Here is a 72,089-nt window from a genome sequence, read left to right as displayed (position 1 = left end):
ACAGCGTTCCTTTCCTTTCAAGCTTTGATTTCTCAGTATTCAACTTTTCTTGAGAAAGATAATATTTTTAATTTGTTGGTTGCTTCTCAATCCTAGCTACACAGTAAAACCACTTAAGGTACTTTAAAAAAAAAATTTACACTGTCAATGTCTGGGTCCAATCCCAATCCAGTTAAATTAAATCATGTTGAGGAGGAGAACCCAGACCCTGTTTTTTGTTGCATCTTTTTTTATTTTGTTAAGTTTCCAGATGATAGAATATATTGCCAGGTAAGAACTACTGGTTTCTTAATGTTCCTAAAAGACCTAGAGGAGAAGAACAGCTACAGGGATGATGTGATGTGAACCTACCCTGGAGTCTGGATCCACAGGCAGGGTCGACAAGGAACCAGTACTGATGACAAATTTCTTCAACCTCATAACTCTGCCCTCAACGTGTCTTGAACATTTCCAGTGGAAAGGGTCAGTTTTCATTCCAATCCCAAAGAAAGGCAATGTCAAAGAATGCTCAGACTACCACACAATTGCACTCATCTCACACACTAGCAAAGTAATGCTCAAAATTCTCCAAGCCAGGCTTCAGCAATACGTGAACCGTGAACTTCCAGATATTCAAGCTGGTTTTAGAAAAGGCAGAGGAACCAGAGATCAAATTGCCAACATCTGATGGATCATCAAAAAAGCAAGAGAGTTCCAGAAAAATATCTATTTCTGCTTTATTGACTATGCCAAAGCCTTTGACTGTGTGGATCACAATAAATTGTGAAAAATTCTGAAAGAGATGGGAATACCAGACCACCTGACCTGCCCCTTGAGAAATCTGTGTGAAGGTCAGGAAGCAACAGTTCGAAATAGACATGAAACAACAGACTGGTTCCAAATAGGAAAAGGAGTACATCAAGGCTGTATATTGTCACCATGCTTATTTAACTTATATGCAGAGTACATCATGTGAAATGCTGGGCTGGAGGAAGCACAAGCTGGAATCAAGATTGCCGGGAGAAATATCAATAACCTCAGATAGGCAGATGACACCACCCTTATGGCAAAAAGTGAAGAAGAACTAAAGAGCCTCTTGATGAAAGTGAAAGAGGAGAGTGAAAAAGTTGGCTTAAAGTGCAACATTTAGAAAGCTAAGATCATGGCATCCGGTCCCATCACCTCATGGCAAATAGATGGGGAAACAGTGGAAACAGTGGCTGACTTTATTTTCTGGGCTCCAAAATCACTGCAGATGGTGATTGTAGCCATGAAATTAAAAGATGCTTACTCCTTGGAAGGAAAGTTATGACCAACATAGACAGCCTATTAAAAAGCAGAGACATTACTTTATCAACAAAGGTCCATCTAGTCAAGGCTACGGTCTTTCCAGTAGTCATGTATGGTTGTGAGAGTTGGACTATAAAGAAAGCTGATCACTGAAGAATTGATGCTTTTGAACCATGGTGTCGGAGAAGACTCTTGAGAGTCCCTTGGACTGCAAGGAGACCCAACCAGTCCATCCTAAAGGAGATCAGTCCTGGGTGTTCATTGGAAGGACTGATGTTGAAGCTGCAACTCCAATACTTTGGCCACCTGAAGCGAAGAGCTGACTCATTTGAAAAGACCCTGATGCTGGGAAAGATTGAGGGCAGGAAGAGAAGGGGATGACAGAGGATGAGATAGTTGGATGGCATCACCAACACAGTGGACATGGGTTTGAGTGGACTCCGGGAGTTGGTGATGGACAGGGAAGCCTGGCGTGCTGCCAGGGGGTCGCAAAGAGTCGGGCATGACTGAGCAACTGAACTGAACTGTCTTAACCACTCTCTTATCCTGAGCATGTTACTTAGGATGTTTTTATTGAAAAGATTTTTCCTTTGGCTGAGCCCTATATCTTCATTTTTTTAACATATACTAAGATTTATTGAGTGCCAGACGCAAGGCAAAGTTCTGCTCTCATAGAATTTACATTCTAACTGGGGAGAAAAATAGAGCAAGGAATTTAGCATTCATTTTATACTTCTGGTTCTTATCTCTTTTCTTCTGTTTTCTGGTATCTTTCACTTACTTGATATTACTCTGATCAGATGTAAATGGCTCTCATATTGGATTCTTTTCTATGTCATTATGCACAGGTATCATGTGGGTATTTTTAAAGAGTATTTATAATTATACTCCACTGGTATATGTCTGAGATGACTAACTTGCAATACTACTCTTAGAAAATTAAAGTACTTTGGTTTTTAAATGTTTCTGTCTCCAGCTAAAATATGGAATTAGGGCAGAATTTAAAGTCAGGAGACCCTAATTCAAATTCTGAGTCGGCCTTACTCACTGTGTGCCCTCAGGCCAGTTACTTAACCTCTTTAGGTCTCAATATTCTCATTCATGAAGGATAATAATATAAAAATCAAATGGGAGATATACACCATACGCAATTAACAGTTTGTTTAGTTGATAAGTCAAGTCTGACTTTTGCAACACCATGGATTATAGCCTGCCAGGCTCCTCTGTCCACAGGATTTCTGAGGCAAGAATACTGGAGTGTGTTGCCATTTCCTTCTCCAGGGGATCTTTCTGACCCAGGGATCGAAAGTGAGTCTCCTGAACCGGCAGGAATCGGCAGGCGGATTCTTTACTGCTAGGCCACCAGGGAATACAGTTAACAGGGATCCACAGAAAATACTCACATTAGACCAGTGGCCAAGAGTGAACTGTCCCTGGGACCAAGATCACCTTTCATCAAAGGTGAAGATAGATCTTCAGAAACTCCCTCTTTCTTCACCACCAAACACATGTTCTCACCACCATTATCTGTCTTCACAATGATCTCATTTTTTTCATTTATCCTGATTTATGTCAGCCACCACAAACCCTCCCAGACTCCCTCTTATCTCCACACTCTAATCCTTTTAAAACTCTTTACAGAAAGAGACTCACAGACTTAGAAAATAAATTCATGGTTGCCAGGGTGAAGAGATAGTTAAGGACTTTGGGAAGATCATGTGCACACTGCTATATTTAAAATGAATAGCCAACAAAAACCTATTGTATAGCACATGGAACTCTGCTCAATGTTACGTGTCAGCCTGGATGGGAGGGGGGGTTTGGAGAGAATGGATACCTGTTTATGTATGTCTGAATCCCCTCACTGTTCCCCTGAAACTATCACAATGTTGTTAACTGACTGTGAAAGTGAAAGTCGTTCAGTCATGTCCAACTCTTGGAGACCTCATGGTCTACACAATCCATGGAATTCTCCAGGCCAGAATACTGGAGTGGGTAGCCATTCCCTTCTCCAGGGGTTCTTCCCAACCCAGGGTTCAAACCCAGGTCTGTGGCATTACAGGCAGATTCTTTACCAGCTGAGCCACCAGGGAAGCCCATACAAAATGTTTCTGGTGTTAAAAACACAAATTGTTTCTAGGGTTAAAAACAAATAAAAATAGAATTAAAAAAATAAAAATAAAAAACTCTTTGCATATCCTATTCTTCCATCTTCTCTCTCCCTTCCACCAATCCTGAAACCTATCCACTGTGCTTTCTGAAATTCAGTACCACTATTTGCAAAATACCCTTATGTTAATTATCAATAGATTTGCTGCATAGTAAATAACTTCAAAAATTAGTGACTTAAAATAAAAATAATCATTAGCTATATAGCATAGCTTTTGCAGATTAAAAGTCAGGTGATGGCTTGGTTAGACACTTTTAGCTTGGCATCTTTCACAAGGCTGCAGTCATCTGAAAGTTTGACTGAAAGGATCTGCTTTTATCTGCTTTCAATGTAGCTCCCTTGCATACTGGCAATTTCCTGGTAGTTGTTGGAGGGGACCTCTCTTCCTCTCCAAAAGGGCCTCTCGACAGGGCTTCCTGAGTGTCCTCATGACCTGGTGGCTGGATTTACTAAGAACCAGGTATCTGAAAAAGCAAACAAAAGCTACAGTGTCTTTTACTACATGTCATCATTTCTGCAGTATTCTATGGTCACAGAGGTCAGCTGATTAAATAAGGGAAGGAAATAAAAAAAAGGCTTAAATACTAGGCAGTAAGGATCACTGGGTATCTTGATGGCTGGATGCCACACCTCTATTTTCAAAAGCATGCTTTGAACACCCCATTCACCTTCTTTCATCAAAAACTGTCTTTCCTGAGAATATGCTATCAACTTTCCAATTGGAGACTGCTTTTCCTTTTGTAGCCTTCAGATCTTCAAGCCTGGAGAGGAGTAGGTGTCATCCTTGCTCCTCATGACTTTCAGACACTTCTCCCTCCCTCTCCCCTAAAAGTGCCAGCAAGAACCTAACTAACATCATCATATATCACTCGTTGATTAATGATTAAAGCTTTCTTTTCATTTCTCTAGATTCCAATTCCTGATTCATAGTTGTACCCTCCAGAGCTACTCCTGACTCATTCTTGAACCTATGAACACACAAGTGGATCATCATGCCCACACCCTAGCCTTTCAGTTCCTCGAACTTTTCTCTTCCCTTCTCCGTTGATCATGTTAGCCATTCTACCACATCTGCCACAGCCTCTAATCATGATCATTGCCTTAAGACCACATCATTACAAATAAATGCAACTCTTCCTAATGTCAGAGTCACGCATTCCACCTTCTGACCACCAGCTCCAATCTTCCCAGATCACTGCCTTTACTATCCCATTCCCAATCACCATTCCAATTCACTGGGACCTCCAGTCCACTGACCTACCCCCATTCTACTACCGCTTGTCATTCCCCTACTTGCCAAGCTTAAATTCCAAGACCAAACTTTACAACTGTTCCCTTATGTATACCCTTGACTCTTTCGCCTGTTCTCAGATTTATCATATTTAATTGGACAACTAGAATCTTGGTTAAAATGCAACTCTCTGCCAATGCCAAACCTCCGCCCTCCACTAACTGTGGCTTGAGAAAGATAAAGAGTTATGCTGAATGGTCTTACTTTAAGCTTATAAATGGTTCCTCAAATATGTTCTTAATACTACTCACACACATCACAACAAGTATTGTGCTTAGTTGCTCAGTTGTGTCCAGCTCTTTGCGACCCATGGACTTGAGTCTGCCAGGCTCCTCAGTCCATGGGATTTTTCAGGTGAGAATACTAGAGAGGGTAGCCAGATTCCTCCCCCAGGGGAATCTTCCTGATCCAGGGATCAAACCCACATCTTCTGTGTCTCCTGCATTGCAGATGGATTATTTACCCTGTGGGCCATAGGGGGAGCCCATAACAACAAGTATATCACAACTTAGCCTCCCAAGATCATTCAGTGTCCCACTCTTCTAGACAATCATTTTCACTCTTCTCAAGTACCCAAACCTCCTTCCTATTTTCATTATCATTTGTCACTGAGAAAATTAAAGCAATCAGAAGAGAACTTCCACAGACTTCTACCTGCTGTATTTACCAGGAGATGTATCTGGGGTATTTACCACCTACCAGTATAGGCATCACATCTCTGTCTCTCTGCCTGCTACTCTCCATAATCCCACTTAAAGTCAGCACCTCTTCTTAGTCACTAAATCCCACCCTCTACAGCCCACTCAAAGATACCACTCTCGGACACAGATTTAAATGCATATAAGATACTGGGGTCCTTCCTGTCTTTAAAAAACATTTTAAAAAATAATAAAACAACCACTTCTCTGGATCCACTTAACTCACTGGCTATTGGCTCCTTTCTTCCCTTTCTTTAAAAGAAACACATCTCCAGGAAGTGACTTATTCCTTCTGTCTGTTTTTATTTCTTGCCATTCTCCATTAAAACCAATTTAGTCAGATTTTTGCCTTCAATGAAACTTCTCTTAACTGTTCACTCTAAATGTGAATATCCACCATGTTGCTAAATCCAGCAGCCAAGTCCTTCACTTGCCTATCGGCAGCCTTTGGCACAGTTGATTACTCCCTCTTTTTTCATAACACTGTTTCACTTAGCTTGCTGGACACCACATTCTGTTTTTTCTCCTATCTCACTGGCTGCTCCTTCTTAATCTCCTTGGTTGGTTCTTCCTCTTTTTCTCAGATCCTTAATGTTGCAATGCCCCAGGGCTCAGTCTTTTCTCTCACTGCATAACACTGATTCCCTCAGTGAAAAAAGCAGTATGATGGCTTTAAATATCAGTGCTATCCTGCTGACCTTCAAATGGATATCTCCAACTCAGACCACATTCATAGGCTCCAGGTTTGTAAGTCCTTGGGCACAAAATAAACATCTGAAACACTACATGCCCAAAATCTGAACTGATCTTACTTCCAAAAACCTGTTCTCCCCTCAGCCTTCTCTCAGTTAATACCAACCCCACCTTCCTTTTCAGCAGATGAAAAACCCCGGCGTCCTCTTTGACTTCTCTTTCTCTCAAAGTTCATGTCCATTCCAACCACAAATCTTATTTGCTCTACTTTCAAAATATGTTCAGAATCTGAATGCTTTTCTCCACCTTCTCTGTCACCACCTGCTCTAAGTCACCATCTCTCACCTAGCTGCTGCTATAGCCTCTTAACAATTCACCCACTTCCATCCTTGTCCCTTTACAAGACTCCTTGGCATGGCAGCTAGTCATCCTTTTAAAATACTCCTGTATCAATCTACTGCTCAGAATCCCCAACTGTGCCCCGAACTGGCACAGAGGAAGACAATGGCTTTTTAGATCTGACAGGATTGACACCACTGCTATGCTTCGTAACTACTGTTACTCTTTTTTCATGCATTGCTCAAATGCCACCATATCATGGAGGTTTACCTTCACCATCTTATCACTGCAGTGACACGACTGCATGCACACACACACACACACTGCCACTTGCCACTAACTCTGTCCCGTTTCTAAAATGTTTTCTATGTCATTTGTCATTAAAGTGAAAGTCAGTCATGTCCAATTCTTTGTGAACCCACAGACTATAGCCTGCCAGGCTCCTCTGTCCATGGGATTTCCCAGGCCAGAAGACTGGAGTGGGTTGCCATTTGCTTCTCCAGGGGATCTTCCCCACCCAGGGATGGAACCCAGGTCTCCCACATTGCAGCCGATTCTTTTCCATCTGCGCCACCAGGGAAGTCATTTGTCATATTCTAAGGTATTTGGTTCCTTATTTTCTTCCCACTGTGTTTCCCCTCTCTCTTCCTTTCCCTCCTACAATGCAAAATGAAAGCTCTTTGAGGGCAGAGATCTTTATAATAATCATGCTGCAGCTGCTAAGTCACTTCAGTCGTGTCCAATCTGTGCAACCCCATCCCAGGGATTCTCCAGGCAACTATCCCAAACCTAGAACTTCATATAACCTAGTCAATAAATCAATAAACAAGGTCTTCCGAGAACTGATGACCAAGAGATTTTAGATATAGGTTGTACAGTTAATTGATCGAAGAGCTACAATTTGAACTCAGGCATTAAGAATACGAGTTCACTGACCTTTCCACTCTCTTGCTCTACCTTCCAGATGAGAACAACCCTCTCTCAAATGCTTGAAATACTAATATTATTTCATAAATTTTGGCAACTTAATGAGAGCAAAATATATTATTTTAATGAAGTTGTTGATTACTAGGACAAACATTTTTCATGCTTTTTGCTGAATTAATCAAACTGATGGTGTGTTTGGAACATCCAAAACTTCAGTTTTGTGCCCAAGAATGACTACTTTTTTAGACTTTTTTACTTTCTCTTTACTACTATCACAAACACTAGCAGATGATTTTCTTTTATAGCCGATTTTACACAAAGAAGCTAAGTTTTTATCACTTTAGGAGAGTCGGTGTGCATGCTGATGAGAAAGAACACAGCCAAGATGAAATTTAGAGGCTGTGGCGGATGCCTCCCCATTTTTGGGTCACTCCAGCACATCAGCATTGCAAAGCTTACAACCAAAATTTATTCCTCAGCAAAACTGCAAATCCCTACAAGTTATGTGGCTTGAAAATAGTCAAAAGCACAAATTTTTAAAATTCGAATGCCAATGATGTACTCTAATTGGATTCAATCATTACAACAGACACCATGAAGTAAGAGATCCCACCCAGATAAGAAAGAAGGACAGGAATCTAAAACAGCTCTGAGTATTTAGAGTTGCAAATTTTTCTGCTTTGGGCAACCCTCTGCTCCTCCAGGTGGTGGCAGCAGGCAGGTAGCAAAAGCAACAATGAACTGTTAAAGTAAAAATGTCTTAATGTTAACAACTCTGACCCATAAATATTAAGTATGTCAAAATTTACATAACCCATTAATGGGGAAACCAGCAGGATGATAAAGCTGGTTCAAAGAGCATTTGGAGAACTGAGTAGTTACAGAAACAGAAGGAAGAATGTTGGGATAGATTGCTAGGTTAGATGCAAAACTGGTTGATATTCTACAAAGCAATAAAGTCATCATCTTAGGGTTATATTTTCTACTAGATGGAAATTATTTGTATCTCTACCAGTAAAACTTTATTCATTAAAAGGTAATATCACAGAAAATGAATCCTAATGAACAAAAAAATTTAATATGTCTAGCAAAAGGATATTCCCCCAAAAGAATTAAGCAATTCTTGGCTGGGCCTGTGAGACAATGTTACAATATAATGCTGAAAAGGCACATAGCCATTCCTTTAGTTTCCAACTTTTTAATGATTTTAAAATAATTTTTCTATTTTTTAAACAATTTCTAATTTTTAAATAATTTTCAAAAACAGAACTGAAATAGAAGAGCATTCTCTTGGAGAAACACTCTGTTCTACTTCACTAGAAATGTGTCTGGTCAGCTATACCCCAATACAAAACAAAAAGTTTCAAGTTTGGGGAAGGAAAAAAAATGTGTCTGGTCTGTTTTCAAAGAGAAATCCTTCCTGCTTCCAAACTCTAAAAAGATCCCTTCAGATCACAACTTGTCTTAGTAATAGAGCATTTTGAATATAATGTATTTGAAAATAATATAACGTATTTCTCTTCTAAACAAGAATATAAGCTATTAGCTAATGGTTGGATGAATCCCATATTTCAGTTTGACTTGTAAGTACTCTGTACTCAGAGAATTTCAATTGTATTTCAGAAATGGGTAACACCTTAAAACGAAGAGTCTTAGAGTAAAATGATGTCCAGAAAGGTTAAGCAATTTGTGCAAGGTCACCCTGTAAATCAGCTCATAGAGAAACTTAAAGCAGAAAAACACATGGGGTTACAACAGCTGTAAAAATCCCAGCTACTGTGGTTGGTCTCTTGATAACCATGATCTTTAACCCTCAAGTCCTGCTGCTAGGCCAGAAAACAGGCTTTATAGCAAGGAGCTCATGTTTAAGGACTGTGAAGGCTTATTGACTAATAGTAATTTTCTCCAGTAAGATACAGAGAAAGAAATAGGTTAATTCAACTGCAAAAAAAGAAAAGATTAAAGCTTAGGCTTAGCATCATTTAAATTGGCTAGTCACATCATTTCATCTTTTATAACTTGATTTTCTCTTTTTCTATTTTTTTTTTCAGAGAGAAAACTGCCTCCTTGACAAACACTTTTGTTTTAGTAAATAAAGCCATATTGCTGAAATAATCAGGTTTTAGAAAGGATAGAGTATATTGATGAAAACAAAAAAGCAAGGGAATTTGACTAGTGAATAACCTTGATGGCAGATTGGAATGCACACTATTTCTCATCTTCTTTTTAATTCTCCTTATCTACAAATTGAATTTCAAATACAGGATGTGCTGGTAGTGTTGAGAGTGAGTTTTATTACTTACTTTCAAGTATTTATGTCAGTCATGATAATTAAGCTTGGGCAATAATAGTCTTTCATCATGAATTTGTGGAATACTGATTCTTCTCCTACCAAAATTATGCACTTAAAATCAAGGATTAGGTATTCTAAGATGAAGCTGAATGAGTGCTCAAAATTAGTTGCTAATTGCTGCCTTGATTCTGTAATCCCTAATTCCTTTGAACAATTGACTTCAAACAGTTTAAAGTTAATTTTAATCTACATTAGTTTAAAATACATGTGCATACCACATGGCACTTTAACATTTATGGAGACAGAGAAAGCTAGTTGGATAACCAAATAGGATAGGATAACCAAAATGGAATGTCAAAATTCTGTTAAGTTTAAGAATAGTTGTAATATCAAAAGTACACCTTTTTAGTTATATTTCAAGTTTTAACTCCATATTATCTCATAATTATCTTAAATCCTAAGAAGAGACTTAGTACTTACTACCCAACCTAGACTATTCAAAACATATATCTTATTAAAATCCTCCAAATAAACTCTTCAAAATGATTGAATAAATATCTTTTAAAGTGGAATCGGATGATTCTTATTCAGCTCTCAAGTTTGTTAGTAAACACTGGCCTTTTAAAATAAATGAATATATGCTAATACAGAACAGATGTTTCAAGAAAATGTAGACAGCTTAAGCTGCCCAAAGTAGTATTTCCTAATAATGTTCTTGGTACATTCAAATGATTTCATTGTCTCCTGTTCAGACTAAAATGTATACTAAAAAGAGGGTTTCTCGGGTGGTGCAGTGGTAAAGAATCTACCTGCCAAGAGATGAAGGAGATACAGATTCCATCCCTGGGTCAGGAAGATCCCCTGGAGGAGGAAATAGCAACCCACTCCAGTATTCTTGGCTGAGAAATTCCATGGACAGAGGAGCCTGGTAGGCTACAGTCCAGTGAACCAGTGAAGTTGCTCAGTCATGTTCAACTCTTTGCAATCCCATGGACTGTAGCCCACCAGGCTCCTCCATCCATGGAGTTTTCCAGGCAAGAGTACTGGAGTGGGTTGCCATTTCCTCCTCCAGGGGATCTTCCCAACCCAGGGATCGAACCCAGGTCTCCCACATTGCGGCAGACACTTTACCATCTGAGCTACCAGGGAAGCCAAGGGTCTCAAAGAGTCAAACACGACTGACTGAGCACACACACACACATTTACTAAAAAGAAGCAATATTAGTTTGTTGCAAGTGAGTGACCAGAACGGGGAGTTTCGATGGCACCAACCCCATGGTTTGATGTGACAAACAGGAACCCTCAAAGGGCAGAGATCCTTTATGATTGAGAAATCAGCTCCTGAAGGCTGGGGAAACTTTGGCATCTCCATTCTGCTAGGAAAAAAAAACCAAACAAACAAGTTTTTAATTGTTCTTTAAAATATGACATAAGGATAATAATTCTGGGGTTTTGTTTTGGGGTTTTTTTGTTTTGTTTGTTTTGGCATTTGAATTAAATGTATGTATGGGGTATGCCTTGGAGAAAGAAGTGGGCCTTAGGAAGCATCACTATGAACAAAGCTAGAAGAGGTGATGGATTTCCAGTTGAGCTATTTCAAATCCTAAACGGTAATGCTGTAAAAGTACTGCACTCAATATGCCAGCAAATTTGGAAAGCTCAGCAGTGGTCACAGGAGTGGAGAAGGTCAGTTTTCATTCCAATCTCAAAGAAAAGCAATGCCAAAGAATGTTCAGACTACCACACAATTGCACTCATCTCACATGCTAGCAAAGTAATGCTCAAAATTCTCCAAGCCAGGCTTCAAGAGTTAGTGAACCATGAACTTCCAGATGCTCAAGCTAGATTTTAAGAAGGCAGAGGAACCAGAGATTAAATTGCCAACATCTGTTGGATCATAGAAAAAGCTAGAGTTCCAGAAAATCATCTACTTCTGCTCTTTTTACTATGCCAAAGCCTTTGACTGTGTGGATCACAACAAACTGTGGAAAATTCTTAAAGAGATGGGAATATCAGACTACCTTCAGTTCAGATCAGTTCAGTCGCTCAGTCATGTCCAACTCTTTGCGACCCTATGAATTGCAGCACACCAGGCCTCCCTGTCCATCACCAACTCCCAGAGTTTACTCAAATTCATGTCCATTGAGTTGGTGATGCCATCCAGCCACCTCATCCTCTGTCATCTCCTTCTCCTCCTGTCCCCAATCCCTCCCAGCATCAGGACCTTTTCCAATGAGTCAACTCTTCGCATGAGGTGGCCAAAGTATCGGAGCTTCAGCTTCAGTATTAGTCCTTCCAATGAATATTCAGGGCTGATTTCCTTTAGGATGGACTGGTTGGATCTCCTTGCAATCCAAGGGACTCTCAAGAGTCTTCTCCAACACCATAGTTTTACCTGCCTCCTAAGAAACCTGTATGCAGGTCAAGAAGCAACAGTTCGAACTGGACATGGAATAACAGACTGGTTCCAAATCGGGAAAGGAGTACATCAAGGCTATATATTGTCACCCTGCTTATTTAACGTATATTCAGAGTACATCATGAGAAAGGCTGGACTGGATGAAGCACAAGCTGGAATCAAGAATGCCAGGAGAAATATCAATAACCTCAGATATGCAGATGACACCACCCTTATGGCAGAAAGTGAAGAAGAACTAAAGAGCCTCTTGATGAAAGAGGAGAGTGAAAAAGTTGGCTTAAAATGCCACATTCAGAAAACCAAGATCATGGCATCCAGCCCCATCACTTCATGACAAATAGATGGAGAAACAACAGTAACAGAGACTTTATTTGGGGGGCTCCAAAATCACTGCAGATGGTGACTGCAGCCATGAAATTAAAAGACACTTACTCCTTGGAAGAAAAGCTATGACCAAAGTAGACAGCATATTAAAAGGCAAAGACATTACTTTGCTAACAAAGGTCCGTCTAGTCAAAGCTATTGTTTTTTTCAGTAGTCATGTATGCATGTGAGAGTTGGACTATAAAGAAAGCTGAGTGATAAAGAATTGATCCTTTTGAACTGTGATATTGGAGAAGATTCTTTAGAGTCCCTTGGGCTGCAAGATCAAACCAGCAATCTGAAAGGAAATCATTCCTGAATATTCATTGGAAGGACTGATACTGAAGCTGAAAGTCCAATAGTTTGGCCACTTGATGTGAAGAACTGACTCACTGGAAAAGACCCTGGTGCTGGGAAAGATTGAAGGCAGGATGAGAAGGGAACAACAGAGGATGAGATGGTTGGATGGCATCACCAACTCGATGGACATGAGTTTGAGCAAGCTCCAGGAGCTGGTGATGGACAGGGCAGCCTGGGGAGCTGCAGCCCATGGAGTCGCAACAAATTGGACATGATTAAGTGACTGAACTGAACTGAACTGATGCTTTGGAGAAGGAATGGCAACCTATTCGAGTATTCTTGCCTGGAAAATCTCACATACAGAGGAGCCTGATGGGCTATAGTCCATGAGGTTGCAAGGGTCAGATACAACTTAGCAACTAAACCCATAGGGGTATGCCCAGGGGAAAGAGGGAGCTGAAATTCCCAGGTCCTAAAATCTACAAACTTAAGTAAAAGTCAGGTTCAAAAATGTCCTTTGATCATTGAATCATGTCTGTACTGCAGCTGACCTTCCCCCTCTCCCTTTAGACCTCCTTAAAGTCACTAGAAATGTATATCTTGAGGGATACATAGAATTTTAAAAACAACATTCCTTACTTAAACTCAGATACAAAGTCACCAAGGTCACAATTTTACTTATTCCAGGGAATTAATAAATGGGGATGATTTCAACATACCGCTTCTCTCTCATACTCCCTGAGTTTCCTATAGCAGGTGAGTATTTACACAGGTTGAAATTTGTAGGGAGTGGGAATTAACAATGATTTCTCTACCTATGGCATGAAAGATGCTAGCAAAATGCTATCTTAAAAGGTTTTGTCCCATATGTAAAATATATAGCCAATGGGAATTTGCTGTGTGGCTCAGGAAACTCAAACAGGGGCTCTGTATCAACCTTGAGGGGTGTGATGGGGAGGGAGATGGGAGGGAGTGGATATATGTATGCCAATGGCTGATTCATGCTGAGGTTTGACAGAAAACAACAAAATTCTATAAAGCAATTATCCTTCAATAAAAAAATAAATTAAAAAAAAAGGTTTTGTCTGTCCACCAGCTTCACAGGTGATCCATAAAAGGGTTAAAAAAAAAAAAGCTTTTGTTAGATAAAGAGAAAAAGCCCCAAACTATAATTGTCAACAATAATCTAAGCCAAAGGAGACATTCTAAAGTCCGTGGTGACATAATTGCTTTTCACCTGTCAACAGACACTGCATGTTTTTAAATGGAATTATTATGAACGTATGCTTATGGAATTCTAAAAGAATGAAATATTGCTTTCTCAGGCAATAACATTTTCCCATGGTATACATGCCCTTAGGGATTTTAGATTAGAACAGAACAGAATATATGCCTTATATATCCAAGCAAGGTAAAAAAAAAAATTGTGATTGAGCAAATGCATATGACATGCCCTGAAGTTATCATGTATAATGAAAACAGAAATTATCTGAGAATAAAGACTTTGAAGAAATAAGATAAATAAATTCACAGTCATATAGATGGTCAATGATGAAACTAGAAATTGAATTCACTGACATATTCTACGCCCTCTTAGTAATAAGTTTCAGAAGTCTTGAGGTTTCCATCTTTTTGGTGTTGCTTTTAATTGTTGTTTTAATGAATGGAAACACTTTATATGTAAAAGTAAATGAGTCAAAACTACTAGAACAATATTGGTAGCACATATACAAGATATAAAATAAATCCTTTAAAATATAATTAATTTGTTAAATCCTAGCTCTGAAAAAATGGGCCCACATCAAGGAAAGCACATAATCAAGCCAGATATATGGAAATCAGTAGTAACTAGCCTTAGCTAGCCATATGGATCTCCTTCTTCCCTTCCTAATCACCCAGGCTCAGCAGGCCTATTGCTGTAGTATTCCCTAGGAAGGACTGATGTTTTCCTTTTTATAGTTCACAGGTAACAAGGTCAAGCTTGAATCCACTTGACTTTTTCTCTTTGTAAGCAGCAAGTCTCCTGTAACCAAGGCAACTGATATTGGCTCTGGTTACCTATTCCATACTGTTGTGCTGTTCAGGGTTATTTTTGTAGCCATAATGAATCTCTTTGATAACTTCAGAGCTCCAGGTAATATAGACAATCTTGGGAGGGCTGTTTCTAAATGAGAGGAGATACTTGCATTCTTCTAGATACAGAGTCTACTCCTCACCCCATCATTAATATCTTATACTACCATAATACATTTGCTAAAGCTAAACAAAAACAAACAGAAACCTCAGTACATTAACCTCCTAAGTTTATTTGGATTTCCTCAGTTTTTCTAATAATATCCTTTTTCTACTCCAAGATCTAAGGGTCCCACACTATATTTACATGTTATACCTCCATAGTCTCCTCTAGTCTATCACAGTTTCCCAGTATTTCCTAGAATGACTTTCCAGTATTTTCTAGGTTTTTCTACTCTAAAGCTACTATTTCTCTCTTCCTATAGACTTTTTCTTTTAAATTAAGTCACTAAGTCTAGACCACCTTCCAGGTAGAGAGGGATTCACCCCCTGAAGAGAATTTCAAAATATGTGCATGCTGTGCATGCTAAGTTGCTTCAGTCATGTCCAGCTCTTGGCGATCCTATAGTCTGTAGCCTGTCAGTCTCCTCTGTCCATGGGATTCTCCAGGCAAGAATACTGGAGTGGGTTGCCATGCCCTCCCCCAGGGGATATTCCCCACCCCGGGATCAAACCTGCATCACATATATCTCCTGCATTGGCAGGTGGGTTCTTTACTACCAGCACCACCTGGGAAACCCATATCAATATATGCAAAACACAATTCTTTTGTAAGGAAGATTTGTATCTTCTCCAAACTCCATACGTGTCCTATCTCAGTGTACACACACACACTCCCGGTGTTACTCTCTAAGTTTTTCTCCTAACAGTCTCCCTTCTATACACTCTGCTGGCTGTACTGGCTTCTATGCTGTTCATCAACCCATCAGCCAGGTCCTGGCCTTAGGGAGTTTGCACTTATTCTGCCTGAAATGCTTTTCACCCACTCATTCACATAGCTCCTTCCTTTACTCCCTTCAAGTCTCTATTCAAAAGTTATACTCGTAGTAAGAACTTTCTTGGCAACACTATTCAAAATTATAATCTCTCCTCTGAATCACTGCCCATACTTTCCCACTCAACACTACTTATTCCATCTCCCTGATTTAATCTTTTGGATAACACGTGGTCAAACAGGCTTCGTATTTTGTTTATTCATCTTTTTGTTGTCTAGGCTCACCCTTGAAAATGTCAGCTCCTAAAAGCAAAGTTGTTATCTCCTGTGGTAACCACTGTTTCCTCAGTCCCTGGAACTCTGCCCCTTTGTAGAAACTCAAAACTGCATGCTGAATGAAGTCATTTTTTTTCAGGATCTTAATCATTTCAAGCTTCCAGGACACCCCGCTTTTCCCTGGGGGCTGTATCTTTGTATTTGGGCACATGTAGAGTCATAGCAGAAGGGGGAATGCACCTGGCCCATCATTGTTAAAGATGATAGTAATAAGGCAAGCAGAGGTAAGTGACGTGAAATCTGCATATTCACCAAGATTTCCAAATGCCTGGTCCATGAACTCTGCATCCTCCTCACTCCCACTGTGAAGTCCTTTCAGGTCCTCTCGCCCTTCAGCCTAAATTAAAACCATCTCGGAGATCAGGAATGTTCTGCTGTCTGACACCTACGAAGCTGCCTGCAGCCCCTCTGTCTACATCCACCTCACTGCTGATTCACCACGCCAGCACCAGGCAAGCCAGTGGGTTCATGAAGAAGCTGACAGTCTCTTTGGGCTACATCCTTATTAAAACAAGTCACAGATCTTTTCCATAGCATCCACCAAACTTTATTTGGAGTTGCAGTCACCCTCTTTATCTTGGTGGATGGGAGTGTTGAGGAAATAATTACCCCTTGAAAATTCTTGTCTTCATCTTCAGTGCAGAAAAAGTTTTTATATTTCTTCTCTGTATGTTGGAGGAGTAAGCAGAGGCGGTGGCACAATTCTCTCACCTTAACAATTAATGGATAAACTTTACATACAAATAAATATTTGTTAAAAAAACCCTCGGCTCTGGTTTGCAGTAGTGGTCTCCAAAGAGAGGGCATACAGTCCAAGAGTTCTATAAAAATTATTAGGACTATTATTTTTATTTTATCTAAAGAAAAATAATAAAGTAGATAAGCTTTCCTGTTCTATATCAGTTGACCCTCCACCTTGCCTAGTGCTATATGTTGAATGGTCATGTGCATGTTAAATTCCTAAACTGTCTTGAGGCAAGAGTGGGAGTTTCATGAAGTCGACAGTGACACCCGCTCTTGTGCATCTGCCTTCAATATATTATATAACTATACAGTAGTTAACCTGGGCCTGGTAGAGCAACAATACTTATCTGAAATTAAAGTTGGTGATGTGGCTTTTCAATAAGGAAATTAGCCCCTGGAGTAATTCAGCATCACAAACAAGTGGCTAGAGAAAGCAAGTTAAAGTCTCAACAAACAAGACTCTAACATTTTACCGGACTAGCGCTTGTGACCACTTCCAGCTCTATTACATTGTTCTTGTTTTAGCTAACTGAACCTTCACAGTTGTTGTTGAGTCGCTAAGTCCTGTCCGACTCTTTTGTGACACTGTGGACTGTGGCCTACCAAACTCATCTGTCCACAGAACTCTCCAGGCAAGAATACTGGAATGGGCTGCCATTTCCTTCTCCGGGGGGTCTTCTCACCCAGGGACTGAACCGTTTCTCTTGCCTCTCCCCTACTGCAGACAGATTCTTTACCACTGAGCTACCTGGGAGGTCCAAGGAGCTGTTCAAAGGCCTAAATGGCATCACCCATGTCAAAGTTAGCACTCACCTAAAGGACTGTATCTAACCACATGCCGCATACAGACAAAAACAAGGAGAGTTTAATCCAGAGCCTCCCAAACGTTCTCCGTTTATAATGTCTTGACGTCTCAGTAGTTTTTTCTTGGTATGTGCGTGGGTGTGTGCTAAGTTCTTCAGTAGTGTCTGATTCTTTGCTACCCCATGCACTGTACCCTGCCAGGCTCCTCTGTCCATGGGATTCTCCAAGCAAGAATACTGGAGTGGGTTGCCATGCCCTCCTCCAGGGGAATTTTTTGGCCCAGGGATTAAACCTGCATCTCTTATGTCTCCTGCGTTGCCAGGCTGGTTCTTTACCACTAGCACCACCTAGAAGCCCTAGATCTTTTTTTTTTTAAGTTTAAAATTTCAATAATTTCATTTATTAAGTAGTTGTGTGTGTGCAAGCTCAGTCATGTCTGACTCTTTGTGACCCGATGGACTGTAGCCCACCAGGCTCCTCTGTCAATGGGATTTTCCAGGCAAGAATACTGGTGGGTTGCCTTTTCCTACTCTGAGGCATCTTCCTGACCCAAGGATTGAACCCATGTCTCCTGAGTCTCCTGTACTGGCAGGCAAATTCTTTACCATTGAGAATTATTAAGTAGTTAGAACCAAAGCATTTATTTATTTCCTAACAACTTAGTAGTCATTTGAAACAAAGCAATACACACAGATTGAAAAAAGAATTTATTTCCTTCTTTAACAGTGAAGATTACTAATAGGATTGATGCACCTGTTGGGGTCTGCAAGGTCTCCACACCTGGGAATCAGATTGGACACACCACTCTCATTTCCTGTTCCACACTGATTTTCAGAGCTCCTTGCTTTATATTCCAACAACCACCAAAACCTAGAACTGCAAATATAATATGCCATCATTGAAAATATTGCAGCACTACATAATATTGAAAATGGAATCTGCCTTGTACTAGTCGTTCACATCCTACCCAACAGATGTTGATTTTTGCTAAGCTAAAATTTAAAATATTCTGGTACATCTCTATGCAAAACCTTTGGGGGAAAAAAGCCTGAGTTCAAGACTGAGACAGAAGTACACAAGATAAGTCTAGAATATTTTCTCATATTCAGAAGGGGAAGGAAAAAAAAACTCTTAAAAACTACTAGAGTTATTTCAGAAGGACTCTGGAACCAGCTTAAAGAGGAACTCATTGGTCAAAGACAGGATAATTTAAGCATGTTAAGAATATCTTTAATAGATTGAAACATACATTTTGTTTAAATCTGTTTTAATAATAATGATAAAAAAAATCCTTGTAGATATATAATAAGTCATTATTTTGAAAACTGGTAAATAAATAGAAGTACTCTAGCATTTTTACTTTTTTTTTTTTTTTGCTTTATCTGATTACAATATTTTTAGTTATTTTTTTTTGGTAATTTATATACAGTATTGGGCCTCCCAGGTGGCTAGTGCTGTAGAAACTGACTGCCAGTGCAGAAGATGTAAGAGATGCAGACTTGATCCCTGGGTTGGGATGATCCCCTGAAAGAGGACATGGCACCCATTTCAGTATTCTTGCCTGGAGAATCCCATGGACAAAGGAGCCTGGCGGGCTACATAGTCCATGGGGTTGCAAAGAGTTGGACATGACAGAACCAACTCCCACAGCACAGCAGCAGCATACACAATGTTATATTAGTTTCAACTGAACAACATGTGTTTCAACACTTATATACATTACTAACTGATCAGCATAAGTCTAGTTACTATCTCCACAGTTACTACAATGTTACTGACAGTATTCCTTATGCTGTACATTACATCCTTATAACTGGAAGTCTGCACCTCTCAGTCTTCTGTACCTATTTCACCCAACTCCCCCAGCCCTCTTTCTTCTGGCAACCACCAGTTTGCTCTCAGGATCTATGAATATGTTTTGGTTTTGCTTTATTTGATTGGCGGTTTGTTTTTTAGATTCCACATTTAACTGGAATCACATTGTATTTGTCTTTTTCTATATGACTTATTTCACTTAGCATAATACCCCCAGGTTCATCCATTTTGTCACAAACAGCAAGGTTTCATCATTCTATGGCTGAGTCATCTTCATTGTATAAATAACATGCACCACATCTTCTGCATTCATGCACTTTTCAGTGGACACTAAGGCATCTTCCATGTCTTGACCACTGTGACTGTGCTGCCATCAACACTGGGGTACATATGTCTTTCTGAATTAGTGCTTTCCTTTGTCAGTAGTGGAACTACTGGATTGTATGGTAGTTCTATTTTCAATTTTTTGAGAAATCTTCATACTTTTTATCATACTGGCTCTACCTATTTACATTCCTACTAATGGATAGGCAGGCTCACTTTTCTCCACATCCTCACCGACACTTGTTATTTGTTGTCTTTTTGATAATAGGCATTCTGAAAGGTCCAAAGTGATGCCTCATTATGTTTCTGATTTGCATTTCCCTGTTGATCAGCGATTTGAGCAATTTATCATGGTTTTTCTTTTTCCCCCATCTGTATGTCTTCCTTGGAAAAAGTTTAATCAGGTCTCTGCCCATTTTTTTAATCAAATTATTTTTTCTTTTGTTGTGTGAGTTCTTTATACATTTTAGATATTAACCCTTTATTGGACATATGATTTGCAAAATCTTCTCCCATTCAGTAGATCACATTTCTGTTGTGTTGATAATTTCCTTCACTGTGTAGAAATTTTTACCTTGTTATTTTTTCTTTTTTGTGTTTTTCTTTCCCATTTATTTTCATTAGTTGGAGGCTAATTACTTTACAATATTGTAGTGGTTTTTGTCATACATTGACATGAATCAGCCATGGATTTACATGTGTTCCCCATCCCGATCCCCCCTCCCACCTCCCTCTCCACCTGATCCCTCTGGGTCTTCCCAGTGCACCAGGTCTGAGCACTTGTCTCATGCATCCAACCTGGGCTGGTGATCTGTTTCACCCTAGATAATATACGTTTCGATGCTGTTCTCTTGAAACATCTCACCCTTGCCTTCTCCCACAGAGTCCACAAGTCTGTTCTATACATCTGTGTCTCTTTTTCTGTTTTGCATATAGGGTTATCGTTACCATCTTTCTAAATTCCATATATATGTGTTAGTATACTGTAATGGTCTTTATCTTTCTGGCTTACTTCACTCTGTATAATGGGCTCCAGTTTCATCCATCTCATTAGAACTGATTCAAATGAATTCTTTTTAATGGCTGAGTAATATTCCATGGTGTATATGTACCACAGCTTCCTTATCCATTCATCTGCTGATGGGCATCTAGGTTGCTTCCATGTCCTGGCTATTATAAACAGTGCTGCGATGAACATTGGGGTGCATGTGTCTCTTTCAGATCTGGTTTCCTCAGTGTGTATGCTCAGGAGTGGGATTGCTGGGTCATATGGCAGTTCTGTTTCCAGTTTTTTAAGAAATCTCCACACTGTTCTCCATAACGGCTGTACAAGTTTGCATTCCCACCAACAGTGTAAGAGGGTTCCCTTTTCTCCACACCCTCTCCAGCATTTATTGCTTGTAGACTTTTGGATAGCAGCCATCCTGACTGGTGTGTAATGTACCTCATTGTGGTTTTGATTTGCATTTCTCTGATAATGAGTGATGTTGAGCATCTTTTCATGTGTTTGTCAGCCATCTGTATGTCTTCTTTGGAGAAATGTCTGTTTAGTTCTTCGGCCCACTTTTTGATTGGGTCATTTTTGCATTTGTTTACTTTTGCTTTTGTTACCCTTACCTAGGGAAACAGATTGAAAAAATATATATATTGCTACAATGTCAAAGAATGTGGTTTCAAGTTCTACATTTGTCTTTATTTTTACTTTATTTTTGCAAATGGTATAAGAAAGAAATCCAGCTTCATTCTTTTGCATGTAGCTGCCCAGTTTTCCAAACACCATTTGTAGAAGAGACTGTCTTTTCCCCCACTACACACTCTGGCTTTCTTTCCAGTAGATTCATCAACCAACTAAGCATTGGTTTATTTCCGGCCTCTCTATTCTATTCCATTGATCTGTGTATCTGCTTCTGTGCCAGTACCATACTTTTTGATTACTATAGGTTTGTAATATACCTTAAAACCAGGAAGTGTGATATCTCCAATTTTTTCTTTCTCAAGTTTGTTCTGGCTATTTGGGATCTTTTTGGGCACCATACATATTTTAAGATTATTTGTTCTAGTTCTATAAAAAAATACCACCGGTATTTGGATAGGAATTGCACTGAATCTGTAGACTGCTTTTGATAATACGGATATTGTAACAATATTAATTTCCAACCTATGAACATGATATATCTTTCCATTTGTTTGTGTCATCTTCAATTTCTTTTATCAGTGCCTTATAGGTTTCAGAGTACAGGCCTTTTACTTCCTTGGTTAAATTTTTTCCTGGGTATTTTATTCTTTCTGACACAATTATAAATTGTATTGTTTCCCTAATTTCTCTTTCTGATTTTCTTTTTCATTTCTAATTTTATTTAGTTGAACTTCCTTTTTTTCTTCATGAGTTTAGCTAAAGGCTGACAAAGTTTACCTTTTCAAAGAACCAACTGTTAGTTTCAACTGTTGCTCTTTTCTATTGTTTTTCTAGTTTGCTTTTTTTGTTGTTGTTCTCTATATCTTTTATTTTCACTCTGAACTTTATTATTTCCTTCTACTAACTTGGGCTTTTTTCTTCTTCTTTTCCTAGTTCTTTCAGATATAAGTTTACATTGTTTGAGATTTTTCTTGATTTCTCTCTTTCTTATATAAACCAAATCATTGGGTAACCCAATAGTAGATGAAGGATGTTTCTCTTTATACAAGTATTACAGCTAGCTAGTAAACAAAAAAGGGATAAAACAGTAATACAATATTACCATTTGCAAGATCTAATAAACTATAAAACCTAGAAATCAATTAGAAATGAATTATAAATGGTTAGTGCCATCAGAGAAGAGAGAAAGAGAGGCACCCAAACACTTGATAAATTTGACAACACACAAATTTTAAACTTTAAAACACCACAAAAGATGTCAAAATATAAACAAGCTGGAAAAATTTTGTAATATATGTATTAGAAAATAAGATAATTTCTGTAACACTCAAAGAACTCAAAAATCAGTTTGAACAAATAAAAATGCCAACAAATAAAAGCAGATGAAAACATGAAGCATCAGTTACCAGAAAAATAAATACAAGGACATTTATTTCAGCTTTGATAATAATAGGTAAGTCTTGGAAATACATGTCCATCAGTGATAAAAAATAAAAACATGGAGAGGAATGTATAAATTAAATAAAATTAAAAAACATATCAACTAATCACAATGTGTGGACATTATTCAAATGGTGACTCAAGTGAAAATCTTTTTTTAAAGGGGATAACATTTATGAAGTAATTGGAAATTTGAACATTGACTGAATATTTGATAACAAGGAATTAGTGTTTTTCCTGATAATGTTTATGTTTTTAAAAGTCCTTACCTTTTAGAGACTAAAATATTTATAGATGAAATGATATGATATCTGAAATTTCCTTCAAAATAATTAAGGGAGAAAGACGTGTAGATGAGCCGTAAGTTTATAGACGGTGGAGTTGGGTACCGACTACATGCAGGTTCAGGAGAGTATTCTACTTTATTGTATATTCAAATTCTCATAATAAAATGAAGTTTTTAATGTTGTAAAAAACAAAAAAGAGAGAGTCAAAGAAGAGACAGTATGGTTTGATTTTTAAGAGCACAGTTTTCAAAGTCCACTGCAGAAATTCAACTTTTAGCTCCATGGAGCAATTATCTCAGCAGGCACTCTCTCAGTTTTCTGATCTATAAACTGGAAGTAATAATAATACCCACCTCACTGGATTGTCCTAAATATGATCTTGAGATAACACCTTAAAACTGGTAAACAGAATATGTCTGACTTTGAGTTCAGAAAATCATGGCATAGATATAATTCTTCCTAGTATGTACACTAGTTCTAAATTGTTCCCATAGCATCCTTATCAGTGTAAGTAATCAGAATCCCACAGTAAGAAAAATTCCACAGAGACTCTATTATTCTTGCTCCAGGGGGTCATGATTGTGCAGGCCCTCACTCAAGTAGTTTCTTGGACAAGAAGCCAAGAAGCCAACAGCGACTATCAACTTGCCAATCAGGTGAGTGAGCCAACCTGATTGGAGCATCTTGACTGCTCCAAGACTGGAGCCAGCTGCATCTTCCAGCCTCAGTTAGGTCTTCACACAGTTGCTACCCAGTTAACAACTGACTCAACTTCATTAGAATCCCTGAGCCAGATCCATCCAGCCAAAACACTTCTGAATTCCTGACTGGCAAAAATAACAAATGCTATGAGTGATAATAAATGTCATTTAAAGCCACTAAGCTTTGGAGTAATTTGTTATATAGTAATGGATAAATAATAGACATATAAAGATATGTGAACATTAAGATTCACTGATAAATACAAATTCAGCTACAAATTTCTAGTTTACATAATTCTTAAGGGGAAAAATATGTTCTGGAGTACACAACAGAGAAGTTCCTTTACAAAATCATCAGTGGTCATGATTAATACATGGACCAATTAACAGTAGATTAAGTGTTGGCTCAAAAAAAATTGTCATCTTGGGGCATATTATCTACTTGTTTGAAACAAAATGTGTTTGTACAAAGTAAATATTTGATTAAAACCTTTACCTATAATGTAAAGCACAAGATGTAATACAGATTGTCAGCAACAAACTGCTCCTCATGGCATGTGTAATTTGGGTTTGTGGTCAATTTCTTTTTTTCTCAAGTGATCTGAGTATTCTTGTTAGGACCATCTGGCAATACTATTTCCTAACATGCATTAGAAGTTCCAGTATGGAACTTTGCATGGAGCTATGCAAATAAGGTCAGGGATAGTTAGAGCTATAAACTATAATTGACAAAAGACTTTGGTTGAACAGAAGGTCTTCTATTTGCCAAGCACTGTGTTAGATGCTTGAGACAGAAAATTCAGTCAAGTGTGAATTTTAAAAACTCAGAGTCTGAGAACTCTTAAGTAATAAAGTTATTGATACAAGGGATTAATCAAATCAAATGGGAGAACCAAAATAAAGATCAGGGGCCACAAAGAACTAAGAAGACAGAGGCCTGTCAAGAGTTATGTGAGTTCCTTGCTGAAGAGAGACTGGAGGTTCAGTTAACACCATCATGATGCCTGTTAGTTTTAGATTTTTCTCTAACATAACTACAATATTAGTTGTTGAGTAAACTCTAGTTTCAATTAACTCTCATTCCATGGGGTGGGTTCTATTATTCTTAGTATTTCCAATAACTATAGAAATTGTAATTGTAAAACATTTATACAGAAATATGTATGTCACACTATTTTAGTTGCTTAGTCGTGTCCAAGTCTGCAGCCCCATGGACTGTAGCCTGCCAGGCTCCTCTGTCCACAAAATTCTCCAGGCAAGAATACTGGAGTAGATAGCCATTCCCTTCTCCAGGGGATCTTCCCAACCCAGGGATTGAACACGTGTCTCCTACATTACAAGTAGATTCTTTACCAGCTGAGCCACCAGGGAAGCCCACTGTAGTTAATTTTTTAAACCTTTAGAACTGGAAAAAAAATTTTTTAAAGAACTAATTTAGTAGATGTACATGCCCTAAACCTACTAGTTTCTCTCCTAAGGAGATATCTTAAAGAAAAACTTCACACATATGCACAAGAAGAAAATATACTTGGCTGTGTTGTTTATAATAGGCAACACTTGAAAGTTTAATGGGGTATTAAAGTATAATTTCTTTCATTGCTTTTAATTTTAGGGTTTGCCTAGTTGTTCTCACTTGTTTATTTTTCAAATTAACTTTAGATTCAATTTGTTTAGCTCTAGGGGAAAAGTTCTTTGGCATCTTTATTGGTTTTGCCTTAAACTTACATACTAATTTGAGAGAGTTGACATTTCTATGAGGTTAAGCTATTCCATCCAAGAGTAAAGGATATCTTCCCATTTTTTTAAGTAATCTGGGTTTTTTCTTTCATATAGTTTGCAGAGCCATCCCTCTCTTACCCTTAGATCATTGGCATGGGTGACGTCAAACCTAATCAGACTGAGGAGAAAGAGTGGGCACATGGCCCAGGTTCTATCCACCAGAGCAAATGTCGGATTCAGGACCAGATATATGACCCAACCTGGACCAATGAGCATCATCAACTGGAGAACTGATTCTGTATCTATAAGGAAAAAGAGACACTCTGCTAGGTTTGCTGAGGTGATAGAATGTAAAGCTCCAGTTGTTTGGAAACAGCCTAAGAACAAAGTCAAAACCAAGGAAGAGACAAGACAAGGGATGGGATGAATCAGGTGTCTGACAACAAGCCTTGTACACCAGGATCCAGCCTTGCCTGATCATGTACCTTGGAGTCAATACATTTATTTTTCTTTAAGACAATTAAACTTTAATTTTTATTCCATGTAACTGAAAGAGACATCATGACTAATATAATACATTTTAAAAAATTATTTTGGAAGTCCATGTAGAGCATGATTCCATTGTTATCAAATCATTTCTGTTTCTACTTTGTTCACCCTCATTTAACTTTATCTGGATCAAAGTCTTGAGGTAGGGGAAAGACATAGTGTGAGATGACCAAGCCCCTTTCTCCTTAGAGAGCGCTCAGAGGAGCAGTCCACACACATCATTTTTCTTCAAACTGCTTTGTCTCTACAGCTGGACAAGAAGGTCTTTGCTTAGACTGTGTGTGTGTTCAGGCACTCAGTCATGTCTGAGACTCTCTGTGACCCCACGGACTGTAGCCCACCAGGGTCCTCTGCCCATAGAATTTTCTAGGCAAGAATACTGGAGTGGGTTGCCATACCCTCCTCCAGGGCATCTTCCTGACCCAGAGATTGAACCCATGTCTCCTGCACTGTACGCGGATTCTTTAACACTGAGCCACTGGGAAGCCCCTCTATGCTTAGAGAGATGTAGTTAAACTTACAGTAAAGGTTTCAGCTCTGGAAGAAATAGCCTGGTCCTTTACAGCTATGGGACACTGTCACACACATAAGACACCTGACAACAATGTCTGCCACATCTTTTTTTTTTTCTGAACATAAAACTCAGTCTTCTGGTTATCATTTTACAAAGCAAAGATATGCTTTGTATTAAACACATACAAAGGACAGAAGGTATGAACCTGGAGCTACTGTTTCTAAGTAGTTTAAATGCATGCAACCCAAAGCTACATGAGATCTTTAATATACCTGTCCTCGTTTCACACATGCTGCTGCTTCTGACTTGCACCTCAAAACACAAAGAGCCCAGCAACATAAGAAATCCAGCAAACGCACAGACAGCATTTCCCAGCAGGGGCCTCAGCCTCTCACAGCACGGGGCTCTGCCTCTCAGTGATGTGGAAAGCCTGTCACAGACTAACTTTCCAGCTGATGCTGCAGCCTTCTCACATTCTGGATAAGCACTTTCTATACTCTTATTTTCTCACAGGAATTTCACAAGTGGTTCATATGAATCTGGCACAACCTAGTCATCTGAAATTCCCAATGAAATGACATTTCTATCTCTGGAAACATGAAGTAAATGTGTAGATGTATTTGAGGATTTTGCCTTAAATATTATGCAACATATTCCAGTTATATTGTATCTTGGCAATCATAGCCTTGTTTCTAAGTTGTAGATTATATAACATGCACTCTAAAAAGTGTATCAGAATCACTAAAATTTACTTCCATCCATTCCTATTTTAAATTATTAATTAAATAATTAATAATATTTAATAATATTTAATAATAATTATTAAATTATTAATTATTAAGGATTTATGATGTACTCAATTTCTTGAATTTGCACTAGAACTAACTCTATTCCATTCTTCCTTTTTTTTCTCCCCTTTCATTTTCCTCCCATTTTTATCTCCTCCCTCTAGTAGTCTTTCCTTCTCATTATGCAAGTTCCTTCACTAGGCCCTGGATTAGTATTTCATGTGTGTGTGTGTGTGTGTGTGTGTGTGTGTGTGTAGGTGATAGAGTTTAATCAATCATCAAAGGTACATAATCTGTTATATCAACCTACCCTAAGGTAGGTTTGCTTACTGAGAGATTTAGGGTGTCTTCATACATCTGGAGGGATCGTGGAATAAGCAAATCAGGAGTCTATTTGCAGCAGAAAAAAGATAATAATTTCTTTAGGAAAAATTCATTCTAAGGGGACAGTAAAGAAGCACAATTTAGTGGTAGGGGTGAGGGTGGTGAGTCCTAGAAAAAAAAGGCTACAAGAAGAGTGAGAAAGCAGGTGATGTCACCATCACAGTTGAGTGGAAGACCCCAGCTTCCACCCCCCAACAAAGATCAACAATTAAACAACTATCTATGAACAAAAATAGACCTGAGGGAGCTTGGAAGTCCACTGAAGAAACTTCAGCAGCACAGTGGGACAAAACACCTTCTGAGAATAACCACACACACAAGAGGAAGAAAGAATAGCTTCATTTTCCCTGTATCATCCCATTCTCGGGGCCTACACTGCAGAGCACCAAGAGGGAACTCCCGGGCACAAAAGAGAGCCTCCCACCAGGAAAGTGGCAACAAGGTGAGTGACTGGCTTTTGCAGACTTTCCTCTCTTGTAAGAGGGTCATACAAGACCCTCTTAGGTCTCACTTCACCTAGAGCCTAACAAAGCTAAGGTATCTAGAAAGTGAAAGTGAACTCTTTGCAACCTCATGGACTCTATAGTCCATGGAATTCTCCAGGCCAAAATACTGGAGTGGATAGCCGTTCCCTTCTCCAGGGGATCTTCCCAACCCAGGGATCAAACCCACGTCTCCCACACTGCAGGCAGATTCTTTACCAGCTGAACCACCAGGGAAGCCCAAGAATACTGGAGTGGGTAGCCTATCCCTTCTCCAGCGGATCTTCACAACCTGGGAATTGAACCAGGGTCTCCTGCATTGCAGACGGATTCTTTACCAACTGAGCTACTAGGGAAGCCTGAGACAGCTAGAGACAGCTAGAAATAAGGAAGAAGAGCAGAGGCTAACAGAATCAGACATGCAGTGGGATCCATGAAGCGGGGGGAAACCATGCAGAGCAGGTTCCCAGCAGCCGGCTCTGCAGAAAACCCCAGCAGCTTTCACTGCTAAAGAAACCAGAGCCTTAAGGCTGCACAGGCCTCCCACATATCTCACCACTGAGGTTCCCCAACAGGGTTTTCCACTTGCAGACACCAGCTCTCTCCCTTCTCCCTTCCCAGTCCTTCCCGCTCCCTTCCCAACAGAGCTGGGATCAGGACTGGTAGCTACACTGGCCTCTGCCATGTGAGTGTGAGACAGCAGCCCAGTCAGCAGCCATTGCCCCCGACAACAGAACTGCTTTGGGACTACCCCCTCCCCGGCCCCGTCACAAGCTGTGCGCCTGCAAGACCCCTGGCCCAAGTCTTGTCACCAGTGCCACACACATGCCCATGGGGGACCCTGAAGCCAGAGGAGCACACACTGACAGCCAGGATCACCAACCCTGATTGTGGGCCCAGACCTGGCCTGCACTGCTGGCTCACCTGCAGCTCACCCCTCCAGCTGCGCCCCTGCATGCCCCGGCCCAGGCCCCATCACAGGCCTCACTGCTGTGTGCACACCCACGGGGACACCCACAGCCCTGTGAGAGCACACTGGCCACCAGGGCCCCCACAGCTACTAGCGCGCCCACAGTCGGCACCAGCACTCACTGCTGGCCCTGGCCCTGACTCCAGTGTATACGCCTGCATCCAGCCCCTACCACTACACGGCGCCTGAAGTGAGCCCTGTGGTCAGGTATATGCATGCCACCAGTGCTGACCACCACCGATGCCCTGCCCTGATAAGCGGAGGCCCCGCTAAAGACCCCAGTGGGCCTTACAGCCCCTGCAGAACCCCCGCAGTGTTTGCCGAGGACCACACAGCTGTCAACGCCATGGACCCCAGCATACTAAGCCAACAAGACGTTATAGCTCCTACCGACCCAGAATCCCCACAAGCATTGTGTCGTGTGGTGGTCTGTACCCTAGACCCCAGTTTACAGCATGCTCCAGCATGCACCCACCCTGAGGTGTAGTTCTTTCCACACCAAAGTGAGTCTATAAAGTCCTAAAGAGGGGACTGCTTCTTCAAATGTGCAAACACCTATGCAAGGATACGGGGATCGTGAAGAGCTAGGTAAACATGACATCACCACAGGAACCCCGTAAACTTCCAGTAACTGACCCCTCCCCCCATGGAGGTACATCCATTTCCTGACAAAAGATTAAAAAAAAAAAAAACGGCTGTAAAGATACTCAGAGAGCTATAAATGAACAGAGGCAGACAATTTAACAATTGTCCATTTGAAATTATCATTTGAAACTTGCCAGTCAGATGAGGAAAGAGGAAAAAGAATGAAAAGAAATGAAAAAAGAAAAGAAATAATCCATGCATTACTGGCATGTCAGTGGAAGAAGAGAGAGAAAGGACAGAAAGCTATTTTAAAAAATAACGGCTGAGAACTTCCCAAAACTGGGGCAAGATCTGGACATACAAGTTCATAAAGCTCGTAAATTCTCCCAAAATGTAAACCCCAAATGATTTCCTCCAAGAAACATTATAATAAAACTGTCTAAAATAAAAGACAAAGAGAGAACTTTGAAACCAGCAAGAGAAAAGAAACTTGTCACTTATAAGAGAATCCCCATAAGTCTAAGAACAAATTTCTCAGCAGAAACTTACAGGTCTGAAAGAATGAAATGATAAATTTAAAGTGCTGGAAGAAAATAATTCCAACTAAGAACACTTCACCCAGCAAGCATTGTCCTTCAGAATGAGAGATAAAGGCTTCCAAACAAAAGCTGAGGGAGTTCATCACACTAGACTTGCCTTTCAAGAAATGTTGAAAGGAGTTCTTCAAGTTGTAATGAAAGGATGCTAATTAGTAACATGAAAACATATGAACATATAAAACACTGGTAATGGTAAATATATAGAATACTTCAGTACTGTAACATGGTGGTATGCTAATCACTTAACTCTAGTATAGAGGACAGAAGTATTAAAAGTAGCTTTAATGACAATAATTTCTCAATAGGTACACAACATAAGAACATGTAAATTGTGACATCAAAAACATTAAATAGTCTATTATACTTGTAAGATGTAAACCTCAGAGTAATCACAAAACAAAAACCTATAGTTGATACAAATAAGATAAAGAGAAAGGAACCATAGTATATCACTCTGGAAAATATTCAATTCACATTGGAAGATGGAAGGATAGGAAGAAAGGAACAAAGGAACTAAAAACAGTCAGAAAAAAAATTAGCAAGACGTCGTAAGCAACTCTTATCAAAAATTTAAAAGTAAACTAAAGTTATCTAATCAAAAGGCATAGTGTGGCTGTATGACTTAAAAACAAACTGCTGCCTACAAGGGGCTCACTTCCGCACTTCAGCTTTAAGGACACACACAGGCTCAAAGTGAAGGGGTGGAAAAAGATTTTCCATGCAAATAGAAACCAAAAGAGAGTGAATATAGCAAAGGCTATACTTAGATAAAACAGACTTTAAGTCAAAGACTGTAAAAACAGAAAAGAAAGTTATTATATAATGATAAGGGGTTATTTCATCAAGATGTATTACAATAAACTATAGAAATATATATGCAACCAATGTCAGATTACCTAAATATATTGAGCAAATATCTAAAATATCTAAAGGGAGTAATGGAAAACAATACAATAAGAGTAGGGGCTCCAATACCTCATTTTCAACTATGGATACATCATCCAGACAGAAAATCAGTAAGAAAATATTGCACATGAACTATACTTTAAGCCAAATGAACCTAACAGACATTGAAAGGTTGTTGCTGAATCACGCAGAGATGCCGGGATTCTTGGCCTCTGGAGGAGAAGAATTCAACCCAGGGCCAGAGACGAGGCTTGATGGCTCAGAGCTTCTGTGTAATGAAGTTTTAGTAAAGTGTAAAGGAGATAGAGGAAGCTTCTGACATAGACATCAGAAGGGGCAGAAAGAGTACCCCCTTGCTAGTCTTAGCAATGGAGTTATATACTCTCCAATGAATCCAAAGGATGTCTGGAGGTTGTAAAGATCTCACCAGACCTACTCCCACAATTTACATTTTAAGATAACGGAATTAGCCAGAAGGTTTAATCCAAAGACTGTTCTCAGGCAGTATACATTATTGTTATATAATCCTAAGGAATGTAGAGGAAAAAAAAATTTGTCCTTTCTTCCTCCTTGAGAATTCCAGACCCCTCTCTCCCTGGGGAACCCTAGACTTCTTATCAACCTGCCTAGGAAATGACTCTCTCAACATGTACAGAACTTTCCATCCAATAGTACCAGAATACACTCTTCTCAAGCACACACTGAACATTCTCCAGGATAGATCATATATTAGGACACTAAACAAACCTTAGCAAACTTACAAAGGTTAACCTCATGCTGAGTATATTTTCTGACCACAATGGTATGAAACTAAAAATCAATAATAAAAGAAATACTGAAAACTTTCACAAATATGTGGAAATTAAACAGCATACTCCTAAACAACCAAGGTGTCAAAGAAGAAATCAAGGAGGAAATTAAAAATTTCTTGAAACAAAAGAAAATGGAAACATAACATATCAAAACTTATGGGACACAGCAAAAGCAGTTTTAGGTAGCACTCCTCGTCAGAAGCTGAGAAGGGCCAAATAGTGCCTGTAATACAAGTCATTATTATCCCAACATCCAACACAATACCTGACACATAGTAGGTGTACACTGAACATTTATGGACTGGATGAGTGAATAAATGGATGAGAAATGAATGAATTAACAAACTAGAAAATATCAAAGTCACTGAAAAGACATTTTCAACTATGAAATAAACTTCAAAGACTGTCTTTAAAAATGTATGCAGGGAATGTTTGTGAACACTTAAAATGCCAATCAAGGTGACAGAACAGTCTCAAGGAGGCAGAGTTGGCATTTGATTGTAAGTAGAATCCTAATCAAGTATATCAGACTCATGTTTGAAAGAAAACCACATGAATAGAAGTTGATCAACCACATGAGCGGGGGTGGGGGTGGGGGGAGACAGGATCCCAGAGTAAGAAACATAGAGGAAAAGGAATTCTGATGAACACTATAATTCTGAATTTCTGGTAACATCACCCCCAGTGTACCTCAATCTGTTCCAGCTGTGGTACATTTCTTGAATCAAATCACTCCTAATATTTGCAGTCCTTGCTCACCAATCTTCTGCCAAACCAGGTATTTTTATTTCTTGATAGTTACTAAGCTTCCTAAAATTTGACAAATTCATACATAGGAGACAAGACTCTCAGAGCCAGGTTAATGGCACTGTCTCAGGGTGCTGGCAAAATGAGATTTCTGAGCCCTAGGGTTGAGGAGTAGCAACAACCTGATGGTAGTGAAACCCAAAGAGTGAATGCCACAAGCTGTGGAAAGTGGTTGGTGGCAGGCTAATCTACAAGTGTCTTCTCTTCCCTGCCAGTGCATTTGCCAATATCATCTGTCCCCCCCAGAGAGCCAGAGGAGCACAAGAGGAAAATGGTGAACAGTTAGCAACCAGTGGCTTGTAACAAACACAGAAAAAACATCCTGGGGTCCATTAAAAATGTAAAAAGAATTGTTAAATCTCTGGATTTTTCTACAAAGAAAATAGAAGCAGAACCAAAGAAAATCCATGTTGTATCTATTCCTATGATATGACTCTATACTTTGTTGGGCCTGTGGCTCTGGGAAACTTTGTTTACACCATATTTAGCCCAAATCTAATAAAATTCAAATTCACTTACTATTTGTTTCAGTGCTTCTCACCAAATCACCAATTACCTCCAAATTACCAAGGTCACCTTGCCCGTTGATTATCTTGCTATCTTTGAAACATTTGACATTGTAGATCACCAGCTCTTACTGGGAATTTTTTCCTCGTTAAGCACAATGACAGGACATGCTGTCTCTCTCCCGAGCTCTTCGCTGGCTCCTTCACTGATTCCAGCTTTTCCTCCTCACACTCAGTGGAATTGGAGTCTTCAGACCTCTTCTCTCTCTTTACTGCTGGTGAGTCCTGACCCATTCTGACTTACTCCACCACACTCAACCAATGTTAACTTATTGAGCAGTCCCTATGTGGTATGCTATCTTCTTCCTCACTGTGATCAAGCTTCACCCTGACTCATGTCTGGAACATTAGCTGCATGCCCTTAACAGAATTTCTGGACATTTATGTGTTGACGGCCTACCTTCACCTCCAACAAGGCACAGTAGTAAATATGCAAATCAAAATAACTTAAATATAAATGAAAATCATTTGTTCAAGCCCAGGTGTAGCGTGAATTTCAGGATTCTGGCTTCTCTTCTCTCTCCACCTCAATTCTGGCTTTTCCATAGGTTACATTAATACTCAAGCAGGCTATTGGCCTTAGCACCCTCTTCTTAGAAACCTCCACACCATGAGAGCCAAGTGGAAGAAGCAAATGTGCAGGCTGAGGCCCAAAGGGGGAAAAAAAAGATGAGTCAGAGGCCCAAAGGGGGAAAAAAAAAAGATGAAAAGATAAATCACTATCTTGTACACCCATTGGGACTACAAGAGCAGAAATATTGAAGGCAGGAGGCTGGGCAAACTGGCACAAGTTTTGAGACCCAGTGCTATGGCCTGACTCTTATTTCAGTGGATCTAGAACTTCCATAGCCATTCTGTTGTCAGCCACACTGACAGCCCCACCTTGCTCATACCAAAACAGGCTCTCTTGGTCCTGTGACGTTCTGCACTAGCCCTGTTCTCAGTTGTGGCTGAGTGTAACATATGTACAATCAATCATCCCTCCTGCTGGAAAATCCTCAGGTGGACTTTCTCATGGTAAAAAATGGTTGCAGCAGTCCCAGGACTCAAGTGTACATCTCAGATTACAGGAGAAGATAACCTCTCTTCCACAGCCACTAAACAGAAGCAAGTGGCTTTATCCTGACTGATAACAGGGTCAGCATCTATCTCTGAATGGTCACTGTGGCCAGAGAAACACTTTGAAGCTGTTGGTTAGGCCATAGCTCCAGGCTCCTTCCTGAAGCAGTTACTGGGGCAAAGGGATGTGATTATCATGATTCTGTTCAGCTCAGTTCAGTTGCTCAGTCGTGTCCGACTCTTTGCGACCCTATGGACTGCAGTACCCCAGGCTTCCCTGTCCATCACCAACTCCTGGAGCCTGCTCAAACTCATGTCCATCGAGTCAGTGATGCCATCCAACCATCTCATCCTCTGTCATCCCCTTCTCCTCCTGCCTTCAATCTTTCCCAGCATCAGGGTCTTTTCCAATGATTATCTTGATTAGCTTAGGCGAAACAGAGCCTTTCTCTGGAGCAAGCGGTAAGTCAGTCCCTCCAAGAGAATGGCTGCCAAGTAATGGGAGAAGGGTAGAATGGATGCCAGAGTCAGTCGAGAGTTTTAGCTACATCTTGTTTATTCGGAACCCACAGAGAAAGAAGAATTCTGTACAGTCAAGTTTCCAGACAGCTACAGGTTTGCTGGACTCCTTATACATATTAACCGACTTGAGCGACATAGTTCAAAAGTATATTCTTCATATCTGCTATTATTAACAGAAGTATACTGAACATAAAATTAACCATTAATGATGACTTGAGGTCATGATATTGAAAATTTATTATTGTACCAATTACAACACAGGGACTGATCCCAGGAATTACTGAATTGTGTGTTACTGTCCATGAAATGATACAGAGCACTACATACTTGAACAAATTGTATCTACTTTTTACAACTTTTCTTTCTCTTCCTTTTCTTTCAATTGCTACTTCTAATCTATAGTAGAATTGGGAACCACATAATGAAGGTTTTAAAACTGCATATAATTTAAAGTAAAAAGAAATCATCTAGGTGGAACTATGCCAGAATGCAAACCATGGTTGCCTGTGGGTAGGGGCATTAACTTGTTTTATGCATCTTTGCTTCCTCATTTTTTCCATAATGATTAAGCATAACTTTTATGATCTCTCTCTCTCACACACACACACACACAAATACACTTACATGCCACATACACACCCCCCCACACACACACACATGCAAAACTAAAAGTAAATAGGATATGGATGTTGCCTTAAAATTCCCCAAGTGGAAAAATGTCCCAGCTACTAATTCTTCCAGCCTGTAACAGATCGTCTAGCAGATTTCAGGCCTTGTTGTTGATTCTCTGTTGCCTGGTGTGTTCTGGGTCAGGGAATATATACGCTTGAGGAGAAGAGATTATAGAAATGTCAAAACATACCAAGGGGAAGGTCAGCTACCTACCTGCTGTGAGGCTTTGACCCAGCAGCTCCCCACCAGCAGAGACCGGCCCCCAGCCTCACAGACAGGGAAGACCAGTTTCGCTGGTGCCTGGGGCTTCACGGTTAATGAGGGTGATGACTCAGCACCTTGCAGACTCATGCTCGACATGTGTGCTCCTTGCCCAGAATATCAGTTTAATGACAGACAATGAAAAAAGATCTGCTACTCAAAAGGAACTTTTCTCCTGGCATAGAAACCATACGGGGAGCCAAAGTATATTTAGAAAATTGATTTGGTGGGCATAAAATTAGAACAAATTATGAAGTGCCATAAGGTTAAAATAGGCTGGTACATCCATCCATCAACAGGCTGGGATCACAGCTGCCAATCACACCAGACTGTCTAAGGCCTCAGACCATTTCAAACAATGCTTTTTGGACACTGCCAAACTTTGTCTTCATGGCTCACCATTTTATATATTTCATTACCAAATAACCCCCTTTCTAATGAGCCATTCTTTCTTTAGATGAGCTAATAGAGTCACAAGCTATGGATAAAGATTATTGCTCTTAAAGTTACTTATCATACTTCCCTCTAAATATAGCTCTTTGAGCGTAGTTTTCAACTTCCAGGGCTACCTCATGGTTATCCCCCTCTACATACTACATTCAGCTTCTCAGAGAACTGAAATCCAAATCAAAAAGAATTCAAATAAACATAAAACCAAACTACTGTCTTACCCACAGCTCCTCCACCAAACCAAATCAGTTCTCAAAACTAACTTATCTTTTTAAAAAAATAAAAGCTCTTCTTTGACTCTTCTTTCCCTGCTGCCCCTTATTCTTGAGGTGGCAAGTCTTGTTTACTCCTTCTCAATGTCCTCCCCTGTCCATTGCTTATTTTCCACTCCCATTGCCCCACTTCTTTTGGAAAAAAAAAAAAAAACCTCAACCTTAATTACTGCCAACAGTCCAGTAATTCCTTTCCTTTTCTTCCTGTTTCCTCTCTTTTCCTCTCATCTGCATATTATCACCCTATTAATCTTCTAGAAACTTTCTCAAAATATTTAAGGACTCTTCATGACACAAAGAATGAAGTGCAAATGCTCTGGACTAGTGGTCAAAGTTCTCCCAAGTTTGGTCTTTATGTTTAGCTTCGCTTTCTGTAACCCCTCAAGAAGGGTCTGCATTTCAGCCTTTGTACACTCACTGTGGACAAATGAAAAAGTTAAATACAGACAGTGCTTATGTTTTGCAAGGCAAACCTATAGAGAAGAAGTCTTAGAAATAAACACCAATAGATACAGTGTGCTGATTTTCATTTTAACCTAGTCAACTTTTTAAAAATATTTCCTGTGTTTACGTTCACAGACACATACACACTTTCATAGAACCATGGCAAGTTACCAGGTGATCAACAAGTATTCACAGCTGCAGTCATGCTTTTGAAGGAAACCTAAACTTGTCCAGTGTAGGCCTTAATCCAATGACAACTTCAGACAAGAACTGCATAACTCATATGCATCATTCAGAAATATCCTGGAACGTAACTATCTCAGACATTTTACATGATAGAAATTCTGCTCATTTCTAACGCAGGATGTGACCTTGAGGGACATAACATGATCCATCAGGTTTGATCACCTTTCAGTAAGAACCCAATACAAAGTGATCTGAGCAATAAAGGGGATATTTTGACTCATGTAACTCAAAACATGGTAGGGTTATACCCAAGTATTCAAATATGAACACAGCTCAACTCTGCATTTCCTCATGCTTTATTCCCCAGTAGATCCTTTCCAGAAAGAAGGAAAGATAGTCACCAGCAGCTCCAGTCTTAGCAACCCCAGCAAAAAGATGGCGTCACTTTCCCAATGGTGTCAATAAACATGCTAGGGTGGATTCTTCTCAAGTCAGCCTGTGCCCATTAATGAACCAGTCACTGTGGCAGGGGAATACATTGTCTTGATTACCCAGGACTGTCTCCCATACTCCCACTTCCTACTGAAGACAGAGGCTGGGGTCAGCCCCACTGTACTACGTGGATTGAAAATGAAGGAAATGTGGTTATCCCAAGGAAAATCAAGATGCTGTTGTCAGAAGAAGTGAGAACAGATATGAAACAAACAGGTTAACACTAGGAGTAGATTCTTGCATTCATGGGCATGCCTATTATCTACTACTATCATATATTCATTAATGAGTCCTGCAACCTTATAATCAAATTTTAAGATTAACTTTAGCAATTTGCATCAATATTTTTAATATAAATACCCTTAACCTGGCAATTCTATTTCTAGGAATAATAGCTATGCTAGGAAGTGTTTTCCTACATGCCCTCCACTGGCCTGTGTACATTGCAAATGTTATTTTATTTATTAATACAGAACTCTAAGATGGAGTGGTATTATCTCTATCTTTGAGCTGAAGAAATTGGGCTGTTAAGGTACTTACACAAAGTTTCACAGCTAATAAGAGATAAAGTCAGAAGTCTGCCTTCAAATCTTTACCACTATTAGTTATTTCTCAGCAGTCTCTGTGGCATATAGTCTCATGAATTTATTCTAACCAAGAATATGACAGGTGAGAAAAGATGAATATCCCAAGAGGTTATTTATAAATATTTGTCCACAGAACTCAAATGTGAAATAAAGTTTCAATAAATTATATCAACCTAGATATGTCCCCTCATTATCTGTAAATATATACTAAGTTTCTACTTTATAAAATGATAAAAGATTAATGACTTTTAGGGGGATGGCTGTGAAATGACAATTTTGTTCAAACCAGCTATCTAAGTCATGGAAGCACGCACAGTCAAGGTTAATCAAACACAGTAAGGCCTTGTGCATTGTTCATATCTATCACCATGTCAGTTTACCATTTAGGAAGAAGTTGGATACTTAATCTCTACAACAAATCAAAATATATCTTTATATATTATAGCTGTCTACTGTCAGGCCACAGAGAGTTTTAGGCTAAATTATTTAACCTTGATGACACTCAACACTGGAACATTCCATCAGATGGAAAAGTGAGTGGCTTGGAAACCCAGAGAGCTACTGGTTTTATCTCTTGCACCAAAGAATGAGAAGCTTCTGTTAGCAGTCAGAAACATTCACTCTGCCCTAGTGCTCAAATCAGAGCAAAAGATAGGGCAGCAGAGCAATGGCCCTGAAGCTCACAAAGAGCCTAGACCACTCTAAGGATGGCCGGAAACATAGCCACATTGGTCTAGGGTCCTGACAGTTGCCTGGACTAGCTGGCATGAGGGGGGAAACTCAATACTTAGAACTCCGTAACACACAGAAATTTTTGATGATCAATTAGTTTATAATCCCCCCTCTTCTATTTACCATGCCTCTATTTCTCATTATCCTCAGGAATATATCCTTGGTAAATACAGCCCTAAAACACTCCTGAAAAGCACATGAAGGAGAGGCTCATATGCACAAGAGTAATGATTTAGTCCTGTGAACTTTTAATTTGCATAATCCCCTTTCCTCCCCCCCTCCACCCTTTGTAAAGTTCTTTGATATTTTTTCCTCCAAATGACGTGGGTTGGGGAAAAGAATTAAGCAAGCATCAAAGTTCTCGCTCCTGTGTTCTCAGCTATTACATTAATCTTTAAGGTTTTTCTCTCTCATTTATTAAAAATCAGTGACTCATCCAACTTTACACATAAATTCACATCAAAGTTAATTAGAATCTTGGTAAGGCTAATGTTTGTCTCTTCCTTCATTAATTCCTAGAAGCTTGAATCAAGGCTCTGCGTGTGACTGTGGAAGAAAGGAAAAGAGAAGCCAGTGGAAGTAGACTGACCTGCCAGTGCTTCACAGGCAGTGTTCGCATAGCTGGATTCAGAGTTGGGCCTAAGGTCACTTGCTGTGAAGGAGGACCAGGCCTCCACATAGCCCAGCTGATGGTCAAGTCAGCCTCCTCTGGAACTGGGGTGAACTCTGACACCAATGTGAAAGAGGGAAGATGGCGGTAACAATTAAATAACGGAGGATAGAACGTTGCCTGCTGAAGAATTTTTCTCTCCCTCCTCTGTGATCAGGAAAAGCAGCCAATCATTCTTGTACATTGACTTTCTCTTCTTCCTTCCTATAAAGTTAAAATTTATATATATATATATATATATATAAAATGCAACTTTACATAACTTCTACGAGAAGCAGGGGGAATAACTGCAAGAGGTAGGAGGGGTACAAGATGGAAATGATTATACAGCAAGACATTTCCACATTTGGAAATGCATACCAAAAGCATTTCCATACCTGGAAACAGAATATAGAATACAGGAGTAGGACAGGGGGCTCAACCTAATATACTTATTAGGGAGAAACTGACAGCACCTGCTCTGGGATTTTTTTGCATATTGATTTTGCTTTTAGGAGGTTTTCATGAAAATCACATAAAACAAACTGAGAACACAAACTTTCTTCCCAAACCATTCTTGAAAATCTTCCAAAGCATTTTCTTATTTTAAAAACTTAGTTGCTTTATGTATTAACATTGCAAAGTCTAAAGAATATACAACAGGAAAGTTAAAATCTCATACTAGTGCCCCATAATAAGAGGCTTGAATCATCCACAGATAAGACAAGTTTTTGTTGTTGTTCAATCACTAAGTCGTGTCCAACTCTGTGTGACCCTATGGACTGCAGCACACCAGGCTGCCCTGTCCTTCAGTATCTTCTGGAGTTTGCCCAGATTCATGTCCATTCAGTTGGTGATGCTATCTAACCGTCTTAACCTCCGCCATCGCCTTCTCCTTTTGCCTCCAATCTTTCCCAACATAAGGTTTGTTTTTTTTTTTCCAATGAGTCAGCTAAAGTTTTAGGGCATAATAAACGTATTTCACATTAATACATTTGGAACTACTCTTTATAAAGCCATACAATTCCATGCTATATGTAAGGAGATAAGTTGAAGTCCTAGGAAAAACTTAAAACCCAAAGAGTCAATACTGAGTTTAACCCGCACTGGAGGACTGATGCAGGCACTCCAGCTCCCACCCGAGAGTTCCAGCAAACTCCACCCCAGCTCAGCGGCCACCACTGCTCTGGGTGTGCACCTGCTCCCCCCCTAACCCTTGGCCCAGCAACGAACACCCTACCAGTTGGCAGCCCCCTGAATCCTCGCTGAGTACTGAGGATAAGAAACTTCTCTGTCCTTTGGCCTGAGGACAGGCTAGAGGAATGTTTGACTCCTTGCTAGAGGAATCTCAGCAGTGCCAAGTGGTGATAACAATTCAGTGCAGCAGCACTTCCCCTTATCTCCTCAGCTCTCTCCTTCCCAGGATCCAGCCAGCATGGAAGGATACTTTCTGAGAACAATCATGGCATTGTATTCAGTGCTTCCTACCTTAACCCTGATGACTAAGACTGTCTTCCAGATCACATTTCACGTTCTCAGATTCTTTCCTCCCACGAAGTTTCTGACCCTTTCCCACCACCTTCCTCTCCCCTTCAAAACACAAGTGTCAGGCAGTCTCACCAGCTTGTCCAGAGCTGATGCTCCTGAGCCCCAGCTTAAGCTTACTTCCCAGGAGGCTCTTCTGCCTCCACTGAACAAGAAATCCAGGCAAGCTGAAACCCCAGAGGAACTGATAGTTCCAAAGAAGAGGACAGGGAAGGTAAGAGGCAGAATCAAGAGCACATTCAGTCCTACAGAGAGACAGCCACAAGATTGCTTTGGATCAATGGGCACTGGGAAAGACTGAAGGCGGGAGGAGAAGGGGGCGACAAGAGGGTGAGATGGTTGGATGGCATCACCGACTCAATGGACATGAATTTGATTAGGCTCCGGGAGTGGGTGATGGACAGGGAAGCCTGGCGTGCTGCAGTCCATGGAGTCAGAAAGAGTTGGACGCAACTGAGTGACTGAACTGAACTGAACTGAATGGACGCTTCACTCCATTACACAGTATGGCTAAAATGTAGGGCTGGGGATGGGCACAAATACATTGTCACACAAGAGAAGGTAAATCAGACTTGGGTTTGGAAGTTTACATAGCCAAGTTCAAGTCCTTGTGGCAATTCTGCCACATTTCTACTCGTGACTGTTTAGTCTCTTTGAGATATGAAAAGGTTGTTTTCTAGCATCCCTTGGCCCTTCCTTTCCTAGATGCTACATTTAAACTTTCTCTTCACTTTCCAATGCTGAACCCACCTGCTCTTAAGAATCTACTGTTGTTTTATATGAAACAAAATGATAAACATTAAATTTTGACACACCCTCTGTGCAACACTAATTCAACACCAATCAATGAGACATCTGTTGTGATTCAATATATGTAATAGAAATCATCAACAGGAGCCAAGTTTTATACAGGGATAGGATCTAAAGTCAGCATGTAAAATCAAACCATGTAGCAGCTAAAGTTGTTAACCCCTTAGAGTGCATAATGTTACGTATACTTGCCCTACTTGGTAATATATATCACTTTCAAATGATTCCATTTAACATAAGTGACATGAAGAACATAATTTTCAATATTGTTTAATTTTGTAAGAAAAGAGAGTGAGAAGTTGGTATTCTTCATCGAGTTCTGAATGAGGTAGCTTGTTTGCATTTAGAGTACACGTTCTATTAAAAACCAAACAAAAAATGAAACCATGTCTTCAAGGGCTAGAATCCCACAGAGCAGCAAGATGCTGCTCTCTGAGAATCACACAAGAACTGAGACAGCGCAGGGGAACAGCAGTTGCTGGTGTCATGGTGGATACACTATTAAAATGAATACTTTTGTCTTTAGCTCACTTTTCTTGCTTTTACTGTTGTGGAGGCTGCTGGTTTGCTAAGCCAAGCACTTTTAGACAAATTCCAATAAATTAAATGTATATGTATATGTGTATGAAATGCAACCCCACTGTAGAGGAAAAAACATATATCAGGTTGATTACCCAGTAGAGTCTACTTATTTGCCTATTTAAGCAAAATATGAAGTTTGACTCCTTTTTACTGGGCGACTAAATCTCCTATTGCCACTGCTGCATGCAAAAAAGATGCCCATATTTACACACGAACACATGGCATACTGCCACCACTGAGGGGGCAGACTACGAAACATCTCCCTCCAAAATCTCCAGTCAAGTTTTCATCAACTTTGTCCAAGTCGTCAAACACCCTGGCATCTACAGCCCTCACCCCACCCTTGCCGTGTGGTCAGATGTCTCATCTACTTCCTCGAGTCCCTGAGACACTTACGTGGTACCCACGGTGACTGTGTGCACTGCACTCCTCTGGGGGCCCACGCAGCCTGCCCCGGGCCCTGGCCCTGCTCGGGGCCACTGTCACTGCTGCCCTCACCATGACCAGCACTTTGGCCATCATCACCTTTCGGCCCCCAGCACTGTGCTAGTCTCAGCTGTCGCTGCATTTGCTGAGGGAACAGTTCTGCTGGCTCCCTCTCCCCACAAGAGGCAAGAAACAGAGGAAAACAAAACATTCTTGGCTACCAGTCGGCTCTTTTCTTCAAGAGTTCAAGGTCTGAATTTCTGGGTTATAAGGAATCAAAGACACCACCTTAGGAGGGAAGAAGGGACCTTGTCAGCAGAGGGCATATTTCAGGTTGGTTGATGATGGGAAAATCATTAACATGAAACAATAACAACAAACACTCACATAGCACTTAGAAAGAACACTCTAGGCATTAAATGCTTGACACACATTAACTCATTTCAAACAATTATTTCGGTCTCTTTCAGTGCTAAGAACATGTTGGTACCCATAATTTGGCCTCCTAGCCCCACCCTAAACTTTCCAATAGGAGGGAAAGCCCTGTCTGTGTAGTCATCAGCAAGAGTGACAGTTCTGTCCCCATAGTCAGGGAACACCCAGATTGCATAAGCTTGGTAGCTGGCTTCTCCCAAATTCTGAACAGCACTAGCAGCCTAGATGGCTAGGTTACAAAATAAAGTGTAGACTTCCCAGGGACAAATCATATGTTCACATTCACCTTTTTAAACATCTTTGATAATGAAAATGAGTAGGGAACATTTATACACACACACATACATGTATTTGCATTTACATGTCTATCTCATATACATAAGATATACATGAGAAAACAAATGTATAATATATATATCATATATATGAGAAAACATATATAAAAAGTAGAGAGACTTTTTATACACGTTTTCTCATATATATGTATATATAAAGCAGAAAACCATGTATAAAAGTATTGTTGTTGTTCAGTTGGTCAGTCGTGTCCGACTCTTTATGACCCCATGGACTGCAGCATGCCAGGCCTCCCTGTCCCTCACCATCTTCAGGAGTTTGCCCAAATTCATATAAAAAGTAAAATGAACCCTTATATACCTGTCCTAACTTCAATAATTATCAACATGTGCATGATATTGTTTCATCTATACCTACAGGACTATTTTGAAGCGAATTGCAGACATCCTATTATATCATCTGTAAATACCACAGTATGTGTGCTAGTTATCAACTTAACACTGTGCAGCTCCAAACCCACCCTTCCTTGTTCCAGGGTGTGATCCTGAAGCTGCTAAATCACTTCAGTCATGTCCGACTCTGTGCGACCCAATAGACGTCAGCCCACCAGGCTCCCCCGTCTCTCGGATTCTCTAGGCAAGAACACTGGAGTGGGTTGCCATTTTCTTCTCCAATGCGTGAAAGTGAAAACTGAAAGTGAAGTCGTGTCTGACTCTTAGCGATCCCATGGACTGCAGCCTACCAGGCTCCTCCATCCACGGGATTTTCCAGGCAAGAGTACTGGAGTGGGGTGCCATTACCTTCTCCAGATCCTGAAGCTAGACCCCAGAAATATTTCTCTTTTGGCAAGATGTTAAGCTTTGTCATTAGAGGACATCAGAGAGACACTGGAAGAGGAAGGAGCATCTTTTCCAGCTTATACTGCATTCTCCACGCTTATCTGTGGTCGAGAGCAACCAAGCTCAGGAGCTTAGGGGGGCACTCACCTCCCGTTGGGTTTCAGCAGCGCCTGAATGGGTGGCTTCCTGATGAGTTCTGCTGGTATGTTGGCCAATCTCCGGTGAGGCTCACAGGTGCCCAGCTGTGAGACCAAATATTCTCATGATTTCATGTGTATGTATGTGTGTATACACTACATATAAAACATTTCCATGATTCTAAAATTATAGTCACAAAACAAAATATATTAGTGAAGTCTCATTTGTGTCCACTTCCTTTTTCTTTAAGAAGTAATTTTTTATTGCCAATTCTTCCATTTAAAAAAATTAAAGCAAAAATATTCATATTCCCCCTCCCTAAAAAAGTAGCACATATATGGACTATTTTGTACTTTGCTTTTTTCCCCACTCAAAAACATATCCTGAAAGTCCCTTCATAAATGTAGAGCTACTTCTAGCGCAGTTGCTTAGTATTCCCTGAGTGGACACACTGTACTGTATTCAACCGTCCGTGAACTGGTGGACATCTGAGTTGTCCCGTCTTTTGCTATCATAGGCAATGCTTCAGGGAACATGTCTTTTCATTCGTCAGAGTATCTTTAGAATAGGATCACTTAGCTGTTGCTGTCTATAGCACATTACCTCAAAACTTGGTGGTGTAAAGCAACCTCATATATTAGCTCAGCATTCTGTAGGTCAGCGATTTTTGCAGAGTTCAACATGTGACTGACAGTTGACTTCAGTCACATGTTCCCACTCATGTGACTAAAGTCAGCTGTCATCTCAGTTGGAACTGGATAATCCAAAGTAGAGTCATTCACATGGCAGGAGGTTGGTCGGCTGTCAACCAAGATGCCACGAGTGGCCTCTCACTACCCAGTAGGCTAGCTAGCACTCGTTTATACGTTCTTGTGCCAATCTCAGGGTTCCAAGCACATTAAGGGAAACAAGCCCCAGTGCACGAGTACTTCCCAATCTTCTGTTTGCATTAACTTTGCTACTGTCCCAGGGTACTCAGACAAATCCACTGTTTGCGGAAGAGAGTGACCACCCAAAGATACGCATACAGGCAGAAGTATTCTAGAAGTCATTTACAGTCCACCAAAAGGATAGATCCCCAGGGACTAGGATGTTGGGTCATAGGGCAAATTCCAATGTAAAACTTCCAATTCTCCCTACCCCTAACTCTAGGGATTAGACCATTTAATATTCCCTCCCACTAGGAGTACAGTGCCTGTTTCTCAGTGTCAACAATTTTCAAACTTTTATATTTTTGTTTATCTAAAAGCGAGTGATGGATCTCAGTGGCAATTTAATTTACATCTCCCAATATAAATGAGATTGAGCATTCTTCTCATATGCTTAGGAACCATTTGAATTTTCTGTGAACGGCCTATATTTCTTGTCCATTTCTTTCATAGTAATTGGTCATCTCTACTTTTACAAGCTTTTTATATATTAGGACTTTTAGACCTTTATCAGTGATATAAATTACAAATATTTTTCCCAATTTGTCTTCATGGTTTTGTTTTTTTAAACCATGTTTCTGGATTTTGAGCCATTGTTGGAATAACTTTTCTCCATTTCCAAATAAGGGATTCACCCATGTTGTTCTATATTTGTGTGTAGAGAGGGGATCTAATTATGCATTTCCTCATCAAGATGCCACCTTTGTTGTAGATTAAATTTCTTTAACTAATTGGGTGTGTATTCAGTTGACATTTAAAGTATGACTAATTCCAAGTGAAAATATGACTTAGTCAAATTCTGCATTCTTGTTCTCCATCTCTGCCTCTATCTATAGCTGAATTTACACTCCCTTTTAAAACTAACTCACACCCCAACTCCTGTCCACACTGCCCAGTGAGTCAGCAGGGGCCTCCCAGTTTTCATAATACTGGGGTGGTTGAAAGTATAAATTCCTGATTGTATGATCTCAGGCAAACTGCTCAACCCTCCTAAATCTTAGTCATTTTTATCTTTAAGCTGTGAGGATAAGAAAACCTTCTTCACAGGGTCATTTAATAGATCGATGAGATAATGTAGGGAACTCATAAGTACAGTGCTGGCCCATAGTAAGGGTGCAATAAATTATGGGTACCCATTAAAGAAGTGGAGAGACCAAGTAATAGAAAAAGGCAAGTACCTAAGACTGAGAAATGTGGGCTTAATGCAGAAAAAACTTTGTTGACAGTGATTATGTGTGTATACATGTGTACATATAAGTACAGTGCTGGCCCATAAGGGTGCAATAAATTATGGGTACCCATTAAAGAAGTGGAGAGACCAAGTAATAGAAAAAGGCAAGGACCTAAGACTGAGAAATGTGGGCTTAATGCAGAAAAAACTTTGTTGACAGTGATTATGTGTGTATACATGTGTACATATAAGTACAGTGCTGGCCCATAATAAGGGTGCAATAAATTATGGGTACCCATTAAAGAAGTGGAGAGACCAAGTAATAGAAAAAGGCAAGTACCTAAGACTGAGAAATGTGGGCTTAATGCAGAAAAAACTTTGACAGTGATTATGTGTGTATACATGTGTACATACATTGGGAAAGAACACACACAAGTGTTTTCTTCAGTGTGTTTCACTTGGGGATGCTTCCCTATAGTCTGAGAGTGGCGGGCCTCTGCTTGGCAAGGAACTTTCACACACTCTGAAGATGCCAGCTTTGAAGCCAACTGATGGGAAGAAAACGCAAAACCGTAAGCAGAAGACACTTCTGGTCAGCTCATGCCTTAAGAAATGTTTTAGACTCAAGATCTGCTAAACAGCTGAGCATCAGACCTGCGAACACTGAAGTTCCCGTGTCCCTCTACTCCTGACACTCCATCCCAGAGGACTTCATATCACATCCTGCCAGAGGCTCCCCCTCCAATCCCTGACAGAGCTGCTCTCAGCAGGGGTGTGTGCCAGGTAACCAACTCCTTTCAGTCACATTCGTAGGACTGCACTGTTCAGCTGGTCTTCATTCCAGCAGTTTCTGCCCCAAGAGGCTAGGGTGTCAGACATAAATGTTGAGGGGGAAAAAATAGATGTTAGTAGGGGCAGAGCTGGAGCTAAACTGAAACAAGGAGACTCTTAAAAATACCAAGGTCATGGAATTACATTTGTGAGGTGTGTGAGGGTGCTGGGCTTGGTTGTACTGTGGCATGGTTGAAACTGGAATTATGTAACTCAGTGAGGCAATTTAGAGCTGCCCTTGGTACATGGGAAACTGTTAGCTTTAAGCTGAGTGGTTTTTAAAATATCAGAAAAGTGACTGCCACTGGGTCTGTGGGGATAAGGAATTCATTTGGGAAGCTACATGAGAGAACATTCTGGAATGATGACAATGTTCCATATCTCCACAGGGGTTGGAGTTACACAGGTGGCATAGGCATTCATTAAAGCTCACAAATGTACACCTGAGATTTGTGCATTTCCTTGTAAATTTTACACTAAAAACCCACCTTGAACTCCATTAATGAACACATATGCCAAAATAGTGAAATATTGTTCATTGATGTCTGTGGTTTAGTTGAAATGTATAAAAAACACTAATGAATAGAATAGGATGAATAGATGGATGGAATAAAAACAAGCAGAGTCAGATAATAATGGTAATATCTCACTGGCAAGTACACGTGTCTACAGTTCTTTCAACACATTTGAAATTTTTCATAATAGAATGTTGGGGAAAGTTACGTAATGCTTTATCAGAAGCAAACCGGCAAACTCTGGGTATATAGCAACAGTGAGGTTGTCACAGGAAATACAGAATCCCTTCCAATACCCTGTTTTCCCCTTGGTCACTGACTTTCTCCCTGACACAAACCCTGGCCCACACATTCTTCTTCCCCTGCACTTTCATAGTCACGCCTTCACACCCTGGGAAAGGATAAATGCAAAAAAACAGTGCAAGGTACTCTGCTATTGGACAGATTTTGTGATGAAGACTCAATCCAGCAACTGTCATAGTAAATTCTCAGCTTAGTACTTTTCTGCATCCAGAACTCTAAAAGCTTGTTTAAAAAAGGAACCTAATTGCAATTATACAAACTGCTTAATATTCCAGATATTATAGAAAAGGTTGTCTCCTAATAATGGCATGGAGAAATGACCAGTATTTGCCTCTTATTTCCATTGCTCATGGGGAAAAAAACATAACACTTGTTGAGCTCTAGATATGGAACAGATGTTTTGCATACATTGGCTCACATAGTTCTCATCTCTCTGCCAGTATATAGAGAGCCTCCAATTCCTCTTTTTATAATGAAGCTCATGACCATAGAGCCAGAAAATAGATCTAGGTCTCAAACCAAGATCTCCTCAGCTCAAAACTATGTTCTTTTCACCAAAGCACATTGTCTCTGGCAATTAAAATAGATTATGTTCTGCAAAGCTAACATAACTCCCAAGAACAGCAGTCACTTGGCCAGGATTTGACAAAATACCATTAGTAAAGGAATAAAATTTATAAGAGCAGTTTCGTGTTCTACTTCCAACTGTTTTCACCAGACCACCGCCCACCCAGAGGTATTTTTAACAATTTACACTTCCCACCAGTATTATTGAAATATATAACAAGAGTACAAAACCTGGCAAAAATTCCCATATTTTCTGACCCTTCAGGGAGCTATACAGGATTTACTTAATAAAGCTGTTTAACTGAATCTACTTTTGATGTCCATGTTGCTTGTTCATCAATTATAAACATATAGCTCAACATCTCCTTATTGATCTTCCACACATGCCTAAACATCAAAAAAATTCCCATCTGATGGAATAATAGCAACTTTCTCCCACTTTAAGCCAGATTCCTAAATTACTGAAACGATTTAGTAACCATCCAGTAGATGGCACTAATTATGCTGACTACCCTGTTTTTATTGGTTTTCTATCTTAGTCTTAGGTCAAAGGTCTTACTCAGCTTCCTGTTAGGGTTATAAATATTTGAATCAAGACTAGCCCCACCAGGCAGTCAAACTATGCCTTGCTTATTACTCATTTATGTAAACTATTTATGATACCTGCCCCTCTGAAGAACGGGATTGAGGTCAATGAGGGTAGGTTCTGGAGGTATTCTCAGCAAAGTTTATCAGGCCTCCAATTCCACTACTTTTCAATTTGGCCAGCCTCTCTACACAATAAAAGGAATTGAGGAATGCTTTGGGAGACAGGAGGAAGGCAGATGCTGCTGCAAACAGCCTTGCTGAAATATCTATTTTAATTCTTTTTAACAGAAAACTAACATTTGAAAAGGGATATTTTCACTTTGATCAATATAGGTTCAGAGGAAGCCATGCAATTCCACTATGGATAACCCGACCCTAAGATACTCTATTTGAACCTAATTCAAAACTCAAGCGTGCTAACAGAAGCTGTACTCAAACTCTACCCTGCTTGGAATTACTGTTTTACCCATCAATTCTGACTTTTGGAGGTGTATATGTCTAAGTACTATTTTTTATAATCTAGAACCTTGATACATTCTAACCTCACAAAAATAAACTGGTATGTGCATGTGTACATATATTTCAAGATAAAGTTATTTCTGTGTTAATATCAAGGGCAGGAGACAAAAATCTTCAGGGACTTTGTTTCAAGTGCAGCTCTCTCCAACCTACACTTACACATTCTTCTGGTGGAGCAGAGAAATAATCCATACACCTAACAAGTTCCTGGGGAAAATCTCATATAGGTTTATAAACCATTCTTTGAGAGTTTTATGCAGTATCAATATGTGGACAAAGAAACTGGACTCTTTATGTCCAGAAGTATAAATATTGTTAGCATGAAACAAAAATGTACTCAAATTTTGGTTAAAAAGGGTTAAAGATCTTATTTTTAAAGACATGTGTTACTTATCAAGGCCTTGAAAAAGACAAATGGAATGTCTACTAGTCAAAACTTGTTAAAATGCTCATTTTCTCTTCATCATACTGATGATCTCAGTGGTAAACAGCTCTTAGGAACATCTTTGGACCTAATGTTCTTAATGAGGAAACATATTACATAAATGGCTTGTCAGATGGTCTGGACTTGACTCTCTCATCTGTGATCAGTGTTTTAAGAAACATCATTATACACTTTTAGCTCAGAAACCTGGAGTATTCTGATCACACAGCATTGGAACAAATTCTGGTGCATCCCTAATAAAGTAAACCTGAAGAGATTTGGAAAAAAACTTGAACACACCTGGAAAGTTTTTGTAGTTTCTCCTCCTCAGGTCCTAACAACATACCATTCAGGATAGTGCTGTTTTCCCAAGGTGACAATTAGGTTTCCTCAAAAGCATACCTCAACTGTTAGTCATCATGGCTACTTTGTGAAATGTGGGGCTGTTTACCCTAACATTTAATAATTGGCTGGAACCTCAATACACAGATTGTCACTATGACCAAGCATATCTGCTTTTACTCATCATTAATCCTGTACCAGAGAACAACTGTGATTCTCTTCTACTAGAAATGTTTACTTTCATTGGATAGGGGATAAAACGAATTAACAGAAGGAAAAGTAGATTAAAAAAAAAAAAAAGCATCATAGCAGAAGCTACCCCAAAAACAAGTCTAGAGGGAAAACCAGTTTGGTGTGAAAAAGTCTTATGTTAAAACTGTTTTTCAGGTGGTTTTCTAGTTTGTTGTTTATAGAACATTTGTGAATACATTAAAGTCTCTTTAAGTCACAGCAGCCTACAATTGGAGCAATCTATTATTGTACATTATAATGGTATTATTAAGGTATAAGAAAGGAAGGCATGTCAGTAACTAAATTGGAATGTCAGATCCACATAAACTAAGAACTTCTATTGTGTCTTAAGACTGATGTAAAATACTCTCAAATTTGTACCTTCTGAGAAAACTTTCTAGGGCCAGTTAACCACCTTCTGATTACTTTACAAGCTCTTTATAGATCATTGATTTTACTAAACTTGCATCTATTTGTTTTTAGTATCATTGCCTCGGAGTTAGTACTCAACCCAGCAAATTAAACATTCTCTGAAAATGTTGAAAGATAAAACTACAAGTGACAAATACTCCTCTCAGTGATACAATTATTTAGGTGAGCCTCAAGTTAAACTGTCCTCAAATTTAAAATGCAATTACTAAAACTACAGGAACCAAGCAAAAATGAGTTGGCGTAAATGTCCATGGGAAAGCATACTGCAGGCTTCACTAATACATATCACTACCTTCTTTCATGGGCTTCATGTTTCCAAGTCTGTACTGTAGTAACCCCCCCGCAAAGAACCTGCCCAGAGAGAAAGGGCCACCTGCCTAATGAGACTTTAATTCACCTCAATCCACTTCAGAACTGACTTATAAAAATAGAGTGGGACCCAAACCCAGTAGTGTGTATTTCTATACCAAATGGCCTTTGTTTTCAGTAGGTGTTTAAACTTATGAAGTTGTTAGCTGAAAGCGTCAGGAAGGAGGAAAGGTAGGAAACTTTCTTCCTCTTAACTTCTTGATGAGTACTGTCCAAGCAGGCTGAGAAGGCAAATATTCATTATGAATTGTAAGTCACTTTGCTTTGGTTTTGGAGGCTTCCCTTAAGAAAAAAGAAATCTGTTAATAAATGATTTTTTTAAAAAACCCCACAGAACAGCAATGTTATATTATTGAGGCAAACATCAATCACAAAAGTAAAACGTAAGGTCTTTCTCTACTTAATCTCAACACATTAAAGGGTAACAATACCTCCATACCTAACTCCTGCATTTTTTTCTATTCTTGAGGTATGATTAGAGAACAAACATTTGACTGCTTACTAGGAGCCAGAAATCATTCTAATCATTCACATGGAAAAATCTTAAATAACTCTAAAGGAGTAATATCACTTACTTATTTTTACAGTTATGGAACCTAAGGCTTACAGAGGTTTTAAGTGAACAACTTGTCCAATACCACAGGTGAAGAGAATCAGGCCAGGATTAGCATCTCAGCAAGCCAATACGTGATTATTTTTTTTTTAACTCTAAAATTCTTTCTTTCAAAATCACTTTTAATACTAATCTCCCACAAATAATTCAGTCTCAGGGCTCCTACCCTTACTTAAAAGATTTAAAAAAAAAAAAACCTACTAATTTGCAATTTTTTTTAACTTCAAACATTTGTAATTTTATGAACATCTTGAAAAAATACTAGTTACAAAACCAAATGAACTATAATAACAGTATGTGAATAAAGAGAAAACTTATTTCTATAACATATAATCCCCAGTTACTTAAGTACCATAAAGAAACTTCCCGAGCTTATTCATTACTTCATCTACCCCTTAACACTACTGACGCAGTGCCTGATGCGTGCTAAACTGTCAGAAACTGGATTAGAGCAAATAAGTATCTGGCGCAGATTTTTATATTCAAACGCCGCGGGCACTGTCAGAAAACAAAGCGTACTTAAACTATTTTGCTATTTGAGGTGGGAGAAAAAAACACAAAGTGACAAATACAGAGCTAAGCAGTCACCCAGGCTGAAGTCATGACTACAGTTACAGTAAAAAGAAAAGTACTGGCTCTCCACTGTAAATCATGAAAAGAGCAAAAATAAGGAAGGTCTGTTAACATTAATGCAAATTTTATTCAAGAGATAATTCTGAAGAGTTTAATTCTAACAAAGGAAAAATCTTCCAGTTATCCACCCTACAGTGAAAAGTGGAACTGGACACCATTTAACATCACATGAGTAAATGTAACCTTTATATTTCTAAATAAAGCTGTATTTGCTTCTTTGAGAGAGCCATTTCTTAACTTCTGCTGATAAGGCTTTGTGAATTGTGTTCAGAAACTTTGACAATAAACACCCACACACACACTCCCTTCAAATAAGTAACTACCTAGGATTTTCACTCCAGGCTGATTTTCTGCAAGTACCCAGGACCCTGTAAGATCGAATATAAATTCAATTTGAATTGCCTTCACTATTATATTTATTTACCATAATTTGTAAAAATTAGATCAATGTTTATTATGACTTCATAACTCCCTCAAATTAAACTTTAATATTTGACACAGTAGTTTCAAAAAATAAACATTCAAGGCCTCAGGTTTAAATTTCCATTCAGTGTAATGCACAAAGCTGATAAATATTAATAGGACTACTTTCAAATAAATGTAGATTCCTTCTAAAAATTTGTCATAATACAGATCACATTCTGTTCCATAATTCTGATAAAGAATATGCTTTTCGGTAATACAACAAGAGTTTAGGATGATTCAGTCCTTGGAAAATCTTAATGGCAGTCACTCAATGAAGAAGTCAATCATTCCCTGGAGTCACACTCAAAAATTGCTGTTAACATTGACCAGATTTTTGCTTTTTGGTGGTTATTGCTTTAGTTGGCAATATCTGTATTTAAGACAAAAGAACATCTCCCACTAAGCCTTATTTTAAATAGTACAAAATTTATATAGAAGACAGACTCATAGAGGCTAAAATGCTGATGGCATAAGTAACTCACCCATGAAATGGGTGCAGGTTTTTTAAAGGATATCCAAAGATCTTTTTGCTCTAAAAATAAATGCCCCTATTCTTCAGAGTGTTCCCATTCTTCAATAGGAGACTCGAGCAGCTTAATAGTTCTTCTATAAAAAACAAACCACTCTTGTTAACAAACCAAAAACATAAAAAGAAACAGATAAAGAACAGTTTTCACAGTTAACAATAAATAAAAGTGCAATAAGTGTTCAAGTAGGGCATAGTAGTTTAAAAACTACATGCGAGTATTTGGTAAAGGTCATCTTTTAAAGGCTCTCCGAGGGTCCCTGCCATTACTTATTGTGGTCATGACTGTTTGATTATTAGCTGTGCCTGGTAGCTGTGGATTTATAGGTCCCCGGCCATTGCTTCTACCAGCATATGAAAATTGGCATCCCCTCGCTTCTGGGCCAGTCTGAACCCCATTTCCTAAGAAAGAATATAAAAAAATCATCACCATTTTCAGACAGAATTACATCTATTTAAAGTTGTAACACATGCTATTAATGCTTATAAGAATATTACGGAAAACAAACACCTTTATTTGTAAATTACTGGAAAAAACTCAATGTGAGTTCTAGGTTTTTCCAAATGTAGTTACTTCAAATGTATTATCTTGATGCTTGTATCAATAAGGAGTGGGGGAAAAGAGCAACTTGGGCAACTGAATGAGAAGATAACAAAGTAGGAAAAAAGCATAGATACTGTACTACCTGTATTGAGGGAAAAAGTAAAAGCAATTGGCATTTGGTTCAAATAAGGTTAGTAATATTTTAAGAAAGAGACTATAATTCTAACTTTATAAAGAAAAAAACAGCAAAGTGTCCCACAACATAACAATTATCAGAGCTGTGCCAAAGCATGTAGCCAACAGGTCACGTAAACTCCAGCCACACTGCGCTGTGTGCTCAGCTGTGTCCAACTCAGCGACCCTACAGGCCTCAGTCCGCCAGGCTCCTCTGTCCATGGGGATTCTCTAGGCAGGAAGAGTGGAGTAGGTTGCTACGCCCTTTCTCCAGGGAAGCTTACCAACCCAGGGATTGAACTCAGGTCTCCTGCATTGCAGGTGGATTCTCTACCGTCTAAGCAGCCAGATAAGCCCTCTCAGCCACCCTAATGAATTCCAGTCACTAAAGACTTTTCCCTAGGTCTTTAAGAATAAAGGCTTCAAAAGACCTTTAACAAGGATATGAGTCACTGACCTCTGAGGGTATTTGAGGGGTAAAGGCCAGCTATTAGCATATGAAAAACTAGGGTGAGCTATTCATCTGAGGATAAACTGCTTTCAGTACACAAAAATAACCAGTTATTCTGAATCTACTATAAACAATTACTAGATTGTAGAAATTCTGTAAAAATCAACAAAAAATAGCATAATGCATCAACAAAACTTAATTTCTTAATCACTGTGTTCCCAGTAACTGGTCCAAATGTTTAAATATAGAATATGCTCAATAAATTAGCTTAAGAGGGTATCTGTTTTTTCTAGAAAAATTAGTTGAGAATTCCCTCTTTCACAGTACTTTCCCTTTTAGTACTAATTTTTGCCTAAAGACAAGTTTTTTGCATTTAAGAGATTCCCTTAATTCTTATACCTGACCACAAATATGCCAAAAAAAAAAATCTTACCCACTGGTCCAAATGTACCTGTACCCACATTGTTACTATTATTCATGGAATTATTCTTCTGTTCATTGTGTGCCTATAAAAAAAAGTTTTCATTTAATCAAATAAAGATTTCAAAATAAATATAAAACATGTATCCATTCTTTTTAACTTTCAAGGCTTTTTAAAACAATTTTTAAAGTTTATTTGTAAATTTATTTTATTTATTTTATTTATTTTATTTTATTATTTATTTTATTTGTAAGTTTATTATCGGAGGATAATTACTTTACAATGTGGTGTTGACTTCTGCTTGTACAACTCAAATCTGTGTGTGTGTGTGTCCCCTCCCTTCTGAACCTCCCTCCCACCAGCCACCCAGCCCACCCCTCTAAGGGGTCACAGAATCACAGAACACCAGGCTGCCCTGCAGCAGCTTCCCATTAACTGCTTTACACAAGATAATGTCTACATGTTAATGCTACTTGCTCAACGCGTCCCACCCTCTCCTTCCCCCACTCTGTCCACCAGCCCATTGTCCACGTTTTTGTCTCCATTCCTTCCCTGCAAATAGGTTCATCAGCACCATTTCAGATCCTATACAGACTCACAAAACACATAAAATGAAAATGACCTTTAAAAGATTCTTTTTAAAACTGTCTCCATTATACTTAGGATATGAAAAGCTTGGCAACCTAGCCATAGAATTATATTACACAGTCAAATTAGCCTAATCCTAAGAACAGACAATACATTTGGATTAATTACCCCTTTGTTCTGTTGTCCTCGATAATCTGGGTTAGGTTCACTGAAATTTGGCAATTCTGAATAAACCATACAAAATCTGAAAGACAATAAAGGACAATTTGAATGATTTCTGAAATAATCAACCTTTATATAGTATGCATAACTAACAGGAAGAAAGAACTTATATGTCAATGAGTTAACCAAACAGCAACATGCTAACTAACACTATTCATTTACAACAAAACTTCCTAAAAGCTTCATTTCATTAAAAAAAAAAAAACTCAAATACTTGACTGTCTACAATGTCAGAAACATTCTATTTTGTATTTTAGTTCTAATTTTCTACTGCAGAAATTAAATGTCAAAGATCAAGGGCACAGGAACACATCTTTGTCCTGTTTCTCCACACAGGCTGATTGATGCCTCTGTATAGGGTTCCAGAGTGGTTTTTCCAGCAGTGGTGATGGATTTGCACTGATCCACTCACACACTCTCATCCACTCATAGTCATTCTTTGATCAATCACTTCGAATCTGCAAAGATAATCATTCAAGGTTAAAAGCGGATTTTACAGGCATTAATAAAAGACAACTGGCTATCAAAACAGTTTATCCCAAGACTTATCAGCTGACTGTGGTGTATATTAATTAACATTACACATAAGCATTTTCTTAGCTCCTCAATCCACAAATTAGAATCAGTTTTGGTAACTCCTATACTGACCCCAACACAAAGTCACTATGCACTGAGTGACCTCCAGTGGTTCTTCATGTAACTGACCTCCATAATTATAAATACTGTACATGTGTGTGAAGGTTGTGTCAGAATCCTAATTCTTTCTGTAATACTGATGCTAAGACCTCTCATAGCACATTGCTCTAACATTACTCTAAATACGAACAAAAGTGAATTCTAATTTTCCTCCTAGCCAAAGCAGTGTTACCAGTTTATTATCTTTAAAAGCTAAAAAAAAAAAAAAAAAAAAAAAAGCTCACAGATTGCTTATTTTTCCCAAAGTACCTTATGCCTGCAGTATAGAATACATTCTTCCTTTATTTGATTTCTGGTGCCATTTGTGGCTTCTCCCTTTAAATATCCTCTATTTTGATAGGCATTAAGTAGGTGTCTCAGGCATAAACCAAATAGAATGGACTTAATGGTTTGGTTCACTGCCTACACCATACTTTATGAGTACATCCCAAATGTCTAGGCCAGTGTGGAGACTGAACTACCTTTACACTCCTAGAGAGAATGGTTCCTCAAAGTCAAAGTGGAGATAACCAGGGTAGTAGTCTATGGAAGCTCACACTGTGGCAACCTGTACAGTATCTAGACTAGATAAATATAGGACTTCAATTGTCACTGCTTCAAATCCTTTTATATATGGGTACATATTCACCCATAAACAGAGAAAAGGAAAAATTAAACTTACTGCCTAAAACTAATACTCAGCTTCTTAAGTGAAAATTCACTAGATGACAGAGTTTACTTCAAATGGTACTTGTGACACCTGAAAGATATACGTTCGCAAAGCCAACAGAAATGGTCCCACGGGGGATCATCTCAAATTCAGCTTCTCAATGCTCTCTGCCAGGAAACACTGACATTCTCAACCACAGGAAACAGTACTGATAGCTGTTAAACCAGCACATACATAGAGTTAAGCTGCTGGAAGCATTCAGTTTACCAGTCAAAAAAGGTCAAGGAAGAGGTGCATACTTTACACCTACCAGTTATTCTGTTGATATTCTTTGTAATTTATTCAATTATATGAAACATATTTTAATACTTACTCCCCAATTTTCTGCAGTTCTCCACCCCTTCCAGTATAAAGTGTCAGACATCCTTTCCACATGGATGCATACCTAGAAAGAAAAGAAACATCAGTTCTATGGAAATATGTATGTTTCCTTCAGCTTAAATAAATTTTTATACTGTAATTTTTGTCCTGGTGTGCAGGTGGGGCTCAAGCCCTGTGTCTGCCATTGATTAACTTGTTACTTACTAAATAATAATGTGAACAAAAATCTACTGCCAAATTTTGATATAATTAAACAATAACTAACCCTAGAAAATAGACGTCTTTTTGCAAAGGAAGCATTATTATACTCCAAAGATCACATCTTTGGTCAATTAACAAAGGGAGAACTTTCAAACTGCAGAAACTTAAGCAGAAATTACTTTATTCAATCACAGGACATATAAAATCTACACCCCAGTGTTTAATTTTATACTTAACGTAATTGGTCTACCAGATATTGGTAAAATAGTTCTTCCTTTGCCTCTATAAAACACAGGCTAGTATGTGTTATTCCTAAGTTACTAAAAAGTTAGTAAATTTAATCAAGGAAGGGGCTAAAAAACTAAGATCATAATCTTACACTGATTTGCTTTTCCAAATTCCCTATTTTTAGCAACAACTTCTGAACATTTAAACAATTCTGAATTCAGATAGTATCATTACATAAAATAATCCTATACACAAATCTATGAAAAATGTTAGTATTATAAAATAAGCCCAAGGCTTGGTTCTTTGTACAACTACTATTAAGTGTCATGATTTAGAAAGATAAATTATAACCAAGCATTATTTAAGTACAGTGATGGTTTATCTTTTAATACAAGTTAATAAAATTCTTCTAGTCTCACATTATGTATTTCTCTTCATTTAGTAAATGTTATTTATTAAAGATTCCATTCATCACTTTGTTACACAAAAAAGTGACTGAAATGGTGCACTAATATCTTCCCTTATTAAAGTAAAAATTAACACCTATTTTGAGAGAAAATTCAGTTAACTGCAACTAAAGCATTTAACTTTCACTTATTTCAGGAATGAGATCAATGTCTGCAGGATTTTCTGATATGTGTACCAATATTCAAATTACCATTATTGAGATGTATACCTTTCTTCAAAAGCTTCTGTTATTAGATTCAACAAGAATTTAAGGGACTTAAAAATGGGCCATATACTCCATGGGATGTTACTTTAGTAAGTAAGGTATGCGTGCTAAGTTACTTTAGTCGTGTCCGACTCTTTGTGACCCCATGGACTTTAGTCCGCCAGGCTCCTCTTTTCATGGGACTCTCCCGGCAGGAATACTGGAGTGGGTTGCTATCTCTTTCTCTAGGAGATCTTCCCAACCCAGGGACTGAACCCATGTGTCTTAATGTCTCCTGCACTGGCAGGCAGGTTCTTTACCACTAGCGCCACCTGGGATTCCCACTTTAGAAAAAAGTTGAGAAAACGTTTTAGTAACTTCAACATTAAACAGAAGTTAGAAAATAGTAGATTTCTTTGGTTTTCAATGTTCCTTTTACACTGTACTCCTCGGTAACTATACTCCTTAAGATCCTGGAGATCCTACTTGGCTACTGACTTAGTTTTTCCACAGTTTTTTTGATGGACACATCTATGTATTTTCTGTGACTACAAAATATGCGATAATCGAAATGAGAAGCTGTTTACAGTGTATAAAATAACTTCTAATCACTGGATGAGATACTCTGGCAGCCAAAAAACTTTAATTACGCTAAGTTTCACCCTACCCTCCCTGGTAGAAATTCTCTTTTGTGCAAGTTAAAAATGTGGAAGTTTAAAAGACTTAACCAGTGTCATAATGAGTCACAGTGTTATGAGAAAAAAATGTCTGAGTCTCACTTCCTTCTTTGATGATACTCTGCCTCACTTCCTGAAGGTGCTGTAAGACCTGTAAGATACTATCAAAGGGCTCTTAAGTTGCTACTTTCAGGGTGATCCAACACTTTTCTGAGATTCTATTCACTAAGCTAACATCAATCTCCACCCACTTTTCCTACAGTTTTGACCAATAAATTGTTATAATTCTGTAAACCAAAAAGGTTCCAAAATCTAAAGATCCTTCTCTAGCATTTTATCTTCCGAAGTTAAAATCTTGGTAAATGCAGTCTAACTACTAACCTCCCCCACCCCCCCTCCAAAAGAATGTACTATTTTTAAAAGCCAATCTGCCAACTCTTTTGGACAGAGGTATCATAGATATCCTTCTGTCAAATATTTTCTGCATAACATTCTGGTTTTTGTGCAACACTGACCTTACAATAGTAGGAAAAAGGAATCATTTTCAAGAACGTACCTTCCAGATATTGTAAACTTTCTTTCAACTTTTACATCCGAGTACAAATTGGACACACTACAAAACTGGCTAAATTCTCCAGCTACAATCTCAACTTAAGTACACACGGTCTAAATGTGTACACAAATAAAATATGGGTAGGACTTCAAAAGTTATTAAAAGGAGGAAAAGTTGGAAAAATAAACTAAATGACAACTACATTATATAGTTAATGAAAAAAGATTAACTGTCAGTTTTAATCTACTTAAAAGACTGAAAAATTCTAGAGTGGTATTTAAAAATCTACCTAATTTGTAAACAAGGTGTGGCTATTTAGATTCCCAGCTGAAACTTTTTAAAGGCAAAATTGTTTCATCCCAATGCCGTCCATCATCTCAGGTTAACATCGATGGGGCTCAAAAATCCTCGGAGTGGCCCACAGAAAACCCTAAACTTTAACCAGAACTTGCCAAGGTGCCGGGCATCAGTCAATTTGGATTCTGCAGACTCCTACTTTGGAGGCGCACTCATTCCCCAACCCTTTCAAGCACACCTACCCTCTGGTCAACCGAATAATATCCCCTGGCTGTATAAGACCTCCGATTTCATCCCACACGGAAATAGTGATGCTGCCAGTTTTATCTGCTACTTTGCATGATCTCACTTCATGGCCGTCTTTGGTTTTGGTCACGCGTCCTGTGAAGATTTAAAAATCAAAAGGGGGAGGGGTGTATTAGATAATGAGGACTTCCAAAAAGCTAATTCCTCCTCCAGGATCAAACTGCACCTAAAAGGTGGGAAGAGGCCAAGCCTCAGGTTCTCGCCGCAGGCGAGCTACCGAGCCGGCGGGGGCCAATGGGGCCACGTGGATGGGGGAGGGGAGAGGCGAGAGAGGAGAGGGGGAGGGAGCCCCCGGCTCGCAGCTGCGGTGCCCTTCCCTCCTGTCCCGGGACGCACAGGGCGGCGGAGCGGGCTGCGGACCCCACTTACCTATCTCCAGGACAATAAAGACGACATTTAAGTTTTTCAGTCCGGGCTTAATATCTTTTATAAAAAGAAGGGGGTCCCTGACCCCGTTCATATTGAGGCAGGTGCGGCTACGCTGCGGAGACTCGGGTGGGGAGGGAGCCGGACAAAGCTTTCCACCCACCCCGGGCCAGGGGCGAGGGCGGAGGGGCGACCTTGGGCGGGGGTGGCGAGAGAAGGGGCAGAAAGAGGTTAGTCAGGGACCGAGGAAACCAGTCCAGACGGCACTGAGCCTAAAAAAGGGAAAGAAAAAAAAAAAAAAAACGCTCACAAGTTTAAAAGAAAAAAAGACGAACCACTCCGCACACCAACCCCGCTCCCAACGGGGCGACAGGAAGGCAAGCGTGAGAACTGCCCCCTTCTTTGGATAAAAGGAAGAAAAAAAGGCAGCGAGAGGACGCCTCTGTCCTGAGTCCCGCTGACACATAGGGCGCGTGCCCTGTCCGTCCAGGACTCCAGGAAGGGCTGGGCTGTGACAGCGAACCCGGAGCAGACACCGAGTCACTGTGCACCCAGCGTCCCAAACACGGACTGCGGAACGCGCCCGCGCGCAGGCAGGACTCTCGGGTCGCCCCGCCCTTTGTGACGTCACACGGCGTCGGCACGCCCGACCACCCGCCCTCCAGGCTCCGGGGGAGGGAAGCCAGGGAGCAGAAACCATCCAGCGACGCGCGCGCAGCTTCCGTGGTTCCTCCCTCGTTCTTCCCAGCGCTATGAGCGCGGGCCCCGCCCCCTCAGCCATCCAATCGGCTCTGGGCCTCACCCTCCTCGTGCTTCCGCCGTCGCTACGTAGCGTCAGTTTTACCCATCCGTGTCTACCTTCTTCGGGTTACTGCCGCTGGATGTGAAACTTATGCGCTTACTTGCTTTTTTTTTCCCCTCTGAGTTCAGTCTTCCACCCCCACTGTTTAGTTTCGCCGTCACGAGGACCAGTTGCTCTGTTTTAAGATCCAGCGAGTACGTCAGAAAGTACGCAGTTGAGTAAGAACAAGGTTTAGGCGAGAATGGTTCTTCTGGGTTGAAAGAAAAAGAAAGTAGGTGGGTCCTTAGATATAAAGCTGTGATTTTAGGGCCAGAAGAGAAGTTAGAGATCAGTTTAACCGGCACATTTTTAAGCATTTTGAAACTGAGATCCAGAAAGGTGGGGGCTTCCCCGTGGCTCATCGGTAAATAATCCGCCTGCGGTGCAAGAGACACCGGTTCTGTCCCTGGGTCGGAGAGATTCCCTGGAGGAGGGCATGGCAACCCACTCCATTATTCTTGCCTGGAGAATCCCATGGACAGAGGAATCTGGTGGGCTATAGTCCATAGGGTCGCAAAGAGTCGGACATGACTGAAACGACTGAGCACGCAGACACGCCAGAAAGGTGAGGTAGGTTGCTGAAGGTCACCTAGTAACTTTGTGAGCAAACAGGACGTCAGCACAAGTTGTCCGACTTAGACTTCTTCTTTTTCACTCTATAATGCTAGGCAGATAAGTTCTTTTGCAGATTTATTTTTCCTTACTCTGCTTTCAAGTTACACCATTTCACCATTTTGCTTTTCTTTATGCTTGTTTTTTAGTAGACTTATTTTTTGGGGTGGGGGGGGCACAGTTTTATGTTCACAGCAAAAGTTTCGAAGGTACATAGATTCCCCTTGCACTCTACACCTGCACACGCATAACCTTTCCCCATTATCAGTATTTCCCCCTGAGTGGTACCTTTGTTGCAGTTGATGAATCTACATTAATGCGTCACCCAACCATAATTTACCTTAGGGTCAGCTCTTGGTGTTGTACATTGTATAAATGTATAATAATACATTTATAATATTATACATTGGATAAATGTATGTGTTTACACCATTATGGTATCATACTGAGTAGTTTCACCAACCAAAAAAATACTGTGTGCCACCTATTCATCGTTCCCTTTCCCCTTATCCCTGGCAACTACTGATATTTAAATGTCTTCATTTCCCAGTATGTCATGTATTTGAAATCATAGAGTATGTAGTTTTTTCATACTGTCTTCTTTCATTTCTTTCACATTTAAATTTCCTCCATGTCATGACCTCTATCAAGTCACACATTTGTTTTCTACATGCAAAACAACTGTGTAATAGTGGGAAACCCTGAAACGTTATAACCTAGGGAGGGAAAAGAGTAAATTTTTCTTTATGTTATGGAGTGAAAGGGACATATGCTTTAGAAACAAACCTGAGCTTGAAGTAGTTACCAGCTGTGTGACCTTTAGGAAAATTGACTAAGCTTTCTGGTCATAATTGAATCATCCAAAAATAAAAGGATGCCTACTTCACAGAGCATCACATGAACTCATAAATTATCCGATGTGTGTGTGCGCAAGCTAAGTCGCTTCAGTTGTGTCCGACTCTGCGACCCTATTGACCAGCCTGCCAGGCTCCTCCATCCATTGGATTCTCCAGGCAAGAGTACTGGCGTGGGTTACCATGCCCTCCTGCAGGTAATCTTCCCACCCATAGATCAAACCTGCATCTCTTATGTCTCCTGCATAGACAGGCTAGATCTTCACCACTCTGCCACCTGGGAAGCCCCAAATTGTCCAGTAGTGCCTAACAAATAGTAGATACTCAAGGAATATTTTCACCCTTGCTATTCTATAATTCTGTGATTGCTAATTTTTATCCCCATTTTACAAATAATGAAATTCACCTAAGACCACATAGCCAGGGAAGGCCAAAAAGAAAGAAAGAAAGAAAGTGAAGTCATTCAGTCATGTCCAACTCTTTGGGACCCCATGGACTGTAGTCTACCAGACTCCTCCATCCATGGGATTCTCTAGGCAAGAGTACTGGAGTGGGTTGCCATTTCCTCCTCCAGGGGATCTTCCCGACACAGGGATGGAACCCTGGTCTCCCACATTGCAGGCAGACGCTTTACCCTTTGAGGCATCAAGGAAGCCCAGAGAAGGCCAAACTGAGTTTTGAATCTAGGCAGTCTTGACCCCAGAGCCCTCCAACCTAAAGGTAATTTTTAGAGTTAAATTGCAATGGAGAAATTATGAGTCAAAAAGCAGACTAAAGAAATAAAAGTATTAGCAGCAAGATGGTGCTTTAGAGAATTATCTCATTAACTATGTGAAATGTAACATATGTTAATAAGAGTATCAGAGAATCTAGTTGGCAGAAGACTTAATTTTTCCTTAAATCTTTCTGAATATTTTTATCTCAACCACACCATTTCCCAAACATCTACAAACAAGCAGCATAGATACATTACAGCACAAAACATGAGTTTCAACAATAAATCACAACATTAGCAGGAGAGTCAAGACATTCTTAAGAAACTTTCACTTCATGGACAAATAGGGTCTAGTGTGCCAAAGACACTGATGTAATGCTGGAAAATGGTGTAAAGTAATATTATAAGCATGATTTTAATATCAAATAAATAATGAAACTTGTCATTTAATGGCAGAACTACATCCAACATTAGGGCTCCCATAGACTGGATCAGAAGCTCTATCATTCTATCATTATTATCTGATGTGACTTGATGCTTCAGCTAGGCTTTTCTCAAGTTATATTCTTCAACACAGACCAAAAAAAAAAAAAAAATCTCACAGAAGCAACATTTAAATCAGACCCTCTTTTTTTTTTTTTTTCTTAAGGTTTGACCAAATCTTTAAAATATTTACGGACAGGAACCCAGTTTAAAATGTTCCACTGAGTGTGGCCCTGAGTTTGGGCAAAGAAAGTTAGCCACTCCCTGAACCCGGGGTCATTTGTTTCCAGAAAGGGGATTAGGTAGGACTCCTCAAACCAATTTTACAGACATTTATAAATAGGAACCAGCTACTTGGGAAGCCAGCCCCACAAAAGCAGAAGCTTGTGCTCAGAGGCACAGCCCAGCCCTGTCCTTCCCCCACAGGACAGAATTCAATCGAACATCTCTCACTTCCTTCCCTACTAACTCAGCAGTTCTCAGAAATGAAATGGCAACAAGTGCTTTCTCATTCACCAAAACTAAAGACAGTCTTAAGAAATAGGCTGGAGTGGGCATTTCAGTAATTCTTCAACCTAGGTCAGTTTTAAACTATTGATCACTCCTCAAGGGTGGTGGTTAATTTATTTAAAAAAAAAATAGAGGTATCTGAAAGAGTGACTATTGCCACCCAGATAATCTTTCTTAATATTACCATTCAGTGAAATAAAGATTCATCACTCTGCCCAGACAGTTGGATCATAAGGACTATATTGCTGATTCTTTACTATTCTTTTTACTATATTTTATATTTACTATTTTACTATATTTACTATATTACTGATTCTTTACAAGATTACTTCAAGGTGTTGCTTCTAAGACTAGTTTTCTATGGTGTTTCCTCATATTTATAGCCCAAACATAGACTTATTCTGAGATGGTGATAAACCCAGAACCTCAACACCACTACTCTGCATAAAGAAGATATTGCTTAGTGAGATCCAGAACAATACAGAAGTGCATCCATTAAAATCTTGTGCATAAGTTTGGCCGGGACCCACGACCCATGCTTACTACTAGGTTCTGGTTTCTGGGACCCCAATGGTCATTTTCACTTTCTTTGTACTATGCTTCTATTTTAAAGTATTACAACATCAAGAAAACACCTGGCCAAGGCCTATTTGATACTAAACATATTGTTTGGTGAAATTAACAATTAGAAAACTAACAAGTACTACAGTGTTCTCACATTACAGAGATAATCCACTTTGTAGCATAATTGGCAAGGTTCAAAAAAAGGCCTTGGGTGCTCAGTTGTGTCTGACTCTTCGTGACCCCATGTATTGTAGCCCACCAGGCTCCTCTGTCCATGGGATTTTCCAGGCAAGAATACTAGAATGGGTTGCCATTTCCTCCTCCAAGTAATTTTACTAACCCAGGAACCAAACCCTTGTCTCTTGTGTCTCCTGTATTAGCAGATCTTTACCACTGTACAACGTGGGAAGCCCAGTAAGTGCAGTGACATTTTATCTGATCTCTAATGCCTAATTGTGTGGGAGCAGTGAGATTAGTTTGTGAGGAATAACTTTGTAGTTTCCTTTGGGAAGAAATGCATCCCTGAATGAGTTAATTCAACTCAGCTGCATTATCTTTTTAATGACAGAGTGAATGACTGACTTCTGTGTTCTAAACTTTCAAGTGTACCACAGGTGTAAATGACTGCCTGAATTTATTGTTTATTCAGCTGAAAAAACAAAATATTATTGGCAACTGATTGAACTCAGAACTAATAAAACAAAATTATTTCTTTATTGGTGGAAGGTTTATCTAACTGGAGTATATATCATACTCCTTATCCTTAAAAGGATGTTGTAGAAAATGCTACAAATCATGCATACAAATTGAGCATAAGAAGCCTTCTGTAAAATCAAAAGTCCTTTTCATACTGTATACCTAGACGCTTTAGAAAGAATTACTTGTTGTTTGCTAATGTTTCTCAGCATCCTGTTTTGCTGTATGTTGCTTAATGTTTGTTTAAAATCTAGTCACCAATGTTTTAGTATTTGGAGGTGAGATCTTTGAAAGATGCTTAGGTATAGAAGACCGGAGAAGGCAATGGCACCCCACTCCAGTACTCTTGCCTGGAAAATCCCATGGACGGAGGAGCCTGGTAGGCTGCAGTCCATGGGGTCTTGAAGGGTCGGACATGGCTGAGCGACTTCACTTTCACTTTTTACTTTTATGCATTGAAGAAGGAAATGGCAACCCACTCCAGTGTCTTGCCTGGAGAATCCCAGGGATGGGGTCGCACAGAGTCGGACATGACTGAAGTGACTTAGCAGCAGCAGTAGCAGGTATAGAAGACAGAGCCCTTACAGGTGTAATTAATCCTCTTATTAAAAAAAGACACCAAGGAGCTTCCTTGCTCCTCTCACCGTGTAAGGTCACAACAAAAAGACAGATGTCTGTGAGCCAGGAGGCAGTTTCTCACCAGATACCAAATCTGCCAATATCTTGATCTTGGACTTTCCAGCCAACAGAATTGTGAAATATTTATATTTATCAATTACTATTGTTTAGGAATTAAGCCACCAGTTTATGGTATTCTGTTATAGCAGCTCCTACAGACTAAGACATTTATAAGAAATAATAAAAGACAATTTTATTTTTAAAAAACAACTCTCCTGGTTTCAGAGTCCTGTTTCTTGCTCTAGCTGGCCCTACAATAAGCATGTGACTTTTTGCCCTAACATCATGCCTAACACCTGTTGGAGTGGAAGACTTGATGACTCTTTATGAAATTTTGATTTATTATCTCAGTTTCTCTATAATAAAAATATGTTTTCTTATTTCTGAGCATTATGACATTGATACGTGTGCCCTTCTTTCACACACATGTGCACGCACACACCAATAAACCAGTAGGAAGAGATGGCAAATATTTCTATAATCCGAATAAGAGATTTTCCTGTATGAACATAGAGTATTCCAGTTGCAAAGATGCTTGTAGATAATGTACTCTAACGACCCTTAATTTTGTTTGTGAAAAAATACAGGCCCACAGATGTGAACAGAATTACCATCTACAGCCCCTAATGAATTAATGGATCTCAGTACTAATCATCAAAGGCTGCTAATATATAACAAGAGAGACAACTAATCCAAACCAATTAAATCAGAATCTTTGAAGGTGGGATTCAGGCATAAATATATTTTAAACCCCTCAGATAATAAATATGTACAACCAAGTTTGAGAACCAAAACAGGTTAGAAGATTTCTGTCACTGTTGTTCAGAATATTTCCTTTCATTTTCATATACCTATTAAAAGTCTGGAACAGTACATATTTTCTTTATATCAGCTTGGAAAATCCAAGATAAACTGAGATAAATTCCTAAAAGTGAAGTTACTCAGTGTATAGTTAAGTCTTCTGATATGTATAGTTAGTCTTCCATATCTTCAGGTTCTGTATCTAGAGATTCAACCAACCTTGGAGGCACATAGGTTATACAGAACAGGGAAGCCTGGTGTGCTGCAGTGCGTAGAGTCACAAAGAGTCCAATACAACTTAGCGACTGAACACCAACAAATATGACCAAGACACTAAGGGAAAAATAGCTGCTGGGTCGGCGGGTTGATTGACTTTTAAATACTATGTAAGAAAGAAAAGCCAAGGAGAAACAAAGACAGGAGAACAACAGCCTTGTGCCAGCAGTGGGGCTGCATCAGTAAAACTAACACAGACAAATCCCCGTCTGTAGAGCTTACATTCTAAGGTAAATAACTGGCAATAGACCAAATCATGCATGCATGCATTGGAGAAGGAAATGCAACCCACTCCAGTATTCATGCCTGGAGAATCCCAGGGACAGAGGAGCCTGGTGGGCTGCTGTCTATGGGGTCGCACAGAGTCGGACATAACTGAAGCGACTTAGCAGCAGAAGCAGTAAACCAAATAAATCAATAAAATTTTATTTGTGGTTCAGTTGCTCAGTCGTGTCTGAAACTTTGCAATCCCATGCACTGCAGCAAACCAGCCTTCCCTGTCCTTCACCATCTCCCGGAGATTGTTCAAATGCAAGTCCATTGAGTCGGTGATGCCATCCAACCATCTCATCCTCTATTGTCCCCTTCTCCTCCTGCCTTCAGTATTTTCCCAGAATCAGGGTCTTTTCAAATGACTCAGTTCTTCGAATTGTGGCCAAAGTATTGAAGCTTTACCTTCAGCATCAGCCCTTCCAATGAATATTCAGGACTGATTTCCTTTAGGATTAACTGGTTGGATCTCCTTGCAGTCCAAGGGACTCTCGAGAGTCTTCTCCAATATCACAGTTCAAAAGCATCAATTCTCTGGTGCTCAGCTTTCTTTGTGGTCCAACTCTCACTCATACATGACTGCTGAAAAACCATAGCTTTGACCTTTCTTGGCAAAGTCATGTCTCTGCTTTGTAATATGCTATCTAGGTTTGTCGTAGCTTTTCTTCCAAGGAGCAAGTATCTTTTAATCTCATTGCTACAGTCACCATCTGCAGTGATTTTAGAGCCCAAGAAAATAAAGTATCTCACCTTTCCATTGTTTCCCAAGCTATTTGCCATGAACCGGTGGGACTGGATGCCATGATTTTAGTTTTTTGAATGTTGAGTTTTAAGCTAGCCTTTTCATTCTCCTCTTTCACCTTCATTAAGAGGCCCTTTAGTTCCTTCTCACTTTCTGCCATAAGGATAGTGTCATCTGCATATCTGAGGTTATTGATATTTCTCCCAGCAATATTGATTCCACCTTCTGCTTCATCCAGCCCAGCGTTTCTCATGATGTACTCTGCATATAAGTTAAATAAGCAGGGGGACAATATACAGCCTTGATATACTCCTTTCCCAATTTGGAACCAGTCTGTTGATCCATGTCCAGTTTTATCTGTTGCTTCCTGACCTGCATACAAGTTTCCCAGGAGACATGTAAGGTGGTGTGGTATTCCCATCTCTTGAAGAATTTTCCACAGTTTGTTGTGTTCCACAGGGTCAAAGGCTTTAGCATAGTCAGTGAAGCAGATATAGATGTTTTTCTGGAATTCTCTTGCTTTTTCTATGAACTTACAGATGTTGGTGATTTGATCTCTGGTTCCTCTGCCTTTTCTGAATTCAACTGAAACATCTGGAAGTTCTTGGTTCACATACCGTTGAAGCCTAGCTTGGAGGATTTTGAGCATTACTTTGCTAGCATGTGAAATGAGTGTAATTGTGTGGTGGTTTGAACATTCTTTGGCGTTGCCCTTCTTTGGGATTGGAGTGAAAACTAACTTTGCCAATCCTGTGGCCACTGCTGAGTTTTCCAGATTTGCTGGCAGCACTTTCACAGCATCATCTTTTAGGATTTGAAACAGCTCAGTTGGAATTCCACCACCTCCACTATCTTTGTTCACAGTGATGCTTCCTAAGGCCCACTTGACTTCGCATCCCAGGACGTCTGGCTCTAGGTGAGTGATCACACTGTCATGGCTCTCTGGGTCATTAAGATCTTTTCTGTATAGTTCTTCCGTGTGTCCTTGCCACCTCTTCTTATCTTCTGCTGCTGTTTATATAGTGCATTAGAAAGTAATGAGAACTGAGGTGGAAAATGAAGCAGAGAAAGGGGTAGGGATTTATCAGAAATGGCTAAAGAGATATTTGAAGATACAAAGGAGGGAAGGGAGCTACTGAAAAGGCTCAAGCTGCCTGACTTTTTTTCCAGGAACAGTAAGCCATGTGCTGGAATTGAAGCAGAGTGAGCTAGGAGAGAGTGTAAAAGATGAGGATGAGGAGGGGGCATTATCACACATGAAGACTTCAGGATGTGGTCAGCAAAAACCTGGCATGCTAATCTGACTTAACGACATCACTCTGACTGCTGGGTGGAGAATAACAGGAGCAAGTGTGGATGCAGGGAAATCAGTTAGGTTATGTATTAATCCCTGGAGATATGCCCTGGCTTGCACCAGGGTGGGAGCAGTGATTATGGTAAAATATGATCAGCACCTGGATCTATTTTGAAGACAGATCCAACAGGTTCAGTCTGGCTGGAAGTGGAATATGAGAAAATGAGAGGAGTTAAATTTGACTTTCAAATTTATGGCCTGAGCGCCTGGAAAGATAGAGTTGTTACTCACTGAAATGGAGATGACTACACCGCAAACAGCGTAGGGGGTTGTGGAAGATCAGGAGGGCCATTTAGACATAAAAAACAGGGAGGCAGGAAGAACACAGCCAGGAGAGTGGTGTTCTGGATGCCAGATGAATCACATATTTCTAGGAAGGGGTGATTGTTGCATCAAGTGCTGCTGATCACGTAAGAGAAAACTCAGTGATCCTTGGGTTCAGCAATAATGAAGGTCATTAGTGACATGGACAAGAGCAGTTGTAGAGGAGTTTGTGGGGATGGAAACCTCGATGGATTGTGTTCAAGAGAGAACAGAACTTAAGGAATTAGAAATGTTAAATCAAGTGTATATAGCTCCTTCTGGAGGGATTGTTGCAAAGCAAAGAGAAATGGTACAATAACTTGAGAGAAAACTGGGATGAGAGATTTTTTTTTTAAGATGTGAAAAATATGTGACTGGGGCTGAAGGGAGTGTTTCACTAGAGAAAAGGAGAAATGGGAATTTCTCTCCAACAGGAAGAGAGATGCTACTGGGTGGAGGGATATGGTGATGTAAATGTATGTAAATCCTCTTCTGATTGCCACTATAAGCAAGATCACCAAATTAGAGTGAAGATGGGGAGATGCTGGATGAGAAGGTTCTACTAAATAGTTGTCAAGGAACATGGCAGAGTAA

General features: G+C 39.6%; 1 protein-coding gene across 6 annotated transcripts; it reads right to left on the bottom strand.

The window, feature by feature from the left end:
* Positions 1–52,154: 52,154 nt before the first annotated feature.
* NABP1 (nucleic acid binding protein 1) lies at positions 52,155–62,100 on the bottom strand. Of its 6 annotated transcripts, XR_002311498.2 has the most exons (9): positions 61,800–62,100; positions 61,367–61,505; positions 58,509–58,580; positions 56,737–56,812; positions 55,993–56,065; positions 54,661–54,792; positions 54,347–54,470; positions 53,723–53,767; positions 52,155–52,435 (listed from the first exon to the last, which is right to left on the bottom strand). XR_002311498.2 is itself a non-coding variant. In XM_020880853.2 (7 exons), the coding sequence occupies exons 1-7, from the start codon at positions 61,888–61,890 to the stop codon at positions 54,397–54,399; spliced, it is 657 nt and encodes a 218-aa protein (XP_020736512.1). In that variant the 5' UTR covers positions 61,891–62,100; the 3' UTR covers positions 53,447–54,396. The 6 variants fall into 6 exon arrangements, 2 of the variants coding, with proteins under 2 accessions (XP_020736512.1, XP_020736513.1); XR_002311499.2 differs by lacking the exon at positions 53,723–53,767; XR_011484677.1 differs by lacking the exon at positions 52,155–52,435 and having other exon boundaries at positions 53,447–54,234.
* Positions 62,101–72,089: the final 9,989 nt, after the last annotated feature.

The sequence above is a fragment of the Odocoileus virginianus genome, chromosome 30 (genome assembly GCF_023699985.2).
Source record: "Odocoileus virginianus isolate 20LAN1187 ecotype Illinois chromosome 30, Ovbor_1.2, whole genome shotgun sequence".
NCBI lineage: Eukaryota > Metazoa > Chordata > Mammalia > Artiodactyla > Cervidae > Odocoileus > Odocoileus virginianus.
Note: the sequence above shows the minus strand (reverse complement) of the source record. Positions and strands in the feature narration are given on the sequence as shown.

Coding starts and splice junctions, on each gene's coding strand:
- NABP1 (XM_020880853.2), bottom strand. CDS start 61,890: ATGAACGGGGTCAGGGACCCCCTTCTTTTTATAAAAGATATTAAGCCC. Junction 58,581..61,366: donor ATTATTCGGTTGACCAGAGG/GTAGGTGTGCTT, acceptor TTTTCTTTCTAG/GTATGCATCCATGTGGAAAG. Junction 56,066..56,736: donor GAGGACAACAGAACAAAGGG/GTAATTAATCCA, acceptor TTTTTTTTATAG/GCACACAATGAACAGAAGAA.